At 39.5% G+C, this 72,089-nt stretch overlaps 6 protein-coding genes and 1 pseudogene across 7 annotated transcripts in view; 2 read left to right on the forward strand and 5 right to left on the reverse strand.

The window, feature by feature from the left end:
- The window catches only part of LOC110453373, a 16,757-nt gene extending 3,687 nt beyond the window's left edge, over window positions 1-13,070 (forward strand). Inside the window, exons 5-11 of the mRNA XM_021502288.1 lie at window positions 451-504; window positions 1,496-1,848; window positions 3,659-3,769; window positions 5,556-5,767; window positions 7,766-8,795; window positions 9,694-9,875; window positions 11,013-13,070. Of these exons, the coding sequence (XP_021357963.1) occupies window positions 451-504; window positions 1,496-1,848; window positions 3,659-3,769; window positions 5,556-5,767; window positions 7,766-8,795; window positions 9,694-9,875; window positions 11,013-11,129 (2,059 nt within the window). The 3' untranslated portion in view covers window positions 11,130-13,070. The remainder of the gene's footprint in view (window positions 1-450; window positions 505-1,495; window positions 1,849-3,658; window positions 3,770-5,555; window positions 5,768-7,765; window positions 8,796-9,693; window positions 9,876-11,012) is intronic.
- Window positions 13,071-18,331: 5,261 nt separating this feature from the next.
- On the reverse strand, window positions 18,332-22,667 carry LOC110453347. The gene is made up of 3 exons (XM_021502261.1): window positions 22,266-22,667; window positions 21,476-21,553; window positions 18,332-18,818 (listed from the first exon to the last, which is right to left on the reverse strand). The coding sequence occupies exons 1-3, from the start codon at window positions 22,663-22,665 to the stop codon at window positions 18,343-18,345; spliced, it is 954 nt and encodes a 317-aa protein (XP_021357936.1). The 5' UTR covers window positions 22,666-22,667; the 3' UTR covers window positions 18,332-18,342.
- Window positions 22,668-26,917: 4,250 nt separating this feature from the next.
- On the reverse strand, window positions 26,918-29,762 carry LOC110453374 (short-chain collagen C4-like). Its single transcript, XM_021502289.1, has 3 exons — window positions 29,384-29,762; window positions 29,002-29,079; window positions 26,918-27,393 (listed from the first exon to the last, which is right to left on the reverse strand). Exons 1-3 carry the CDS (start codon window positions 29,760-29,762, stop codon window positions 26,918-26,920), a joined length of 933 nt encoding a protein of 310 aa, XP_021357964.1.
- A 1,483-nt stretch (window positions 29,763-31,245) lies between these two features.
- Window positions 31,246-45,559, reverse strand: LOC110453349. Of its 2 annotated transcripts, none has more exons than XM_021502265.1 (3): window positions 45,276-45,559; window positions 44,483-44,560; window positions 31,246-31,490 (listed from the first exon to the last, which is right to left on the reverse strand). In XM_021502265.1, the coding sequence occupies exons 1-3, from the start codon at window positions 45,526-45,528 to the stop codon at window positions 31,324-31,326; spliced, it is 498 nt and encodes a 165-aa protein (XP_021357940.1). In that variant the 5' UTR covers window positions 45,529-45,559; the 3' UTR covers window positions 31,246-31,323. The 2 variants fall into 2 exon arrangements, with proteins under 2 accessions (XP_021357940.1, XP_021357938.1); XM_021502263.1 differs by lacking the exon at window positions 31,246-31,490 and adding an exon at window positions 41,870-42,377.
- LOC110453348 (short-chain collagen C4-like) lies at window positions 38,155-40,802 on the reverse strand. The gene is made up of 3 exons (XM_021502262.1): window positions 40,455-40,802; window positions 40,094-40,171; window positions 38,155-38,638 (listed from the first exon to the last, which is right to left on the reverse strand). Exons 1-3 carry the CDS (start codon window positions 40,768-40,770, stop codon window positions 38,163-38,165), a joined length of 870 nt encoding a protein of 289 aa, XP_021357937.1. The 5' UTR covers window positions 40,771-40,802; the 3' UTR covers window positions 38,155-38,162.
- A 9,220-nt stretch (window positions 45,560-54,779) lies between the features above and the next one.
- LOC110453422 lies at window positions 54,780-58,665 on the reverse strand (annotated as a pseudogene).
- Window positions 58,666-70,671: 12,006 nt separating this feature from the next.
- The window catches only part of LOC110453388, a 22,114-nt gene continuing 20,696 nt past the window's right edge, over window positions 70,672-72,089 (forward strand). Inside the window, exon 1 of the mRNA XM_021502312.1 lies at window positions 70,672-70,748. The gene's annotated coding sequence lies outside the window, so the exon portion shown is untranslated. The remainder of the gene's footprint in view (window positions 70,749-72,089) is intronic.

Raw genomic sequence — 72,089 nt, forward strand, 5'->3', positions numbered from 1 at the left:
TAATGTAGTTGATTTTGTGGGTAACCTTCATCCACAAATTTATAGGTCCACCAAGTTATTACAAGTTTGATGTAATCCAAAAATTAATGTACAAACGAAATGGCGTTTTGTTGGGAAACCGTGAAATTTGTGTAGCACTTGACCATTGTCTATTATCTAATACATTTATAGGGAACTGGTTCTCCAGCTGTTGTCCTGTATATTTATCAGATCAAAAGGATATCTTTAATTAACATAATAAGTAGAGTAGACTTTTTCATTTCTCAAAGTCCTATGCAAATTTTAGCATCTAATTATTTGACTGAAATATTTACATATCTGAATGCCTGCCAATGGCTTGTACCGTTCAGTTTCTTTCAAAGTTACCCTGATCTTATCATATGATCATAAGTCTGATTTAACTGTTCAGTAGTGAGGATGTGCACTTAAGACTAATGTTTATATTTGCAGCGAGGCAGATGCGAGAATACAGAAGAAAACCAAGGAACTATGGGAAGAAAAACAGTGAGTTACATATGTTATATCTTCGAGACTCCAGGGTTTACACTTACGTGTGCTCTCTTCACCCCTGGAATATGTCATAACAAATTTTAAAGCACAAAGATAGCTGTTTGATTGTTTTGTTCTCAGGTAAAAAAAATCCTGACCAATCACTAGGCTGATAACTGTCCTTTGAAGATTACAGAGGAGCGACACCCGACTTAAAAGCCAGTCAATTTTAACTGTTATTAGATTGCAAAATTCTTTTGATGTACATCAAAGGATTGAACTAGTCTTGTTGTCTCAAAAACGAGGTGGCGCACACTGGGCATAATACCGTTTCTGGAGCCTCGAAGTAGCATATTTCAGCACTTAAGTTACATATATGATTCCTTGATGCAGACCTGAGTTTTCTCTGTATGGAGATCTGTTGTGACATCACTCTGACAAAGGAAAAAAGGTCTTTCACATCAGCTTTAATTTTAAATGATTGTAATAAAAGCTTTTGTCATGATCAAGCTTTTCGGTGGTCGCCTTCGGGTATCTTGGTTGAAACGGTTCAGGTTTTGCAGAAATATTACGTAATAAACGAACACACTTGGACCGAACTGTAAGCACTAAAAAATGCACATTTTCAGAGTTTTCTATTGACAAATGAATAATAATTATTCAAGATTAGCATGTCCTTCTTTAAAGTCAGAATTAAATAACATATCCTAAACTATCCTCTAAGGTGAATCAACCTTGTTTTATAATAAAAATAACGATAATTAGCAATTGTAAGCATTTTAATTTCGGTCAAGCACATCTTGACCCCTCGATACCCATGTGCCCTATATTCCTCAGGCGAGTCTCAGTTCAGATCTGGAGCATGTCACTTTCTTTTCAGGTTCAGCTGGTTGAAACGGTTCAACCCGATATGCAAAAGGGGCCTTGGTTTTAAATCTTGGTTTTCAGTGATGCAACGTCTTTGGCCAGATACCGGTAACATTTAGAATTATTGCACTTTTTTCAGAATTGAATGGCAGAGAGAAGAAGAGCAGAAAAATTCAAAACCAACAACATCCCATTTATCACAGCATAACGAGTCGGTGGCCAGTGTTACTCTCACACAGCTACTGGAAGAAATGGCCAAAGACGATGCACATAAAGAAACAACTAACGAAGAAATGCATGGGGAAATGGCTACGCAGGGAACTCAAAACATGATGACCAGACAAGGGACGAAAGAAGGGACAACCAGACTGTATAGACAAGAGGAAACGTCTGAGCAGGATAAGACGAAGGAATTGGCGGGACAAGATAAACAGAATGACAACACAAGGCAGGGAAGACAGGAGAAAACACCCAGTCTGACAACACAGAACGGTAGGTTTTCAGTCAGGAAGACTGACGTGAAAAAATGCTAAGCAGAAATGGTATTTTGTTTAGAGAAATATAAACAGTTACTTATATAAAAATTAATTACTTTGAAGTGAGTTGGAACATTTCATGTTTAAGTTCTGAACCAATGTTGGGCATACTTGGAAATTAAGGGGTCACGCTAACTTGTGTGTTCTGAACCCCTGGAATATGTCATAACAAATTTGAAGGCACAAAGATAGCTGTTTGATTGTTCTCAGGTAAAAATAAATATCATGACAGTACAAAACAAAATAAAAGGCCTTTGAAGATTTCAGAGGAGCGACACCTAACTTCAAAGCTGGCCAATTTTACCATTTCACTAGTACTGCCACGCAATTCGTCACTGTAGACCATAATGGACTCCTCCATATCAATGCATGGTAGAGTCTACTTAAGTTACATAGGGGTGAAAGGGTTAACAAATCAAACTACCTTTGTCATCCACAAGCCTTCAATTTCATCACAACGTGTTATAAGGGGTGCAGAAATCTTAAGAGAGCACAACCTCTGGAACTAAGAGGATGACTTGAGATGTTATCTTTCAATAATAACAATAATAATTTGAGGTTCTTATATACCGCTTTATCACAACCTAGTTCGTAGGTCGTCTCAAAGCGGTTCACAAATTATTTTCCGTGGTTATAGGGCCTTTGCAACCAGCCAACATCTTTCTCAACTCCCTGGGGAGCATACAGCCGGTGCTGCCATTTCGACGCTCATAGCTAGCATTCTACAATTCTAGCACTGCCCAACCACATACTCATTTACAGCTGAGTAGACTGAAACAAGTGGAGTAAAGTATCTTGCTCAAAGATACAACACAGTGCCGTGCTGTGACTCAAACCCGCAACCCTTCGGTCATGAGCCTGGCGTCCTAACACTAGACCACTGTGCTTCCTAAATTTTTTTTTACTTTCTTACAATAAATAGATTGATATACAGATTTCCTATTCCAAACATGCTATATCTGTTTACTTATGGGAAAATTTAGCTGTGCGGTTAAGACTCCAGCCTTCTCAGATAAGGTATCTCCTAAGAAGTTCTCTAATTGTATTGATTGTATCAGTTGTTATGGATTGTAAAGCACAAGAGGCTTCCTTATTTTAGCTAGATAGGGGCGCAATATCGAAAGTTATTCTTATGATAATGGCATTTAAGAATTTCAGTTGTACAGTTTTGAATTGTACATAGAGTAATGGTAGCCTTTTAACTTTGACTTTGAGCAAGAGGGAATTTCCTTTTAGCTTAGTGGTAGAGCATCTGACTAGGTAGTCCGGGATTGCGGGTTCAATCCCCGGTAGAAGCACACTACTCTCTTTCCTGTTACAAATAGTGTATGTGGCCCTCCCTGAGGTGACAGAGTTAGAACCTGGGTTATTGTGGTGTTCTAGGGCGCACACATTTAAAAAGGGGGGAAGTAATATTGCAGATTTTAATTTAACATCTAGGTATGCGGTTGTCTTCCAGCTTTGTGCTAGAGGGAATTTCCCTTTAGCTCAGTGGTAGGGCATTCGATTAAGAAATCTGGGATCACGGGTTTGATTCCGGGTGAAAGCTCTTTACTCTCTTTCCTGTTACACAAGTTATATCGCCAGTTGAATGAGTAACTGGTCCCCGTCAACTCTAACCAATACTTTCTGTCAAAAAATGACATTCAAATTCATTTGTATTGGAGCAGGGGCATTCATGTCTTGACAGAGATTCTTTAGTTTTTTATTCACCAAAGCTACTGTATAGATTAAATGTTATGATTGTTTTTTTGTGTGTTCTACAGAGACCTCTGGCAACAGGGAAATTTCCAATAACCAGGATCTGAGGAGACCCTTCATAATTGCCGAGCTTTTAATACCAGAACATGAGCGACTCATTTTAGAGGAAATTGCAGGTTTGAGCTTGAATTTGTTGACCTTCCACATACACTAATTTCATAAAAGATTGTATTTTTAACACTGATCTGTATTAGGGTATGCTAGTCTCTTATAGATTTAGTATAGATATTGACCAAGTTCATCAGAATCAGATGATGTTTTGTTATGTTAGGGTGCAGAGACTGTCGACCAGTTAAAATAATTTTTACTGCAATTTATGCGTAAATTTCCCTCAAATTCAAACTTAGTATTAGTGTCTGTTTGTACAATAAATATGATGAACAACTTCATTATTGAAAAATAGACAATATCATGGAAAAGCTGTAAATGTTAATTAAATATTTGTAATATTAATGCTATTACATGAGAGCAGAACAGGTCAAAGGGAGTATTTAGTGAGCGGGCTACCAAAAAATACCATTACTCAGACCTGACCAAGCCTTCATCATCAGAATCATTTAAAACATATTTTTTTGTAAATTTCAGTTTGGAAATACTGAAAATATTGGCTGATCACACTGAAAATTGTCGGTCCATAATTATAAGCTTATTGAATGGCCAATGTATTCAGTTTGTTACATGTATATATAGTTTAACCATAGTTAATTCAGTTCTGTGACATAGTTCACATGTTACTTATGTACATTTGTGTGGGTTAAATTTGTCTGTCGGACAAAGCATAAACCTCCAGCTGGCAGTCTGTAATGTAGGGATGCAACAATATATCATGTGTTGACATATTGGGACGTTTTGAAAATGGTACAATACACTATATTTTTGGGGAGGTTACAATACACCTACCATATTTTCCTGATTTTGTCGCTTCTGAATTTTAGTCTTCTCATATTGGTTCCAACATGGCAGATGACAGCTCCAGCTCGGCATACAGGTCAGGATCATTAGACTTGAATTGTATGAAAGTCATGCCCGTTTTGGACCAAGTCTATTTCCAGTTGTAATATTGCCATTAAAAACTTTTCTCTTTGCTTCTACTGTTACTATATGTATCGTATCATGACAACAGTATCGTGATACGTATTGTATCGTCATGTCAACGTATCGTTGCAGCCCTACTGTGATGTATTAAATTTATTGATAATTTTATGTATCTCATATTTGGTAGATGTAGGGCTCTTTAAGGTTTATTTCAGTGATTATTTTGGAGCTATGCAAATGTTTTTACCATATTGGTCCTAATAATAGCCCAGGCGATTATTAGAACAGATGATAAGGATAAGTAGGGGATGGGCAATTATTGGAATCAGTGATAACACCCACACATCATCAAGTTAGGGATGGGCAATTATTGGAATCAGTGATAACACCCACACATCATCAAGTTAGGGATGGGCAATTATTGGAATCAGTGATAACACCCACACATCATCAAGTTAGGGATGGGCAATTATTGGAATCAGTGATAACACCCACACATCATCAAGTTAGGGATGGGCAATTATTGGAATCAGTGATAACACCCACACATCATCAAGTTAGGGATGGGCAATTATTGGAATCAGTGATAACACCCACACATCATCGAGTTAGGGGATGGGCAATTATTGGAATCAGTGATAACACCCACACATCATCGAGTTAGGGGATGGGCAATTATTGGAATCCGTGATAACACCCACACATCATCGAGTTGGCAATTACTAGAGTCAAAACTTATTTAGAATTCAAATTTCTACAAGGCTTATACTGTACAAGAAACAACAAACCCATTTTCATACAGACTGGTTAATCGCTTCTGGAGAGTCCATAGTTACACGTTTCAAATGAAGCATATTTGTGTTGCAGAATGGAAAGAAGGTTACATGCCGCCAGAGACGAGTGTGACTGCCAGTTCTGAGGAGGTGGGCTCAAGTGATAAGATTGAAAGCTACGTGCGTCACACACTGATCGATGATGTGTCGAGCATGGAGACGTTGGGTCGGCCATCACCACCGAAAAAAGGTATGCATATATCAGATGAATCAATAGGCTGTAATGATTTTTCCTGTGTTTTGGAGGTATTCAGTTGGAATAAAGAGGGCGAAGTTGTTCCGGAAGCCACTTCAAATGAATACATTGGATATGAAATAAGTTACTTAAAAAAATTGTTATCTTTTGCACAGAGGGCCCCAGAACAAAATGGAACAAAGTATTTGTGCACTGATCATGATTTAACATAAAAAAAAAGAATATCTTCAATAAGTCAAATTAGTCAAATGACATACTCAAAATAGCGCAATATCCAGGCCTTTCAGTGAGATATAAACATGTACAGCACTACGCTGTTTTCCGACAACACAGTGTCAGTTATGAGTCTGAGTACACACATAACACATTCTTGTTGAATTGACACAATACATCGCAAGTAACAATTATAAGTATCATAAGATATACCTCTAATATGATATTTCTGTTCACATTTGGATTTGAATAAAAGCGAACAGGTTCAGTAAGAGCAAGCATGCACTGAGAGGGTGCTGCCAGGGAGAATTTCAAACCGCAGAAAGTATGATATCAAAAGGTTTAAACGTAAAAAAAGATCACTCATTTATAACGATGTTTGAGATGGAATAAATGCATGTACTTGTATTCCAGAGAGGATAGGTAAATTAGCGAGAAGTTACCTTCTCTCCTCGGCTAGAAAGACATTTTTGTTAGCCAGAAATTCACCGACAGCTGCCGCTAAAACGTACGGCTGTACAGTTAAGGATTTCTTCATTACTGATCAAGAACGTCAAGAAAAAGTGTATCTTGTCAATATCTCGACAAGTAATGTCCCTGAAGTGTATCAAACTGTATAATCATGAAGATTTTCGTGACATGGTTATAAAAAAAAATACTTAGCTAAATTGTTCCTTGAATTATGAATGTCGAATATGTCTGTCATAGCTGAGAGCATTAAACTCTGAATGAACAGATATTGATAGCATTTTAAAAGCCGATTGGTTGACTTTTACAGGAAGAAAAGATGTAACACCAATGGAAAGGACAGATACTCAGGTACGGTGGAAACAGTTCAATTACACAGTGCTTCATGTTACATTTCATGCAGTAATATCAAGCAACTTTATTCAGTTTTGTCGATCCTATGGGAAAAGTCCTAATTATAAGGACAAATGTCTTTCAATGCATATTTTACATTGTATACATTTGACGCTTTGGTTTCAATAATGAATCAATTATGGAATTATTGGAATCAGAACCAAATGGATCAATTATCCATCTTAATTGATCACCAGCCCATCACTCCAAAATAGCACATAAAATTTATAATTAGATGCTATGAAATCAATGATGTACATTTTCCCACCCTGGCTTAATGAAACCTAAGGAGGTGCCATCACTATCATCTTTCTCTTGAAAAATGCATACACTATATATATATACTCTTCACCTTGATATGAAAAGTGGGATATTTTTTACAGAAATACAGTAGTTCTTTTAATGTCACATATATATGTTTACAATTTAATCTTGCTTGTAACAAGCATTTTCATTGGCTTAAAAATTTATGTTATCATCCCATAACGTAAAAAAAAATGACGTCGCCGTTTGTAACGTCGCTTTTGATTGGCTGATACAGCGGCGTAATAATTTTTAAGAGAAAAGAGTCCATCAATAAAAGTGGATTTCCACAGGGATTGTGTATAGCAGATTAAATTATAAGAATTAACTTGAATATATTTTTTATGTTATGTAGCTATAACACAAAAAACCGGAGTGTGCTCTCATCATAAACCGCTTCATGGTTTATTTAGAGTACACTCCGTTTCTTTGTGTTATATCTCCATAACATAAAAAATATATTCAAGTTAATCCTTAAATATCACATTGCCATCGGTCTGACACATAACATTATCAGCGATGTCCTGTATGCAAATTGTAAAATGAGGAAATAAAATACGAAATTTTGTATTCATTTGTAATTATCCAGGGATATGTATGCATGTCATGATTTTGTTTCTGCTGTCACAGGAAAATAGTGGTTATGATGTGTATTGCTTTCTTCCCTTCAGGGGGAAAATAGGATTTCCAATTTCCAGGAGGCATCTCCTGGAGGTGGTGCGGGTCATGGCAGTACACAGCGAGTCGGAAGGTCTGCCACCTCTCCTGAACAGTGTCATGGTTTCACAAATTCTACACGGCAAAATGCCTCCGAAGCATCGATTGAAAATCTGACTGAAAATGACACGGGACATAATGTTGTTAAAACCGTGAACACAATTCTTGGATTGACTGACGTGCAACCGGAAAATATTCCCTCCCAAACAGAAAATTCATGTCAGAATTTGAATGATTCAGGACCATTTATAATGATGTGTGATATTCCGGAGTCACAGGGATTCATCCCATGTGTGTCCCCAGAGAACGGATCCTCTTCTGATACAAACAGAGGAAAGGTCGCTATTTTGGATGAGACTGTCACACTGACTCAACACAGTAAATCCTTGGAAGCTTTAGATGTAGAGGAAGAGAAAAGACTAGAAAAACTGGCCACACCCAGTAAAGGTTTCCCCGGCTGTAATGTAACGATACCAGAGAGGACCGAGCAACAATCAACTACAAAACAACAGGACAGACATATCGGGGATAGTGACGGAGACCGGACAGACGATGAACTCGTTGCAATAAAACATAAAGCGAGGGTCAAAAAAATACCGAGAGAAGAAACACCGTATTCTTCTTCCCAAACAGACAGTGAACCCGACAATCAGGTGAAGAGGCGCCGCCTCACTTTCTCAGTGGCTAAATTAGGAAGCAGTTCCTCATCTCCAGGAAGCAAGAGAAAAGGAAATGTGATCGGCAAAGACATTTCTTGCCAACAAAGTCCTGAAATGAGAAATCAGACTGAAGATGTGGTGCAGAATTCCCCAGAGCCTCAGGTATTGGAACACGCTGTGTCAGGGCTCAGGGGGAGCAGATCACAGGGAACTGTGAAAAAGCGCCATGTGACAGGGAAAACACCAACTGATAAGGACTCGGTCACTGAGGCTATCATCATTAACAGTAGCCAGGAGAGTATTTCTTCTGGGGACAGCCCTTCAGGTAAGATAACTGGACATTCTGGGGACAACCATGGCCCACAGATAAGGTCACTAGTGGACATTCTACAAATGACCACTCAGAAAATTATACATTACATAAATGGCCACTTAGATAAGGTTATATTACTGGATAAATAAGGGACTGCAGCCATTGACCTACTTAACATTGATTGACATTCTGGGGACAACCCCTTATCTGGTCTTCATACACATATCTTTTCTGCACCCCTGGAATATGTAATCACAAAATGGAAGGCTTACAGTAAGCTTTATAATTGGGTTCAGTTATAAAACTCTTCCCAATTACTAAATCTGATACCTGTCATTTAAATCTTACACCAAATTTCAAAACTTGGTAGTTTTACCGTAATTCTGCCACATGATTCTTTTGATCTTCATCAACAAAATTAGACTTGTCTATTTGTATATATTTATATTTACATTTGCACAGCAAGTTCCTCTATAAACATTACCATAAGAAATTGCCATCATAGGGCTATGAAGGCAATCGGATCAGCATCTCCTCCCACTTTGAATAACATGAGACAACCACTAGAAACAAATATTAAAATGTAAATATAAGGATTGAAGGACATTTTTTTTTAATTTACTACGAAGCCATAGCGGGTTTCATGGAATATGTATGAAACCAATTTGCATTCATACCATCATGAATTTGAAAAATTGCCGTTCAATCCTTGTGTATCATCCGCAAGGTGTCGCCTGAAGATATTTCTATTTTCGAAAGGTGCAGAGAAGATATGAATATTCGAGGAATGCCTTTAGTATATAACTAAGGTTGCTGGGAAATTGCAAGCCTGTATGTTGAATAAGTCATGTAGAGATACTCCATCAGGTTGCCTGACATATAGTAATGTTAACTTGTGTTTTCATAACAGTTTTAAAGTCTACAAAGAGAAAAAGAAAACGGGACCTGGACGACTGGACTTGTCATTCCCTGCCATCCTATCAACCACCAAAACTCAGCCAATCAGAGAGCCCGTCTCTCCAGCCTCAATCTAGCCTATCACAGAACCTGTGTTTCCCACTGTCGGACACTACCCTCGCAGACAAGGCCATGGTAAGTGTTGACAATAGGAATATTGATCTTGTTAACTTTTGTATTATAGCATGAGATTTATTGATTTAGGGATACTATTGTAAAAGAAGTGCATTGATTAGGTTGCCTTACAAGCATCAGCTGTAGGGAATTTCCCTTTAGCTCATCAGCATGCGCAGTAGAGCATCGGCTGGAGAGCCAAGGGTCGCAGGTTTGAGCCCCAGCGACGGCACTATCTTTATCACTTTTCCACGTCCTACTACAAACTGGTGCCGTTGACCCTCCCCCTTCAAGGTAGGAGAACCCTTGGCGAGGAGTCAAAGAACCTGGGTTGGTGATTGTAAAAAGTTGGATTAGTGTAAAAGAAGTGCATTGATTAGCTAGGTTGCCTTACAAGAGTCAGCTGTAGCAAATTTCACTTTAGCTCAGCAGTAGAGCATCGGGCTGGAGAGCCAAGGATCACGGGTTCAAGCCCCAGTGACGGCACTATCTTTATCACTATTCCTCGTCCTACTACACTATTGATATAGGAATTAGAGGTTGTGGTAGATTTGGATGTGGGGCCGCTGTGGCCAAGTGGTTAAGGTGTCTGACCATCTTCGATCACTAGCCCTCTACCTCTTGAGTTATGGGTGCAAGCCCTATGTAGTGCAGTCACAAGGTACTGGCGGCAGATTGTTTGTTTTTCTCAAGATACTCCAGTTTTCTTCCACCACCAAAACCTGGCTTGTCCTCTAATGGCCATAGCTTTTAATAGGACATACAACTCAAACAAACCAAATACTTAGATGTAGAAATATTTCCATTGTGCCAAAATGTCACTATTGTATAACTTTTAAAATCATTTGAACACAATAAATCTCAAACCATGGCAGCAATTTAACCCTTTCAACCCTAGGTAACTTAAATGGTCTCTACCATGCATTTATCGGGATGAGTCCATTATGGTCTACGGTGGTGAAAGAGTTAACCCTTTCACCCCTATGTAACTTTAGTAGACTCTACCATGCATTGTATGGATGAGTCCATTATGGTCTACAGTGGTGAAAGGGTTAAAGGATGCTAAACATTAAAATTAAGACCGCACCATGATGGATATCCTTGATGGATATCCTTGATGCTACTGCTAGTTTACATTCTTTGTTCTGTTGTTTTCAGCTGCTTGCCTCACTTACAGACCTGACGGCACCCACAGAATTAGGACAAAAATTACTAGCTCTGAAATTTTCCGACAGGCTTGTAAACCAGATGGTGGATTTCTACACACATGGATAGTGTGGGATGTTTAACTAGAAGCCATAGCATGGATTTTGAACTTGATCTCTGCAGTTTTAAGCAAGGCAATGTTTATGGTGCAGTTTTTAATCAAGCGACATTTTGTGATGAAACATTAATATTTGATACAAAAAAATAACTTACCTTGATTAAAGTAGGAATGAACCACAAACATTCTACATACATGTATATGCTTTAAAATCTATATTTTTACCTAACACAAAGTTAATCTGGTACATATGTATATATATTTAATACATTGAATCTGGATTGTTAAATGAGATATTATTTCTGTGAAAAGTTTTGATAACATTTTGTTGAAAATATTGTTTTTATATGTCTGCTTTTGTTTGCGCACACACACACACACACACACACATGTATTTTTTATTATCTTCCATTACTGTTGAGTAAGATTTAATAGATTGCATCCTTTACCATCAATCTCACCAACATAGCTGTCGGTGGGTGTGTTTTGTACTTTTGGCATTAGTCTGGTTAAAATCATGTTAAAACAATGACATCAACTTTAAGAGATAAGATATTTTATTCAACTTCATTTCTAGAACTAGACTTAAAAATCACAAAATTTGAATTAGTATTGATCATGATGTTTGTTGCAAATGATATTTTTTTTACATTTTTTGACAGGAATTCACTGAAGTGTTTAGTTGGTATTCATAGTCACGTGAATGCCAACTGAAAATCACAAGTTCCAAATTTGTTAAAAGTGAAATTCATTATTTACCATTTTGAAATATTTTGATATAATACAAAATCAGAAGAATCCAACAAAATTCAGCTTTTGATAAATTTATTGTTTGATAAAAATTAAAAGTAAAGAAAAGAAAACAACCATCTTAAGTAAAGAAAAGAAAACAACCATCTTCTAATGGGAGCAAATGGTAGCCAATGCCACACTTATGTTGTCACAGTTAATAATTATGATGTCGAAAATTGGGTCGTGGCATTCTGATATGAGTGCCATCTGAACTTGGTAAGGAAATGTAATGACACTACATGACAATAGTAAGATACTGTGTGTTAACAATTCATATGTCAGACCAGGATTTAGTTATCAAACCGAAATGAAAATCTAGCATGTGTATAATGCTTTACTCAGCCAATAGACTTTTGCTACACGAAAAGAGGTTTAACAAGCAATTTTACTGTAATTCACCTGTATTTCATGGGATATTTATTTATGCAAAAATGCACAATGAGAGTATACGATTAATTCATATTTATATCACAATTGTTTATACATTTATACATACATATATATACATGTGTATACTCAAACAATGGTAGTATTTTTACTGTCACACCCGAGGCTCTGGTTGAGATTTGCCTGTCTGTATTATGCAGTCATCACAGATTATTTTTCTCCTTAACATTTCCTGGTTCAAGAAAGCTATATTGTCAAACTAGTGCTACATGTACCACATTTGCACACATGTGCCAAAATTGATGCCATGCATGCTATTTTGATATTGTTATTCTGCATAACCAGACATTTTATCCTATCATTAAGAGATGAGTCATGCGACTAAAATAAACACATGTATCAGGTGTTTTTTTCTAAATATAGTGAAAAATTTATATATTTTTTCAATGTCTGGAATGGTTATTAAACCTGTTTATTGTAGAAAAACATGATTTCTGAAACAGAAAAGTATCATAAATTGTTTTTTTAATTCAATTGTTCAGAACCTGGTTGATGAAAATGCTGTTTATGTTAATTTTATAAGTACAGTCCATTGCCTGTCTCAGATTTTGACATATTTTATATTACACATTTGTATTTATAATGATACTTTGGAATTCACCAGGGAGGCATGTTTTGACTTGGTGTATTGTTGATGAATTGTCACTTAACCCTTTCACCCCTATGCAACTTTAGTAGACTCTCCCATTCATTGATCTGGATGAGTCCATTATGGTCTACAGTGGTGAAAGGATTGAGGTTTCTTTAAAGGTTTTTTGGTGTTTTTTTTTTTTATAAAATCGAAGTGTGGATTCTTTTGAAACCCCACCCTCCCTTTGTTGTTTGAAGCATACCTGCGCCAAAGGAATGAAATTACGTATATATGAGTGAGGATGTGCAGTCCATCCTAAATACAGGACTTTGCATAATAGAGAACATAGGACAAAATAAAGGAAATAGAGCCCACTAGATGAAATAAGGATTTATCTTTAAAGGTCCACTCTTTGATAATACCTGGACCAAGAGAATTAATTATTTTGGTATATAAAGTAGATTGGCCCCTGACAATAGTAGGACAGGGCTTAATGGTAGTAAACGAATAAACAGATATTTACTTGATTAAGAAACATCCAAAAGCCAAGCAAAAATAAACTATTTCTGAGAAAAATGTATAATGAAGATAATTACCGGGTATGGCTTCCTTGAAATATAAGGGTGAACACAGGAGGTACAATGCTCAAAAGATCACTCTTTAAATATAAGATATTTTCACGTAAATAGATTGTATTTTATATAAATGAAGGTTGTGTCTGAATGTGTCCCTTTGATTTATGAAGGTCATGAAATCACACGTTCACATGCTTGAACGAGGTTTTACATATTACAATGTAGTTCTAAATTCATGTTAACGGTATGCAATTGTTTGCCATATTTGATGAGTTAAGAATAAAATCTGTTAGTGACTCTTATTGTTTGTTATGATGTTATTTAAAGTTTTCTGTCCTCAGTATTTCCCCTGCACTTGTAACTTGTTATGGTTCCCGGTTAAACAAAGCCGACATGTGATACTAATATCTTTAATTTTACACTAGCCCGAGTTTCCTCTGGCCCCCGACACCAGACTTAGACATTAGGGTAGTCGGGTGGTGCAGTGGATAGCGCACTTGCTATTCACCAAGGCGATTAATACAAGTTGAAATAACTTGTTTCATAATTGTTGTAAAATTAATAAAGTGTATCTCTTTTTTTATACATTTTGACAGATAGATGTCTAAACCAGACATATATCTGTCAAAATGTCGTAAGTCTGGTGTCAGGGCCAGAGGAAACTCGGGTTAATATTACACCTGTACCAAGTTATTGATAATGCTATCATACTTTGATAGTGTTACATATATAGATACATTTACATTCTGTATGCTTGGACCCATTGACGAAAATGACATTCATTTTTGCATAACACAGGTGACCTCATCACTGCGTATTGATACACTACAATGACGTAGCACAGGGCGTAGATGGTACACGTCCGCCGTGCAACATCCCTCGATGGAGTTTAGTTATGATGATATGATTAACATTAAACATGATATGCTTGATTTTAAAAATCAAATGGGGTGTGTAAGGTACATGATAATAATATCCGACTTATGTAAATTTAACTAATTAAATTTTGAAAATGCGTTGCCCCAATTCATAATAGAAACAAGAGGCCCAATGGGCCTGCATCGCTCACCTGGTATAAATCTCACACTTGCAACCTTAAAAATGATCTAAAATAAAGCTACAGGCAAAATATCAGTACTTATGATTAAAGTCATTCAAAAGAACCTGTTAAAAGATTTTAAAACATTTCACCCCTGTTACTTTGAAAGTCAAACAAAGTCATTATGTTGAACAAATTGTATAGCCTTTCATCTCAGTATGCAACTTGCAAAGTATCAATATCCTGGGACCCATGGTTATTCAGAAGAGGTCGTTTAAAGATTTTAAGCAAATTTGACCCCTGTGACCTTGAATATAAGTCGAAGTCATTCACTTTAACAAACATAGTAGTCCTTGATCTGACTAAATATCAACATCCTGAACCTTTTGGTTATTCAGAAGAAGTTATTTAATGTTTTTCACATATTTGACCCCTGTGACCTTGAATATAGGTGAAGGTCATTCAAAACAAACTTGAAAGCCCTTTACCCAAGCATGCTACTGGCCAAATATCATCACCCTGTGCATTTTGGTTATTCAGAAGAAGTTGTTTAATGTTTTTAACATATTTGACCTCTGGAACATGAATATAAGTGAAGTTCATTCATTCGAACAAACTTGATAGCCCTTTACCCCAGCATGCTACTGGCCAAATATCATCACACTGGGCATTTTGGTTATTCAGAACAAGTTGTTTAAAGTTTTTAACATATTTGACCCCTGTGACCTTGAATATGGGTGAAGGTCATTCATTTCAACAAACTTTGTAGCCCTTCATCTTAGCATGCTACGGGCTAAATATAATCACCCTGGGCATTTTGGTTATTCAGAAGAAGTTGTTTAAAGTTTTTACATATTTGACCCCTGTGACCTCGAATATGGGTGAAGGCCATTCATTTAAACAAACTTTTTAGCCCTTCATCTTAGCATGCTACGAGCCAAATATCATCACACTGGGGATTTTGGTTATTCAGAAGAAGTTGTTTAATGTTTTTAACATATTTGACCCATGTGACCTTGAATATGGGTGAAGGTCATACATTTCTACAAACTTTGTAGCCCTTCATCTCAGCATGCTACGAGCCAAATATCATCACCCTGGACATTTTGGTTATTCAGAAGAAGTTGTTTAAAGTTTTTACATATTTGACCCCTGTGACCTCGAATATGGGTGAAGGTCATTCATTTAAACAAACTTTTTAGCCCTTCATCTTAGCATGCTACGGGCCAAATATCATCACCCTGGGCATTTTGGTTATTCAGAAGAAGTTGTTTAAAGGTTTTTTAAGACAATTGACCCCTGTGACCTCGAGTATGGGTGAAGGTCATTCTTTTAAACAAACTTTTTAGCCCTTCATCTTAGCATGCTACGAGCCAAATATCATCACCCTGGTCATTTTGGTTATTCAGAAGAAGTTGTTTAACGTTTTTAACATATTTGACCCCTGTGACCTAGAATATGGGTGAAGGCCATTCATTTGAACATACTTGGTAGCCCTTTACCCAAGCATGCTACTGGCCAAATACCATCTCCCCGGGAAGTTTGGTTATCGAGAAGAAGATGTTTAAAGTTTTTACATATTTGACCCCTGGGACCTCGAATATGGGGAAAGGTCATTCACTTAAACAAACTTTTTAGCCCTTCATCCTAGCATGCTACGGGCCAAATATCATCACCCTGGTCATTTTGGTTATTCAGTAGAAGTGGTTTGAAGATTTTACGACATTTGACCCCTGTGACCTCGAGTATGGGTGAAGGTCATTAATTTGAACAAACTTGGTAGCCCTTCATCTCAATTTGCTTCTGGCCAAATATCGCAACCCTAGGCCTTTCGGTTATTAAGAAGAAGTCGTTTAAAGTAAAATATGGACGCCGGACGACGGACAGACGGACGCACGGACGACGGACGCCGCGCCAGGGCATAAGCTCACTTGGCACTTCGTGCCAGGTGAGCTAAAAAATGCCGGTATTATTTATTATTGATGCTTACATCAGGAAAACTCAAAGCTCTTAAAAATGTAGATATAAGGAATAAAATTAATTTTTCAACAATATTTGCTTTCTAGACATATTTACCAAGAATAACACGATTTTTGTTAATTATGTCCAGAAAGCCAATGTTGTTATGACCGCATGCATGTTGAAAATAAGAATTTCATTTCTTAAATGACATTTGACAAGATCCTCAGTGACCTGTTCACTCTACTTCAGTAATCTTGTTTGGGGTTTAACGTCCTCGCGACACTTGAAGTCCCTAGGAGACACCGCCAAAAGAAAAATGAGAAAAGAAACAGGGAGGGGTGGATCCAAAGAATTGCAATAGGTGCAGCAGACTAAAAAGCAGACTAATTTTGGTTTCTTCAGTGACCCTGAATAGAAGTCGTCATCGAAGTAAACCCCCGATCCTGTATGGGTCATCATTAGTCGCCTGGTAGGTCATGTATTGGGATACAGCAGACCTATTCCTTGCCCACACTTGCACAGGGTCTTCCACGTGATGATGCCTTCCTGTTGTCATACGTTTAACGCAGTGTAGAGTGATGACATATGAGGACAACATCCTATTGTGACATAGCCACGGTACATAAAATGATGACATTGATCTTACTGATTCGGCAGTGTTGGTTGCCGGTGACATGGATGCACAACAAGTTGATTGTGTCCCATAACATTATCGAAATTCAATTGCTCTCGACCTACATGTTAGTATCTTCTCATGCTTGGGATATGTCATGACAAAATCAAAGTCATACGGTTAGCTATTTGATTAGTTACAGGTATAAAAACCTGACGAATTACTAGACTGATGCATGTCCTTTGAAGAAACCGACTTCAAAACCGGTCCATTTTAACTATGTGGTGATTATTTTGATGCGCATAAAAATCAAACTAGTCTACTTGTATCATAATAATAATAATAAACAGCATTTGATAAAGTGCCCTGTCTAGCTAACATAAGCCACTCTAAAGCGCTTTACAGTACATAGCTATACAATTAGCATATACATTAATCAATACAATTTTGAGGATTTCACAGGAGCTGCCTTATCAGGCGCTAGCAACTAGTCCTATGCCACGTGGCTAATATCTCCCTATGTATGTATGCCTGCGTGTAAGCTGGAGATGTATTGTGTTCTGTTTGTAGTGGGACCGTGCTTCCAACGGCATCTTTTATAGCACCACCTCACCATTTTATACTCCACCTGGGTTGTTGGATTTGTGTGGGCAGGAGAAAAACACTTTCTCTGAATATTCATGCGTACGACGACTTCGGGGATCGAACCCCGGCTGCCTGCGTGGAAGCAATCACCACGACACGCGAGAAATATTATTGCTATGTTTCAATGGACGAAAATACGACCGTATTGAGACAGGGCTACATGACGTTTTATGACGAGGCTAATGAGACATGGCCACGGTGCATAAAGAGATGACGTTTAATGAATATATATTGTTTCTGATATGCACGTGTAAAGCGATGACACGTGCATATCCACCTATATGTGGAATGGCTAAACTGCATTAATAAATACGTCTGAGGAATTGGTCATATCGTGGAATTGGTATGACTTCGCTGCGTTAAGTTTTAGTGTTTGATGACACGATCCTATTCTGATTGATGACAATTTTTGTTGAGAGGGCTCGTAGATGGCTGTATCTTCCTACTTAGGGAAAGACAGAACAAACTTCTCTCCGCGTAAAATGAGTAATACCTTTTGGTGTGCAAGGAAGCATGCTTTTCGGATAAATACGAACTACAGAACGAAATGACTTAAACAAAGTAGTAAGCATTGCTTTATTCACATCATACAAACAGAACATGGCAACGTTTTTCCGTCCTCATACGGGGGACAAGGCAAGGATCCACATTTGGACAATACGGCAAAGAACACTCTACCGTCATCATTCGTGTTCCCACCCCCTAATACCGCCTGTGGGTGCTCGTCTACACACAGGTACTCGGAGGCTGCTCCTAACCTTGGATTTCCCGCGGTCAGGAGACCATGGAAAGCCTCTGTCCATCCCGGGTAGCACGTGGCTCGGCCGGGAACCATGGTGATGACAGAATGGACCGTGTTCCTGCACACTGCGCATGACACGTCTTCGTTCAAGTTTGGCATACCAAACATGCCTGGATCTTCATATTCCGCGCCATAGACAAATGCTGGGTCACGTGCAGCTTTGTCTTTACTGGACCCCCACACTGGTTCTCGAGGCATGCACAGGGTGTTGGCTGCACCGCCGGGGGATGTATAGAAAGAACCGCCTGCAAACCCTGTCAAAATGTTCCGTACCGTCAGGAAAATATCCCCAAAGGCGTGATTGACAAAAATCTATTTTGAATGTAGCCTCGTCTACTCCGGAAACAATGCAAATACATCGGGGGGAAAAGGTTATAATACACTGCTTACACCGCTTGCAAAGTGAAGACCTATTAGAAGGCGGGGGTTAACAAGTTACAGATGTATTGGGGGAAGTGTTCATGCACATAGCTTAACAAGGAACAGACCAATTGGGAAAAGGTTCATGCTCAACGCTAAACAAGGTACAGGCTATTTCTGGACCGTTTCCTGCTCATCGCTAAACAAGATACAGACCTTTTGGGGGTAAAGGTTCATGCACATCGCTAAACAAGGTACATACCTATTGGGGGGAAAGGTTCATGCACATCGCTAAACAAGGTACATACCTATTGGGGGGAACGGTTCATGCACATCGCTCAACAAGGTACATACCTATTTGGGGGATAAGGTTCATGCCCATCGCTAAACAAGATACATAACTATTGGGGGAAAAGGTTCATGCGCATCGCTAAACAAAATACAGACCATTTGGGGAAAAGGTTCATGCACATCGCTAAACAAGATAAAGACCATTTGGGGAAAAGGTTCATGCAAATCGCTAAACAAGGAACATACTTATTGGGGAAAAGATTAATGTACATCGCTAAACAAGATACAGACCATTTGGGGAAAAGGTTCATGCACATCGCTAAACAAGATACAGACCATTTGGGGAAAAGGTTCATGCGCATCGCTAAACAAAATACAGACCATTTGTGGAAAAGGTTCATGCACATTACTAAACAAGGTACATACCTATTGGGGGGAACGGTTCATGCACATCGCTAAACAAGATAAAGACCATTTGGGCAAAAGGTTCATGCAAATCGCTAAACAAGGAACATACTTATTGGGGAAAAGATTAATGTACATCGCTCAACAAGATACAGATCATTTGGGGAAAAGGTTCATGTACATCGCTCAACAAGGTACATACCTATTGGGGGAACGGTTCATGCACATCGCTAAACAAGGTACATCCCTATTGGGGGAACGGTTCATGCACATCGCTAAACAATGCACAAAACTTTTGGGGGAAAAGGTTCATGCACATCGCTAAACAAGACAAAGACCATCTGGGGAAAAGGTTCATGCAAATCGCTAAACAAGGAACATACTTATTGGGGAAAAGGTTCATGTACATCGCTCAACAAGATACAGACCATTTGGGGAAAAGGTTCATGCACATCGCTAAACAAGATACATACCTATTGGGGGGAAAGGTTCATGCACATCGCTAAACAAGATACAGACATATTGGGGGGAAAGGTTCATGCACATCGCTAAACAAGGAACATACTTATTGGGGAAAAGGTTCATGCGCATCGCTAAACAAGATACATACCTATTGGGGAAAAGGTTCATGCGCATCGCTAAACAAGGTACATACCTATTGGGGGAACGGTTCATGCACATCGCTAAACAAGGAACATACTTATTGGGGTAAAGGTTCATGTACATCGCTAAACAAGGTACATACCTATTGGGGGAAAAGGTTCATGCGCATCGCTAAACAAGATACAGACCATTTGGGGAAAAGGTTCATGCACATTACTAAACAAGGTACATACCTATTGGGGAAAAGGTTTATACACATCGCTAAACAAGGTACATACCTATTGGGGGGAAAGGTTCATGCACATCGCTAAACAAGGAACATACTTATTGGGAAAAAGGTTTATGCTCATCGCTGAACAAGATTCATACTTATTGGGGGAAATGGTTCAAGTTCATCGCCAAACAAGGTACAGACCTATTTGGGGAAAGGTTCTAATACATTGCTAAACAAGGTACATACCCATCGGGAGGAAAGGTTTATGGTTATCCCTGAACAAGATAATACTTATTGGGGGAAATGGTTCATGTTCATCGCTAAACAAGATACAGACCTATTGGGGGGAAAGGTTTCTTGCACATCGCTTAACAAGATACATATTTATTGGGGAAAAGGTTTATGCTCATCGCTGAACAAGTAAGATACATACTTATTGGGGGAAATGGTTCATGTTCATCGCCAAACAAAGTTCAGACCTATTTGGGGAAAGGTTCTAAAACACCGCTAAACAAGGTACATACCTATGGGGGAAAAGGTTTATGCTCATCGCTGAACAAGGTACATCCTTATTGGGGGAAATGGTTCAAGTTCATCGCTAAACAAGGTACATACCTATTGGGGAAAAGGTTTATGCTCATCGCTGAACAAGGTACATACTTATTGGGGGAAATGGTTCAAGTTCATCGCTAAACAAGGTACATACCTATTTTGGGAAAGGTTCTAAAACATCGCTAAACAAGGTACATACCTATTGGGGAAAAGGTTTATGCTCATCGCTGAACAAGATACATACTTATTGGGGGAAATGGTTCAAGTTCATCGCTAAACAAGGTACATACCCACTGGGCACAAAAGGTGCATTGTTCATCGCAGACATGGTAGAGTTCATCATAAAACAAGGTAGATTATGGAAGCAATGATACAGACATATACTGACAATATCGCATGCTTTTGGCCTTTTCTGTGATACTGAACTGAAGGGTTTTAATTATTAATTTTTAATTAACTTCTCACTCTCGACTGTTCTGTTTTTACCAGAGTAAACGAGCTGTGTGTCATTGCCTGCAGGACAGTCCTTCCTTCCCCATCTGGTGTACACCACGCCTTTACACCCTGTAGCACGCAAGCAGACAGAAAGTTTACATAATAAAGTGAGTGAAGACAATTCCGGAACTAAATGAAATTAACTGTCTTTTTAACAACCTGCACGTGCTTTCTCTAAATAATTGTGTGTTTTTGTTCATGTAAGTATCCACAAATCATTATACATGCACATATACCCTATATAAGTGCTTAATGCTCAACATCCAATTTACTAGGTATTTGTACCAACACCGAAATAACTAGGTACATTTTAGGAATAGTGACCGTAAACGGAGTTATGTGCAATTTTGGAAAATGCATAAATCGATTTTGGAATATACAGAAATAATTAAACACCTTGTAAGATCTGATTGTGAGCCATTGGTAGTTTTAGAGAGAGACAGACAGACAGAGAGATGTTGCTCGGTGAACGTTTTTGAAAGCACAGCAGTGGAACATTTGACATTAATAACTCATGAATGTTATGTTGTATTCTTAACTCTGAACGGATTTTAGATTTGAACTTTATAAGAATTAATTTTGAATCGTTCAAGAAGTATTGATAATGCAATGTTATTGTTCATTCTCGATACAAATTATGTTGTTCTGTGTCTATGATATATACTACGATGAAGAACTGTCAAGTTTAAACCAATGAAGTATACTTGGAATAAAAGTGGAATTGTGTAAGAGTCGGATACCAAATGCACTTTGTTCCTGTTGGGTTACACAATGTACTTACTTTCCTGTGCCATTTTCATGATAACGGATTGTTGATTGGTGACGGTCTGTTGTAGGGTGGAAATCGTCTGCTGTTGACTGGACATTGCCTGCTGTTGACTGGACATTGCCTGCTGTTGACTGGACATTGCCTGCTGTTGATCGCTTATGTTTTGTTGCTGATTAGTGACGGTCTGTTGGAGGGTAGATACGGTCTGTTGGAGGGTAGATACGGTCTGTTGGAAAGTGGACACGGTCTGTTCTTGGTTTCCAGCCTTGACTCGTAGCTCCTGTAGCTCCGACTGGAGATGGGTGAGTTGCTGGGACACATACGCGGGGTCATTCAGCAAAATACGTTTTTCGGAGGCGAGAGTTAAGACGAAAAGGCACACAATTCCAGCAATGACTGTTTGGCCCGCCATAATGTCAGTAGCGGTATGAGAGTAAACACCACGCTACGATCTGTTATCAACGAAGGAAAAAAGCAGGTGCTGTTCTCTTATCAATTAGCCCTAAACAAGGCTACTGACATCGCTTTTGGAGTATACAGAAATAATAAAACACCATACATGATCTGATCTTGATCCATCGTACGCCTCAAGTAGAAGCTTGATTAAATTCCGGTGGATACATATTGAGACAAGTCAATGGGTGATGACGTTTGATGGGGCAGTTCTATTATAAATGGTTACAATCTCGGTACACAATGTTCACACCTTGGAACTTGTTATTTATTGGGGGATTTAAAAAGTGAACTTTTGATTCACCTTACAATTGCTGGTGCAATTTACCAATTCATGACCATTTTATTACGGATCTTTCATGAACAGAATGGAGGTAAGACAACATCATAAATATGTCTCAACGTCTGTTATAGCCAAATGAACGTAATATAAGGCTGCGTGTAACGTTTAAAATGAAATAAAAATGAAATAAAGAAAAACACTTTATTTCTGAAATTAATGTAAATCTCGATCGATCGAAGGATCAACCACCGACCACGTGATCTTTATGTTGACCAAAATATGAATGATGTAAACCATATACCAACAGTAATGGCAATATAATTTATAAACTAGATATTTATTTTTTTGACCAAAAACATATGTCTCCTCTAGGAGTGGGACGACTTGTTCGCCCGTTGTCAGTATAATGTGACCGGGTGGGGTGTCCGGCTGTGTGTCTTCGGCAGTATGTTTCAGTGAGGTAGCACTATAAAGTCGGCATCGGGTCTGCGTTATCACAAGGACACAAACACGAACATATCGCAGCCTTCCAAAACACACACGCATACACTACACGCATGCATCTTGCAAACAGGGGAGGCCGTCCTTAAATGACCATAGCTGTTGATAGGACGTTAAACAATACTAAACCAAACAAAACCTTATTAGCAAATATTTCCCCCTTCCCTTGCAAAATAAAAATGCGCTAATAAAGTCAAGTACCCATGCATCTACAATTTTTCTAAAATACATAAAGGTTGCAATTTAAAAGTTATGACATGGAAGGTCACAAATCCCTAACAGTATAAAGTTTAAAACTTATATTTTAGCAGTACTTTGACCTTTGACCTTGAAGTCAAGGTCGAAGCGGCCTAATGATAGTTCTCTGCACATTGTCTTTGGATGATACAGGTAATCTGCAAGTGACATCAGGATACCTCGAACGATTTAAAAGTTACGCCCCGGACAAGAAATTAGAAAAAGAAACAGAAGAACAAGAAGAAGAACCAGTACTTACCCAATATCTCTCTCTACCCCATGCCGAATCGGTGGTGATTTCGTTCTTTTCTTCTATTCATGGGACATTAAAGAAATCGAGAATATACCTGCTGTATCCCACTGGATGCGTTTCGTAAAAGGCGACTAATGAGGGGGCCCCCTGCAGAATCGGGGTTTTTCTTCCTTGTCTTCTACGAAGAGAACATGGAAAAGACCAAACTTGATCTGCTGCCCCCATTGCAATAACTGAGTTCTTTTTCGTTTCCTGTCTTCTTTCTTTTTTTCTACTTTCTGTTTCAGGTGGTGTCACCCTAGGCACCCGTCTTTATGTAACCCTGGCTGCTGTGTCTCCCTAGGCACCCATCCTCATATGACCCTGGCTGTTGTGTCTCTCTAACTACACGTCCTCAAATGAACCTGGCTGTTGTGTCTCCCTAGGCACCCGTCCTCATATAACCCTGGCTGTTGTGTCTCCCTAGGCATCCGTCCTCATATGACCCTGGCTGTTGTGTCTCCTAGGAACCCATCCTCATATGACCCTGGCTGTTGTGTCTCTCTAGCTACACGTCCTCAAATGAACCGGGCTGTTGTGTCTCCCTAGGCTCCCGTCCTCATATAACCCTGGCTGTTGTGTCTTCCTAGGCACCCGTCCTCAAATGACCGTGTCTCCCTAGGCACCCGTCCTTATATGACTCTGGCTGTTTTGTCTCCCTAGGCACCCGTCCTCATATGACTCTGGTTGTTGTGTCTCCTTAGGCACCCGTCCTCATATGAGTTGCGTCTCCCTAGGCACCCGTTCTCATATGACCCTGGCTGTTGTGTCTCTCTAACTACACGTCCTCAAATGAACCTGGCTGTTGTGTCTCCCTAGGCACCCGTCCTCATATGACCGTGTCTCCCTAGGCACCCGTCCTCATATGCCCGTGTCTCCCTAGGCACCCGTCCTCATATGCCCGTGTCTCCCTAGGCACCCGTCCTCATATGGCCTTGGCTGTTGTGTCTCCCTAGGCACCCGTCCTCATATAACCCTGGCTGTTGTGTCTTCCTAGGCACCCGTCCTCAAATGACCGTGTCTCCCTAGGCACCCGTCCTCATATGACTCTGGTTGTTGTGTCTCTTTACGCACCCGTCCTCATATGACACTGGCTGTTGTGTCTCCCTATGCACCCGTCCTCATATAACCCTGGCTGTTGTGTCTCCCTAGGCACCCGTCCTCAAATGACCGTGTCTCCCTAGGCACCCGTCCTTATATGACTCTGGCTGTTTTGTCTCCCTAGGCACCCGTCCTCATATGACTCTGGTTGTTGTGTCTCTTTAGGCACCCGTCCTCATATGACACTGGCTGTTGTGTCTCCCTAAGCAACCGTCCTCATATGACCCTCGCTTGTGTGTCACACTAAACAACCGTGCTCATATGTCCCTGGCTGTTGTGTCTCCCTAAGCAACCGTCCTCATATGACCCTCGCTTGTGTGTCACACTAAACAACCGTGCTCATATGTCCCTGGCTGTTGTGTCTCCCTAAGCAACCGTCCTCATATAACCCTGTCTGTTGTGTCTCCCTAGGACCCCATCCTCATATGACCCTGGCTGTTGTGTCTCCCTAAGCAACCGTCCTCATATAACCCTGTCTGTTGTGTCTCCCTAGGACCCCATCCTCATATGACCCTGGCTGTTGTGTCTCCCTAGGCACCCGTCCTCATATGACCGTGTCTCCCTAGCCACCCGTCCTCAAAAGGCTGTTGTGTCTCCCTAGGCACCCGTCCTCATATGACCCTGGCTGTTGTGTCTCCCTAGGCATCCGTCCTAATATGCCCCTGGCTGTTGTGTCTCCCTAGGCATCCGTCCTCATATGACCATGGCTGTTGTGTCTCCCTAGGCATCCGTCCTAATATGCCCCTGGCTGTTGTGTCTCCCTAGGCATCCGTCCTCATATGACACTGGCTGTTGTGTCTCTCTAACCACACGTCCTCATATGACCCTGGCTGTTGTGTCTCCCTAGGCACCCGTCCTAATATGCCCCTGGCTGTTGTGTGGCTGTTGTGTCTCTCTACCCACACGTCCTCATATGACCATGGCTGTTGTGTCTCCGTAGGCATCCGTCCTAATATGACCCTGGCTGATGTGTCTCTCTAGGCATCCGTCCTAATATGACCCTGGCTGTTGTGTCTCTCTACCCACACGTCCTCATATGACCTTGGCTGTTGTGTCTCCCTAGGCACCCGTCCTCATATGGCCTTGGCTGTTATGTCTCCCTAGGCACCCGTCCTCATATGGCCTTGGCTGTTGTGTCTCCCTAAGCAACCGTCATCATATGACCCTGGCTGTTGTGTGGCTGTTGTGTCTCCCTAGGCATCCGTCCTTATACGTCCCTGGCTGTTGAGTCTCCCTAGGCATACGTCCTCTCATGACCCTGGCTGTTGTGTATCTCTAACCACACGTCCTCATATGACCCTGGCTGATGTGTCTCCCTAAGCAACCGTCCTCATATGGCCCGGGCTGTTGTGTCTCCCTAAGCAACCGTCCTCATATGACCCTGGCTGTTGTGTCTCCCTAGGCATCCGTCCTTATATGTCCCTGGCTGTTGAGTCTCCCTAGGCATCCGTCCTCTCATGACCCTGGCTGTTGTGTCTCTCTAACCACACGTCCTCATATGACCCTGGCTGTTGTGTCTCCTTAGGCACCCGTCCTCATATGACACTGGCTGTTATGTCTCCCGTCCTCATATGGCCTTGGCTGTTGTGTCTCCCTAAGCAACCGTCCTCATATGACCCTGGCTAGTATGTCTCCCTAAGCACCCGTCCTCATATGGCCTTGGCTGTTGTGTCTCCATAGGCACCCGTCCTCATACATGTATGACCCTGGCTGTTGCGAGGACGTTAAAACTCAAACAAACAAACAAACAAACACATTATTCAAAAGAGAAATAAATAGTGATGAGCAATATTTATTTTAGATCATACACACAACACAGGACAAAACCTTGTTATCTTCGTATGGTGGACATGGAAGGGATCCACACTTCGACCAGACAGCGAACACAGATATCCCTATGTCGTTTCTGCTTCCTCCTCCGGCGGTCGCTTCAGGATGTTCGTCAGTACACTGGTACTGGGTTGCGGAAGGGTCAGGCGGATAACCAGCTGTAAGGATGCCGCGGTAGGCCTCGGTCCACCCCGGATAGCAAATGGTCCGCCCGGGTATCATCGTAATTATTGAGTATGCCGTGTTTCTACATACAGCGCAAGGCACGTCTTCGTCGTAGTTTGGCATTCCGAAGATAGTTGTGTCTTGATATTCCGCACCGAAGAGATAGGCTTTCCCATGAAGAGGCGTATTCTTGTGTGGACCCCAGATCGGATCCGACGGCATACAGAGGGCATTGGCGGCTCCTCCTTGGTCATGGTAGTTTGAACCACCAACGTATCCTAAAATTATAACAGAAATAAAGTAAGGTTTTAAATAATTTGAGCAAATTTGTAAATGTATATCCCTAGCTTTTAGGATAGTGTTATACAAGCTTTCCATTGATGACGCTTGGTATAGTCATACTTGCCAATATGCATGAGCATCTCAGATTTGTCATCGTTATCGACCAGAAACGAATTAATAATCAATGTTAGGTAGTTACATTAATTATGTATAAGAGTATCACGTAGGGAACCATTCTTAACCTAATAATGTCTTTACCAAACTGCTTGAAATCGAACCATACTTATGACGTGCCTCCATGTGTTATGTATGTGTGCATGTGTGTATGTGTGCCAGAGACAGGGTAAGGCAGTGTAATTAGGGTAATTATGGTAATCACGATGCCCGTCCGTCCGTCAGCACTTTCGACCAAACTTTCTTAAATTTCACCTGGTGATATACTGTGATGTGCAGATGTGCATTAGGGATTTTAATAATTCCTAGGGTCAAGGTCACTGTTTCTAAAAATAGAATTGGGGATATACTGTCAGAAGAACACAATATAAGGCTGTAAAAGAAGGCCAATTTTTCTGAAATTTCTCATGATGATACACTGTAATTATAATGCAGATGTCAAGGTCGCTGTTACCAAAAATAAGGCCCTTACAGAAGGCCAAATTTTACAATATGGTACATGTGAAATAGGCCTTTAAACAGGTTCGAAGCTCAACGTTGCCGTTACTTTAAAATAGATCAGGGCAAATAATGTCAAAATATTATTGTAAATGATCCTTTCTGAACAGTCAATGATCACTTTTGCTTGGTGCTTATTCGGGAGATACACTGTCAGACATACAGCGGGGCCCTTGCTGACCTGTCAGTATTCTAGTTCTGTAGCGGGTTCCAAAATAGGTCGCTTCTTAGGATACATGGAGTGGGGGAACAGCAGGTGTATACTGTTCTTGATCTCCGACCTGCAGGGGTGGCCTGGGGACAGAACACATTGCCTTCCTCACATGAGCGAACGCTCAACACTAAAGCAAAAATGAGGCATTGCCAAGCAATGCGCTATGAAACAAAAGGTAGTTAGAAGTAGAGAGAAATATGAAGATCCTAAATATTAAAATGAGTGCAGCAGATTTATTTTGGTCGCTTTTGTGTCCCCAAGTAGAGGGCACAAAAGCAATTCCCTAATGCTGCAAGGGGCTCCCACATTAGCTGCCTCTTACTATCATGCAGTGGATAACAGCTAGCAGGTGTATTCTTTTCTCGAGCCACGACCTGCAGGGGTGCGGGTTAACGAGGACTGTCACTAATATTGTCAGTTTGTTTACAAGAGACGTAAACGATAATGTAATTAAAAACGGTGCTCGGATTTATTTTCAAGCCAGACATCATTAGAATATTGCGCCAATGAATCCCGTTGATTCAGTAAAATTTTCCTCGTTTTAATTTAAAATATAATAAACTGAAAATTCAATGGTTTTCCGGTGAAAACCATATAAATATCACCGATATATTCACGTATTCTGCCATGCTCGTGAAATACATATGGTATGCAATTAGAAAAACATTAGACATCACCGATATCTTGAATGCATACATAAAAACACACAAACGTTTACCATAATAAACGAGTTGTGTGTCACTGTCCTTGGGACAACTCTTCCTTCCCCATCTGGTGTACACCACGCCTTTACCACCTAAACAAACACACAAAATCTTTGCATAAACATTGAGTTTGTTAATAAATATATAGTATATATACAACACACTACTTTTTGGGAAATGTGCATAAAATACGATATTAATCATTTACAGTGTACTCTATTCTACGCAGAGGTCAGAAATTAGATATTTCTGCACAGTATGCAGAAATCTTTAATGGAGTAAATTGATGTCAATTTAGGATAAATATTTAAAAGCCGATATTTGTGTACCTAAGACTGTCTGACTGTGATCCACATTGTGTAAGTGGAATTGTATGATAGAAAACATTGTACTTACTTTCCTGTGCTATGTTCGTAAGGACGGAATGCTGGTTTGAAACGGTTTGTTGAAGGGTAGAAATCGTCTGCTGTTGACTGCTTATGTTTTGTTGCTGATTGTTAACGGTCTGTTGGAGGGTAGATACGGTCTGTTGCAGAGTGGACACGGTCTGCTGTTGACTGCCTATGTTTTGTTGCTGATTAGTAACGTTCTGTTGAAGAGAAGACACGGTCTGCTCTTGGTTTCCAGCCTTAACTCGTAGCTCCTGTAGCTCCGACTGGAGATGGGTGAGTTGCTGGGACACATACGCCGGATCATTTAGCAAAATACGTTTTTCATCGGCGAGAGTTAAGACGAAAAGGCACACAATTCCTGCAATGACTGTCTGGCCCGCCATGATGTCAGTAGTAGTATGAGACGCGCAAACGCAACGCTTCGATCTGGTATCAGTGCAGGAAAACACAGGTGATGTTCTCTTATCAATTAGGCCTAGTGACATCTCAGTGTTGTGCATTATATATGCAAACATAAGCCAATAGTTATCATTTTATGAATATGGAAAGATAGATGGAGAACAAAAGGCCTCTATGACTTACAAGGGACTGGGTTATTATGCAATTACTATGTGTTGTTGTGATCAAACAAAACCTGGTACATAATTATGATCCAAACATAGGTTTTTGACTGTGGATTCGCTGACAATATGTTTGTTAGTAATTGTCAGAAAAATAATAAAACAATATAATGTAACTTTATAAAGTAATTCAATAATAAAATACTAACTCCCTCCTCATGATGGAATAGTAACCTTTTTGACAATAAAGTTAACGATTTCGATAAACACCTTTTACATCCATGAAAAATATAATAGCATATGAAATCGGAGTCTGCTGAAGGAGATTGTTTGGACCCGACCATGAGGCCCTAAGTGTAGGTCAGTGTCTTAATTGTCATGTCATCAAATTCCAATCACATGTTAATTATTACAACAAAGTTGGATTTATATGCTCCTGAAAGTAAACAAAATACAGTCAAACCTGTATTAAGAGGCCACCCAAGGGACCGGCAGAAATTGGCCGCTTAAGAAAGGAGGCTGCTAAAACCAGGCTCACCCGAAAATCACAACCAAGTTTTCATACATCCACGGGTTATAATGACATTTTTCCGGCAATATCGGCTGCTATGTTATTTTGAATTTTTCTCCCTTCATCCACAGGGGTACGATTTCATAAATCCATAATCAATAAAATACAAAGGCGTCTGAGGAACTGGTCATATCGTGGAATTGGTATGACTTCGCTGCGTTAAGTTTTAGTGTTTGATGACAGAGGGGCATGGCTCGCTTTACTTGTAATATCAAAAAATAGGGGTCTCCTCTACTAAGAGGAGATTATTTTTTTTTTAATATTACAAGTAAAGCGATTCATGCCCCTGTGTTTGATGACACGATCCTATTCTGATTGATGACGATTTTAGTTGAAGGGCTCGTAGGTAGCTGTATCTTCCTACTTAGGGAAAGACAGAACACAATTTTCTCCGCGTAAAATGAGTAATACCATTTAGTGTGCAAGGAAGCATGCTTTTCGGATAAATACGAACTACAGAACGAAATGACTTTAACGATGTAGCAAGCATTGGCAATTTGGTTTATTCACATCATACAAACAGAACATGACAACGTTTTTCCGTCCTCGTACGGGGGACAAGGCAAGGCTCCACATTTTGAATACACGGCATAGAACAGTCTACCGTTATCGTCCGTGTTCCCACCCCTAATACCGCCTGTGGGTGCTCGTCTACACACAGGTACTCGGAGGCTGCTGAATGCGTTGGACTTCCCGCGGTCAGGAGACCATGAAAAGCCTCTGTCCATCCCGGGTAGCACGTGGCTCGGCCGGGAACCATGGTGATGACAGAATGGACTGTGTTCTTGCACACTGCGCATGGCACGTCTTCGTTCAAGTTTGGCATACCAAACATGCCTGGATCTTCATATTCCGCGCCATAGACATATGTTTGGACACGTGCAGCTTTGTCTTTCCTGGGCCCCACACTGGTTCTGGAGGCATGCACAAGGTGTCGGCTGCACCGCCGGGGGAAGTATAGTGAGAAACGCCAGCAAACCCTGTCAAAATGATCCGTACCGTATGGAAAAAATATCACCCTTGAATGTAGCCGTGTCTTCTATTGAAACAATGTAAATACATCGTGGGAAAAGGTTATAACAAATCGCTAAACAAGGTAAAGACCTATGGCGGGGGGCGGGTATCCACATCACTCAATAAAGTACGAATTTATTGGGAGGAAAGGTTCATGCGTATCTTTTTAGTGAAAAAAGTTCATACACACCGCTAAACAAGCTACAGAACATTTGAGGGGGGTGGTGGAGGGAGATGCTTATCGCTAAACAAAATACGGTCATATGGGGGGAAGTTCATGCACATTACTTAACAAGGTACAGGCCATTTGGGAGAAAAGGTTCATGCACATCGCTAAACAAGACACATACCTATTGGGGGGAAAAGGTTCATGCACATCGCTAAACAATATACATACCTTTTGGGGAAAAGGTTAATGCACATCGCTAAATGAGATACATACCTAATGGGGAAAAGGTTCATGCACATCGCTAAACAATAAACATACCTATTGGGGGAAAAGGTTAATGCACATCGCTAAACAAGATACATACCTATTTGGGGGAAAAGTTTCATGCACATCGCTAAACAAGATGCATACATATTGGGGGAAAAGGTTTATGTACATAGTTAAATAAGATACAGATCATTTTTGCAAAGGTTCATGCTCATCGCTAAACAAGGTACAGACCTATTTGGGGGAAAAGGTTCATGCACATCGCTAAATGAGATACATACCTAATGGGGAAAAGGTTCATGCACATCGCTAAACAATAAACATACCTATTGGGGGAAAAGGTTAATGCACATCGCTAAACAATATAATACCTTTTGGGGAAAAGGTTCATGCACATCGCTAAAGGAGATACATACCTAATGGGGAAAAGGTTCATGCACATCGCTAAACAATAAACATACCTATTGGGGGAAAAGGTTAATGCACATCGCTAAACAAGATACATACCTATTTAGGGGAAAAGGTTCATGCACATCGCTAAACAAGATGCATACATATTGGGGAAAAGGTTTATGCACATCGTTAAATAAGATACAGATCATTTTTGCAAAGGTTCATGCTCATCGCTAAACAAGGTATAGACCTATTTGGGGGGAAAAGGTTCATGCACATCGCTAAACAAGATACATACATATTGGGGGAAAAGGTTTATGCACATCGCTAAATAAGAAACAGATCATTTTGGGAAAGGTTCATGCTCATCGCTAAACAAGATGTTCATCGCTAAGCGAGATACCGATCTATTGGGGAAATATGTTTCTTGCACATCGCTAAACAAGGTACAGACTTATTTGGGAAAATGTTCTTATACATCGCTAAACAAGATACATACCTATTGGGGGGATAAGGTTCATGTCTATAGCTAAACAAGATATAGATCATTTTTGGAAAGGTTCATGCTCATCGCTAAATAAGGTACAGACTTATTTGGGAAAATGTTCTAATACATCGCTAAACAAGGTACAGACCTATTAGGCGGAAAGTAAAGAACATTTGGGAAAAGATTTATGCGCAACGCTAAGCAAGGTACATACCTATTGGGCGGGAAAAGTTCATGCACATCGCTAAAGAAGGTACAGACCTATTTTTTTGGAGGGGGGGGGGTAAAGGTGGGGTAAAGGTGGGGTAAAGGTGGGGTAAAGGTTCATGCACATCGCTAAACAAGGTTCAGATCATTTTGGTAAAGGTTCATGCTCATCGCTAAACAAGGTACAGACCATTTTGGGAAAAGGTTGATGCACATCGCTTAACAAGAAACATACCTATTGGAAGGAAAAGGTTTATGCACATCGCTAAACAAGGTACATATGTATTGTGCGTGAAAGGTTCATGCACATCGTTAAACAAAGTACATACCTATTGGAGGGGGGGGGGGAAGGTTCATGCACATCGCTTAACAAGATACATACCTATTGGGGGGATAAGGTTCATGCATATCGCTAAACAAGGTACATACCTATTAGGGGGATAAGGTTCATGCACATCGCTAAACTAGATACAGTTCATTTTTGGAAAGGTTCATGCTCATCGCTAAACAAGGTACAGACCATTTTGGGAAAGGTTCATGCTCATCGCTAAACAAGATGTTCATCGCTAAGCGAGATAGCGACCTATTGGGGAAATGGGTTTCTTGCACATCCCTAAACAAGGTACAGACTTATTTGGGAAAACGTTTTAATTCGTCGCTAAACAAGGTACAGACCTATTAGGCGGAAAGTAAAGAACATTTTTGAAAGGTTCATGCACATCGCTAAACAAGGTACAGATGATTTTCGGAAAAGATTCATGCACATCGCTAAACAAGATATATACCTATAGGAGGGGGGGGGGCTAAAGGTTCATACACATCACTAAACAAGGTACAGATCATTTTTGGAAAGGTTCATGCTCATCGCTAAACAAGGTACAGATCATTTATGGAAAGATTCATGTTCATCGCTAAACAAGATGTTCGTCGCTAAGCAAGATTCCGACCTATTGGGGAAATAGGTTTCTTGCACATCACTAAACAAGGTACAGACTATTTGGGAAAATGTTCTAATACATCGCTAAACAAGGTACAGACCTATTGGGTGGAAAGTAAACAACATTTGGGAAAAGGTTTATGCGCATCACTAAGCAAGGTACATACCATTTTGGGAAAGGTTCATGCTCATCGCTAAACAAGATGTTCATCGCTAAGCGAGATACCGACCTATTGGGGAAATAGGTTTCTTGCACATCGCTAAACAAGGTACAGACTTATTTGGGAAAACGTTCTAATACATCGCTAAACAAGGTACAGACCTATTAGGCGGAAAGTAAAGAACATTTGGGGAAAAGGTTTATGCGCATCGCTTAGCAAGGTACATACCTATTGGGCGGGAAAAGTTCATGAGCATCGCTTAACAAGGTGCAGATCATTTTGAAAAGGTTCATGCTCTTCGAAAAAAAAGGTACAGATGATTTTGTGAAAAGGTTCATGCACATCGCGAAACAAGGTACATAACTATTGGGGGAGGGGGGGGGGCAGGTTCATGCTCATCGCTAAACAAGATACATACATATTGGGGGGGAAAAGGTTCATGCATATCGCTAAACAAGATACATACTTATTGTGGGAAAAGGTTCATGCACATCGCTAAACAAGGTGCATACATATTGGGGGGAAAAGGTTCATGCATATCGCTAAACAAGGAACAGACCATTTTGGGAAAAGGTTTATACACATCGCTAAACAAGATACATACATATTGGGGGGAAAAGGTTCATGCATATCGCTAAACAAGATACATACTTATTGTGGGAAAAGGTTCTTGCACATCGCTAAACAAGGTACAGACCTATTGGCGGGAAAAAATCATGCACATCGCTAAGCAAGGTACAGACTTATTTGGGAAAATGTTCTAATACATCGCTAAACAGAGTACAGACCTATTGGGTGGAAAGTAAAGAACATTTGGGGAAAGGGTTTATGCGCATCACTAAGCAAGGTACATACGTATTGGTCGAGAAAATCTTCATGTACATCGCAGACATGGTAGAGCTCATCAGAAAACAAGGTAAATAATGGAAGCAAAGTACAAGAAATTTATTGATTCTGTATATACGGACATATACAGACAATATCGCATAATCTGGGGATTTGCTGTGATATTGAACTGAAGGGTTTTAATTATTAATTTTTAATTAACTTCTCACTCGACTGTTCTGTTTTTACCAGAGTAAACGAGCTGTGTGTCAAGGCAGTCCTTCCTTCCCCATCTGGTTTACACCACGCCTTTACCACCTGTAGCACGCAAACAGACAGAAAGTTTACATAAAAATTGAGGGAAGGCAATTCCGGATCTAAATCATGTTAACTGTCTTTTTAACAACCTGCACGTGCTTTCTCTAAATAATTGTGTGTTTTTGTTCATGTAAGTATCCACAAATCATTATATATGCACATATACGCTATATTGGAATATACAGAAATAATTAAACACCTTGTAAGATCTGATTGTGAGCCATTGTTAGTTTTAGAGAGAGAGACAGACAGACAGAGAGATGTTGATCGGTGAACGTTTTTAAAAGCACAGCAGTGGAACATTTGACATTAATAACTCATGAATGTTATGTTGTATTCTTAACTCTGAACGGAAATTTAGATTTGAACTTTATAAGAATTCATTTTGAATCGTTCAAGAAGTATTGATAATGCAATGTTATTGTTCATTCACGATACAAATTATGTTGTCCTGTGTCTATGATATATACTACGATGAAGAACTGTCAAGTTTAAACCAATGAAGTATAATTGGAATAAAAGTGGAATTGTGTAAGAGTCGGATACCAAATGCACTTGGTTCCTGTTGGGTTACACAATGTATTTACATTCCTGTGCCATTTTCATGATAACGGACTGTTGATTGGTGACGGTCTGTTGTAGGGTGGACATTGCCTGCTGTTGACTGGACATTGCCTGCTGTTGATCGCTTAATTTTGTTGCTGATTAGTAACGGTTTGTTGGAGGGTAGATACGGTCTGTTGAAGAGTGGTCACGGTCTGCTCTTGGTTTCCAGCCTTGACTCGTAGCTCCTGTAGCTCCGACTGTAGATGGTCGAGTTGCTGGGACACATACGCGGGGTCATTCAGCAAAATACGTTTTTCGGCGGCGAGAGTTAAGACGAAAAGGCACACAATTCCTGCAATGACTGTCCGGCCCGCCATAATATCAGTAGCTGTATGAGAGTAAACGCCACGCTACGATCTGTTATCAACGAAGGAAAAAAGCAGGTGCTGTTCTCTTACCAATTAGCCCTAAACAAGGCTACTTACATCGCTTTTGGAGTATACAGAAATAATAAAACACCATACATGATCTGATCTTGATCCATCGTACGCCTCAAGTAGAAGCTTGATTAAATTCCGGTGGATACATATTGAGACAAGTCAATGGGTGATGACGTTTGATGGGGCAGTTCTATTATAAATGGTTACAATCTCGGTACACAATGTTCACACCTTGGAACTTGTTATTTATTGGGGGATTTAAAAAGTGAACTTTAGATTCACCTTACAATTACTTGTGCCATTTACCAACTAATGACCATTTACGGATCTTTCATGAACAGAATGGAGGTAAGACAACATCATAAATATGTCTCACCGTCTGTTATAGCCAAATGATCGTAATACAAGGATGCGTGTAACGTTTAAAATGAAATAATAAATATTTCTGAAATTAATGTAAATCACTATCGATCGAAGGATCAACCATCGACCACGTGATCTTTATGTTGACCAAAATATGAATGATGTAAACCATATTAGATATTTGTTTTTTTGACCAAAAACATATGTCTCCTCTAGGAGTGGGACGACTTGTTCGCCCGTTGTCAGTATAACGTGACCGGGTGGGGTGTCCGGCTGTGTGTCTTCGGCAGTATGTTTCAGTGAGGTAGCACTATAAAGTCGGCATTAGTTCCGCGCTATCACAAGGAGACAAACACGAACATATCTCAGACTCCCAAAACATACACGCATACACTACTCGCATGCATCTTGCACACGGGGGTGGCCGTCCTTAAATGACCATAGCTGTTGATAGGACATTAAACAATACTAAACCAAACCAAACCATATTAGCAAATATTATTTCCCTTCCCTTGCAAAATAAAAATGCGCTTATTAAGTCAAGTAACCATGCATATACAATTTTTCTAAAATACATAAAGGGTGCAATTTAAAAGTTATGACATGGAAGGTGACAAAACCCTAACAGTTTAAAACTTATATTTTAGCAGTACTTTGACCTTTGACCTTGAAGTCAAGGTCGAAGCGGCCTAATGATAGTTCTCTGCACATTGTCTTTGGATGATACAGGTTATCTGCAAGTTTCATCAGGATACCTCGAACGATTTAAAAGTTACGCCCCGGACAAGAAATTATAAAAAGAAACAGAACAAGAAGAAGATCCAGTACTAACACAGTATGTCTCTCTTCATTCCTCATGCCGAATCGGTGGTGATTCCTTCCTTGTCTTCTATTCAGGAGACATAACAGAAATCAAGAATATACCTGCTGTATCCCACTGGATGCGTTTCGTAAAAGGCGACTAATGTTGGGGGAAGGGCCCTGCAGAATCGTTTCCTGTCTTCTTTCTTTTCTGTCTACTTTCTGTTCCAGGGGGTGTCTCCCTAGGCACCCGTCCTCATATGACCCTAGCTGTTGTGGCTCCCTAAGCACCCGACCTTATATGACACTGGCTGTTGTGTCTCCCTAGGTACCCGTCCTCATATGACCCTGGCGGCTGTGTCTCCCTAGGTACCCGTCCTCATATGACCCTGGCTGTTGTGTCTCCCTAGGCACCCGTCCTTATATGACCCTGGCTGTTGTGTCTCCCTTGGCACCCATCCTCATATGACCCTGCCTGTTGTGTTTTCCTAGGTACCCGTCCTCATATAACCCTGGCTGTTGTGTCTCCCTAGGCACCAATCCTCATATGACCCTGGCTGTTGTGTCTCCCTAGACACCCGTCCTCATATGACCCTGGCTGTTGTGTCTCCCTAGGCACCCGTCCTCATATGACCTTGGCTGTTGCTAGGACGTTAAAACTCAAATAAACAAACAAACACATTATTTGAAAGAGAGAAATAAATAGTGATGAGCAATATTTATTTTAGATCATACACACAACACAGGACAAAGCCTTGTTATCTTCGTATGGTGGACATGCAAGGGATCCACACTTCGACCAGACAGCGAACACTGATATCCCTGGGTCGTTTCTGCTTCCTCCTCCTGCGGTCGCTTCAGGGTGTTCGTCCGTACACTGGTACTGGGTTGCGGAAGGGTCAGCCGGATAACCAGCTGTAAGGATGCCGCGGTAGGCCTCGGTCCATCCCGGATAGCAAATGTTCCGCCCGGGTATCATCGTGATTATTGAGTATGCCGTGTTTCTACATACAGCGCAAGGCACGTCTTCGTCGAGGTTTGGCATTCCGAAAATAGTTGTGTCTGCATATTCCGCACCGAAGAGATAGGCTTGCGTCCGAAGATGCGTATTCTTGTATGGACCCCAGATCGGATCCGACGGCATACAGAGGGCATTGGCGGCTCCTCCTTGGTCATGGTAGTTTGAACCACCAACGTATCCTAAAATTATAACAGAAATAAAGTAAGGTTTAAAACAATTTGAGCAAATTTGTAAATGTTTATCCCTAGCTTTTAGGATATTGTTATACTAGCTTTCCATTGATTACGCTTGGTGTAGTCATATTTAGCTTTCAAACTTGCTAATATGCATGAGCATCTCATATTTGTCATCGTTATTGACCAGAAACGAATTAATAAATCAAAGTTAGGTGGTTACATTAATTATGTATAAAAGTATCACATAGGGAACATTTTAATGTGTACCCCGCAAAATGCGGGTGCCCTATAGTAATCACGGTGTCCGTCCGGCCGTCTGTCCGTCAGCACTTTCGTTTCCGGAGATTTTCACATGATTCAGATGGCTAAAATTTCTTAAATTTCATACGGTGATACACTGTGATGTGCAGAAGTGCAATGGGGGTTTAAAAAGTTCCTAGGAACAAGGTCACTGTTACTTAAAATAGAATTGGGAATATGCAGTCATAAAGACATCAGAAAAGGGGCCTTACAGAAGGCCAAACTTTCTGAAATTTCTCATGATGATACACTGTAATTATATGCAGATGTGCAATAGTTGTTTAAAAATAGATCAGGGCAAATACTGTCAAAATGTTATTGTAAATGATCCTTTCTGAACAGTCAATGATCATTTTTGCTTTTGCTTGGTGCTTATTCGGGAGATACACTGTCAGGCATACAGCGGGGCCCTTGCTGACCTGTCAGTATTCTAGTTCTCCAAAATAGGGCGCTTCTTAGGATACATGCAGTGGGAGAACAGCAGGTGTATACTGTTCTTGATCTCCGACCTGCAGCGGTGGCCTGGGGACAGAACCCATTGCCTTCCTCGCCTGAGCGAACGCTCAACACTAAAGCCAAAAATGAGGCATTGCCAAGCAATGCGCTATGAAACAAAAGGTAGTAAGAAGTAGAGAGAAATATGAACATCCAAAATATTGCAATGGGTGCAGCAGATTTATTTTGGTCGCATTTGTGTCCCCGAGTAGAGGGCACAAAAGCAATTCCCCAATGCTGCAGGGGGCTCCCACATAAACTGCCTTTTATTATCATGCAGTGGATAACAGCTAGCAGGTGTTTTCTTTTCTCGAGGCCCGACCTGCAGGGGTGCGGGTTAACGAGGACTGTCACTAAAATTGTCATTTGTTTACAAGAGACGTAAACGAAAATGTAATTAAAAACGGTGTTCAGATTTATTTTTAAGCCAGACGTCATTAGAATATTGCGCCAATGAATCCCGTTGATTCAGTAAATTTTTCCTCGTTTCAATTTAGAATATAATAAACAGAAAATTCAATGGTTTTCCGGTGAAAACCATATATATTTCACCGATATTTTCACGTATTCTGCCATGCTCGTGAAATACATATGGTATGCAATTAGAAAAACATTAGAAGTCACCTATATCTTGAATGCATACATAAAACCTCAAACGTTTACCATAATAAACGAGTTGTGTGTCACTGTTCTTGGGACAGCTCTTCCTTCCCCATCTGGTGTACACCACGCCTTTACCACCTGAACAAACACACAAAATATTTGCATAAACATTGAGTATACAACTCTCTACTTTTTGGGAAATGTGCACAAAATACGATATTAATCATTTACAGTGTACTCTATTCTACGCAGAGGTCAGAAATTAGATATTTCTGCACAGTATGCAGAAATCTTTAATGGAGTAAATTTATGTCAATTTAGAATAAATACTTAAAGCCGATATTTGTGTACCTTAGACTGTCTGACTGTGATCCACATTGTGTTAGTGGAATTGTATGATAGTCAGAGACATTGTACTTACTTTCCTGTGGTATGTTCGTAAGGACGGAATGCTGGTTTGAAACGGTTTGTTCAAGGGTAGAAATCGTCTGCTGTTGACTGCTTATGTTTTGTTGCTGATTGTTAACGGTCTGTTGGAGGGTAGATACGGTCAGTTGAAAAGTGGACACGGTCTGCTCTTGGTTCTCAGCCTTGACTCGTAGCTCCTGTAGCTCCGACTGGAGATGGGTGAGTTGCTGGGACACATACGCGGGGTCATTCAGCAAAATACGTTTTTCGGAGGCGAGAGTTAAGACGAAAAGGCACACAATTCCTGCAATGACTGTCTGGCCCGCCATGATGTCAGTAGCGGTATGAGACGCGCAAAAGCAACGCTACGGTATCAGTGCAGGAAAACACAGGTGGTGTTCTCTTATCAATTAGCTCTAAACAAGGCTACTGACATCCTAGTGCTGTACTTTATATATGCAAACATAAGCCAATAGTTATCATTTTATGAATATGAAAAGATAGATGGAGAACACTAGCCCCCTATGAATTATAAGGGACGCGATTGTAAAGCAATTACTATGTATTGTTGTGATAAAACAAAAACTGGTACATAATTATGATCCAAACATGGGATTTTGACTGTGAATTCGCTGACAAAATGTTTGTTAGTAATTGTCAGAAAAATAATAAAACAATATAATGTAACTTTATAAAGTAATTCAATAATAAAATACTAACTCCCTCCTCATGATGGAATAGTAACCTTTTTGACAATAAAGTTAACGATTTTGATAAACACCTTTTACATCCATGAAAAATATTATAGCATAGTCTGTTGAAGGAGATTGTTTGGACCCGACCATGAGGCCCTAAGTGTAAGTCAGGGTCTTAATTGTCATGCCATCAAACTGCAATCACATTTTAATTATTACAACAAAGTTGGATTTATATGCTCCTGAAAGTAAACAAAATGCAGTCAAACCTGTATTAAGAGGCCACCCAAGGGACCGGCAGAAATTGGCCGCTTAAGAAAGGTGGCTGCTAAAACCAGGTTCACCCGAAAATCACAACCAAGTTTTCATACATCCACGGGTTATAATGACATTTCCCCGGCAATATAGGCTGCTATGTTATTTTGAATTTTTCTCTCTTCATCAACAGGGGTACGATTTCATACTTGAATATAAATGCATAATCAATAAAATACAAAGGCGTCTGAGAAACTGGTCATATCGTGGAATTGGTATGACTTCGCTGCGTTAAGTTTTGGTGTTTGATGACACGATCCTATTCTGATTGATGACGATTTTAGTTGAAGGGCTCGTAGATAGCTGTATCTTCCTACTTAGGGAAAGACAGAACAAAGTTTTCTCCGCGTAAAATAAGCAATACCATTTAGTGTGCAAGGAAGCATGCTATTCGGAAGAAGACGAACTACAGAACGAATGACTTTAACAAAGTAGCAAGCATTGCTTTATTCACATCATACAAACAGAACATGACAACGTTTTTCCGTCTTCGTACGGGGGACAAGGCAAGGATCCACATTTTGAATATACGGCATAGAACAATTTTCCATTATCATTCGTGTTCCCACCCCCTAATACCGCCTGTGGGTGCTCGTCTACACACAGGTACTCGGAGGCTGCTGATTCCGCTGGATTTCCCGCTGTAAGGAGACCATGAAAAGCCTCTGTCCATCCCGGGTAGCACGTGGCTCGGCCGGGAACCATGGTGATGACAGAATGGACCGTGTTCCTGCACACTGTGCATGGCACGTCTTCGCTCAAGTTTGGCATACCAAACATGCCTGTATCTTCATATTCGGCGCCATATACATATGATTGGATATGTGCAGCTTTGTTTTTACTGGGCCCCCAAACTGGTTCTGGAGGCATGCACAAGGTGTCGGCTGCACCGCCGGGGGATGAATAGTAAGAACCGCCAGCAAACCCTGTCAAAATGTAGCCGTGTCTACTATGGAAACAATGTAAATACATCAGAGGAAAGGTTATAATACATCGCTAAACAAGGTAAAGACCTAGGGGGAGGGGGGGGGCTATGCACATCACTCAACAAAGTACGGATTTATTGGAAGGAAAGGTTCATGCGCATTGCTAAACAATGTACATATCTATTGGGGGAAACGGTTCATGCACATCATTTAGTGAAAAAGGTTCATACACACCGCCAAACAAGGTACATACCTATTGGGGGGAAAAGGTTCATGCACATCGCTAAACAAGATACATACCTATTGGGGAAAGGGTTCATGCACGTCGCTAAACAAGATACATACCTATTGGGGAAAAGGTTCATGCACATCGCTAAACAAGTTACATACCTATTGAGGGAAATGTTCATGCACATCGCTAAACAAGGTACATAGCTATTGGGGGAAAGGGTTTATGCATATCGCTAAACAAGATAATACCTATTGGGGGAGGGGAGGGGATGTTCATGTACATCGTTTAACAAGATGCATAGCTATTGGGGGAAAGGGTTTATGCATATCGATAAACAAGATAATACCTATTGGGGGAAAGGGTTTATGCACATCGCTAAACAAGATAATACTTATTGTGGGAAAAGGTTCATGCACATCGCTAAACAAGATAATACTTATTGTGGGAAAGGTTCATGCACATCGCTAAACAAGATAATACTTATTGTGGGAAAGGTTCATGCACATCGCTAAACAAGATACATACCTATTGGGGGAAAAGGTTCATGCACATCGCTAAACAAGATAATACTTATTGTGGGAAAAGGTTCATGCACATCGCTAAACAAGGTGCATACCTATTGGGCGGAAAAGGTTCATGCACATCGCTAAACAAGGTACAGATCATTTTTGGAAAGGTTCATGCTCATCGCTAAACAAGATGTTCATCGCTAAGCAAGATAACGACCTATTGGGGAAAAGGTTCATGCACATCGCTAAACAAGGCACAGACCTATTGTCAGGAAAGTGTCATGCATATCGCTACACAAGGTACAGAGGGATTTGGGGAAATGTTCTAATACATAGCTAAACAAGATACATACCTATTGAGGAAAAGGTTCATGCACATCGCTAAACAAGATACATACTTATTGGGAGAACGGGTTTATGTATATCGCTAAACAAGATACATACCTATTGGGGGAAAGGTTCATGCACATCGCTAAACAAGATAATACTTATTGGGGGAAAGGGTTTATGTATATCGCTTAACAAGATACATACCTATTGGGGAACAGGTTCATGTACATCGCTAAACAAGATACATACTTATTAGGGGAAAAGGTTTATGCACATCGCTAAACAAGGTACATACCTATTGGGGGAAAAGGTTCATGCACATCGCTTAACAAGATACATAGCTATTGGGGGAAAGGGTTTATGCATATCGCTAAACAAGATAATACTTATTGTGGGAAAAGGTTCATGCACATCGCTTAACAAGATACATAGCTATTGGGGGAAAGGGTTTATGCATATCGCTAAACAAGACAATACTTATTGTGGGAAAAGGTTCATGCGCATCGCTAAACAAGGTACATACCTATTGGGCGGAAAAGGTTCATGCACATCACTAAACAAGGTACAGATCATTTTTGGAAAGGTTCATGCACATCGCTAAACAAGGTACAGACCATTTTGGGAAAGGTTCATGCTCATCGCTAAACAAGATGTTCATCGCTAAGCAAGATACCGACATATTGGGGAAATAGGTTTCTTGCACATCGCTTAACAAGGTACAGACCTATTGGCAGGAAAGTGTCATGCACATCGCTACACAAGGTACAGAGATATTTGGGGAAATGTTCTAATACATCGATAAGCAAGGTACAGACATATTGGGCGGAAAAAGTTCATGTACATCGCACACATGGTAGAGCTCATCAGAAAACAAGGTAAATGATGGAAGCAAAATACAAGAAATGTGTTGATTCTGTATACATACGGACATATACAGACAATATCACATACTCTGGGGGTTTTCTGTGATACTGATTTAAGGGTTTTAATTATTATTTTTTAATTAACTTCTCATTCGACTGTTCTGTGTTTACCAGAGTAAACGAGCTGTGTGTCATTGCCTGCAGGGCAGTCCTTCCTTCCCCATCTGCTGTACACCACGCCTTTACCACCTGTAGCACGCAAGCAGACAGAAAGTTGTCATAATAAAGTTAGTGAAGACAATTCCGGAACTAATTGATATTAACTGTCTTTTTAACAACCTGCACGTGCTTTCTCTAAATAATTGTGTGTTTTTGTTCATGTAAGTATCCACAAATCATTATATTTGCACATATACAATTAATGCTCAACATCCAATTTACTAGGTATTTGTACCAACACCGAAATAACTAGGTACATTTTAGGAATAGTGTGCGTAAACGGAGTTATGTGCAATTTTTAGAAAATCCATAAATCGATTTTGGAGTATACAGAAATAATAAAACACCTTGTTAGATCTGATTGTGAGCCATTGTTAGTTTTAGAGAGCGACAGACAGACAGAGAGATGTTGCTCGGTGAACGTTTTTGAAAGCACAGCAGTGGAACATTTGACATTAATAACTCATGAATGTTATGTTGTACTCCTTACTCTTAACCGAAATTTAGATTTGAACTTTATGAGAATAGAATAGTCCATCATTTTTGAATCGTTCAAGAAGTATTGATAATGCAATGTTATTGTTCATTCTCGATACAAATTATGTTGTTCTGTGTCTATGATATATACTACGACGAAGAAATGTCAAGTTTAAACCAATGAAGTATACTTGGAATAAAAGTGGAATTGTGTAAGAGTCGGATACCAAATGCACTTTCTTCCTGTTGGGTTACACGATGTACTTACTTTCCTGTGCCATTTTCATGATAACAGATTGTTGATTGGTGACGGTCTGTTGGAGGTCAGATACGGTCTGTTGAAGAGTGGTCACGGTCTGCTCTTGGTTTCCAGCCTTGACTCGTAGCTCCTGTAGCTCCGACTGTAGATGGGTGAGTTGCTGGGACACATACGCGGGGTCATTTAGCAAAATACGTTTTTCGGAGGCGAGAGTTAAGACGAAAAGGCACACAATTCCAGCAATGACTGTCTGGCCCGCCATGATGTCAGTAACGGTATGAGAGTAAACGCCATGCTACGATCTGTTATCAACGAAGGAAAAAACAGCTGGTGTTATCTTATCAATTAGCCCTAAAAGGCTACAGACATCATAGTGCTGTACATTCTAAACTAAATTCGATTCAGCTTCTCTGATTTGACATTAACAAAATTCTTTTTAGAATCAAATAAAGCAATTAACTTGATATAACAGCTTTGATATTAGCTAGAATACCGGAATACTCTCAGTTCGAACACAGACATATGAATTCATCTTTGGGAGCGACAACTTTGCAGGTGCACGATTTCTGTACCGTAGATATTTCGGCGACCTTGGATCTGGACATAGCTAAAAGTTATAAATGTACATAACACACAAATATCTTTGATAACCAAACGATATTGCTCCCTCTAGGCTACTGTACGCATTTTGTGATCTCCAATTTAAACTTAACACGAGGCACAGAGGGCCTGTATCGCTCACCTGGATGTCTAAGCAATTATGGCAAAATATTCTCCAAATGAGATCCAAGGGAATATGTAGCATATTCTGTATTAGATTTTTTAGCCCAGCACTGTTATGTATGGTTATGGGGTGCGGATCTCAACTGTTTCCAAGCTGTGACTCAGAAACTAAGTCCCTAGGGTTGTGACCAGACCCTAGGATAAATTCTAATTTCATGACTGCATTCGTCTCTTTTGTTTTTCCCATCATTTGTACTGATAGGTGAGGATCTAAACCAGTTTGAAGTTATGACCCAGGGATTAAGTCTCCAAGAGTGGGACAGACCCGAAGGCCATCATGGAAGCATATGTGCATTCATCTCTTTATACTCAGCAATTGTATATAATATGGTTATAAGGTGGGGATCTCAACTGTTTCCAAGCTGTGACTATGAAACTAGGTCCGTCGGGGTCCAGTCAGACCCCAGGGTCTATTCTATTATCATGACTGCATTTGTCTCTTTATGCTGAGCATTTGTATACATAATTTTGGGTTGGGGATCTCAACCGTTTTAAAGTTATGACCCAGGGACTATGTCTCTAAGGGTGGGGCTAGACCCTCGGGCCATCCTGGAAGCAAATGTGCATTCTTCTCTTTAAACTCAGCAATTGTATATATGGTTATACAGTGGGGATCTTAACCAAGTAATACATTTTTTTTACCCCACTCCTTAGCCCAACCATTTGTATAATTTTGAATCCCTGCCTCCAATGAATGATTTTGATCAAATATGGTTGATATCCATCACTTAGTTCCAGAGAAGAAGTCGCTTAAAGCAATAAAGCCAAATTTCCCCCTGTCGGCCCGGCCCCTAAGAATCCTGGGGGGTCAGCCCCACCAGTTGTACAATTTTGAATCCCTGCCTCCCATGAATGCTTTTGATCAAATATGATCAAGTGCATAGTTCTACAGAAGAAGTCGTTTGTAGCAATATAGCCAAATTGTCCCCTTTTGGCCCCGCCCCAATGCACCCTGGGGGGTCAGCCCCACCATTTGTACAATTTTGAATCCACACCACCTAGGGATGCTTCAGACCAATATGGTTGATATCAATCGCCTAGTTACAGAGAAGAAGTCGCTTAAAGCAATATAGAAAAACTGCCCCCTTTTGGCCCCACCCCTCAGGCCCTTGGGGTATCAGCCCCACCATTTGTACAATTCTGAATCACCACCACCTAGGGATGCTTCCAGTCAAAATTTAGGTAAATTCCGATCAGTGGTTTAGAAGATGAAGTCGTTTAAAGGACTTGTTGACGTTCAGACGACGGACGGACGACGGACGCCACGGTATGGCATAAGCTCACCTTGGTCCTTCGGACCAGGTGAGCGAAAAATGTGCACTGACGTAATGGTTAATGCAAGTCTTCAAGTTTCAAGCCTTCACATGAAAATACCTCTAGTTCACAAGATACGCATTATTGATATAACATTACATTTTGCTACAGGATTTCAAAAGCTGTAACATAAAATGAATAATAAGGCGACAAAACGAATAGTGTGACGGGCGAAAGGCAAGATGTTTAAATAAAACCGCCAACCTTTCGGGGACCTGTTGAGCGCAAATTAAACAAACTTTGTGTGGCCTCGCGTGACTTTACGTCATTTTGTCTATTGGTATTTGCATATTAAGCCAACTTGTGTTGTAGCTCATATTTGTTCGGTGTTCCCATTGATAACGTACAAAATGCGGATTGTTTTCATTAAAGGGCCTGTTTCCAGTAATGTTAATTCTCCATAGGAGCCTGCCCCCGTATAATTTCTTATCTAGCTCAACTACTGTTTTTTTCTTTTCCGAAGAATAATTTTACACCTTTCCGACACCCAGATTTCATAATTTCAGTGAAAATGTATTTTTATAAAGTTGTCAATTTCAGCATCAAAGACATAAGTTCGTAAATAAAAGAAGGTTATCTCGAAATTGTAATTCGCAACATAGTATAAATTTCTTTTGATAAATATTTCCAAAACATCGTGTTTATTCATAAAACATAAAAAAAAATATTTTCGGATGAAAATGCACTTGCAGAGACACAATTATGAAGAAAAATGCCATAAAATTGCAATTTTCTCCCGTTATATAGTTTTGGATGCAAATTTCCATCAGAAAATCGGATAGAGCTTTACTTGTTTCATATGTGTACCAAAAATCAGCTAATTCCATGTGGTGGAACGTTCTCATATCGCCGCCTGAATGTGGTTGTAAATTGAAAGAAAAGGGGAAATGAGTAACAACCTTGTCTGAAACCCTATTATATAGCTTATTATATACAAACTTTTATATTGAATATCAGAGCGGATATTTTCATGACAGTTTTATGATGTGTAACGACTAAATAAACAGTATCGATATAAAGATTTACACTGAGGACACCCTGATACATGAATACTGTTCTATCTCAAGTTGTCCTCTTCTGAATTTTCTGATCGTGTGGCCTTGTACATTTATCCGTATCTTCTTGTCTTTGTCTATACGTTTACGGAATCATTGACTCGACGCTAGCTATTCTTGTCTCACTTTCCTTGTTTTATTGTCCCATCTCCAAAGCGTTGTGGCTCTGTCAGGGTTGGGACCCTGACTTGTCTCACTTTCTTTGTGCCTGCCGACCACGCCACATCGAATAGATAGATTATCCATATGAAATACTTTATTTTGTTCTAAGTAATCAATCAATTCTGCGCTTCTTGGAGGTATTGAATGTGATTTATTATATTGTCTTGTTATTTTGTGTAATTAGTTGTTCGTTATTTATCACACATTTTCGCATAATTGTACCAAACTACTAAGTATTAGCTGTTTACAGCAATCATCGGTGGCTTGCTATTTTGTTACTTTATCGACGCTTCATAAACCAATCGTTATTGTTTCAAGATGGAGGGTAAATGTGTTGGAGAAGGGTGTCAAGTATACTTCAAGAAACGTAGTGGCAATAAGAACAGAAGTGCACGCAATGTAAATAGTCCACAATATAAATGGCTCCTAGATACGCTGGTGCAACAAGGATTGATGTCAGCAAAGGAACAAGCACTTATTTGCCAGAAGTGCTACATGAAGTATCTTCGGAACAAAAATCAGCCTGAACCTGAACCCGAGCAGAACCAGGAAATAGAGGAAGAAGACGACTCCCCGTCCCATATCCTGCCGTTGCTGACCCTTCATGATCTTTTGAATGGATCATCTTCACACAAAAAATGCTGTCTCTGTCTTGTTACCTTTGCAAGAAATGGAACAAAATCATCAGTCTTACCAAAACGTGCAAGACATCACCTGATCTATTCACACAAACTGTGGTGTCCCACCTCATCCCGCGTCTGCTCCATTCACCTTATTGGTAACGACTTAGATCCGTCTACAGAGGTTGTCCTTGATGGTAGAGGTTCCTTGGAATCTCAGTTACCATCAAAATCGTCCGAAATCATTAATGACCTCCTAGAGGTGTCGCACGTCCTTTCACAGAACCAGTCTGCGTTTACAATAAGCTTTTCTTCTCTTGATGACTCGGCATGCATGGCCTGGACAGGTTGGTCCAAAGATCAGTTCCTCGAAATCCACTCGCACTGTTCCCCATATCTTTCATCTGGTATATATACCAAGACTACACACGATGCTCTATTACTGTTCTGGGTAAAACTGAAAACCGACATTTCCTGGAGTCAGTGTTCTTCTCTTTTTGGAATTTCCAAGTCAAGTGTGTCCAAAACTTTCCACTCCATAGTACAGGCATTAGACACATCGATAGTCCCACAATTTCTAGGTCCGGATCACTTGACAAGAGAACAGTTGCTCGGGCACAATACTGTCTTTTCAGAAGCATTTTTTGGAGATAAAGCCACTGCCATATTAGATGGCACCTATATTTATATCCAGAAAAGCTCCGACCACAAGCTCCAGAGAATGTCCTACTGTGGCCAGAAGAAGAGAAACTATCTCAAATTCATGAGCATCGCCTTACCAGATGGCTACATTCTGGACACAGTAGGACCATTCACTGGCAGCGAAAATGATGCTACAATTACAAAAAAAGTCATGGACAAGCTAGTTACTTGGCTACAACCAGACGACAACGTTGTCGTTGACCGAGGTTTTAGAGATGTCCTACCAGTTCTCGAAGCCTCTGGCCTCAATGCTAGCATGCCGTCATACCTGAAACCCGGTCAAAGTCAACATTCTGACGTCCAAGCAAATCTTGACAGAACTATCACCAAATCGAGGTGGATTGTGGAATCCTATCATGGTCGTCTGAAACACTGGACGTTCTTCCGAACGCAATTGGTGTCTAACAGCTTTATCAATGTCATCGAGGCTTTGCTTCGAACCGTCACAGCCTGTCTGAATGGTATTAGAGGACCGATCTACCAGAGATCTCCAGAGAGAGATGCCAAAGATAGGCTAATGGCTGAACGTATGAAGGACCGTTTGACAACACCGAATGGTTTAGCTCAGAGAGTCAAGACAGATCCGGATCTATCTAGACGGGCAAGGTCCGAGTTTGTCAAGATGGATGCATCTTCCGTACTGTTTCCCCGTCTCGATCTTGATTACTTGAGAACCATTACGTGTGGAACGTATCAGATATCTCTGGCTCCTGGTTACATCGCCGAACATTTAAGTGATGACGGAGACTATGAGGTGTGGCTTTACCAGCACTCCCCAGACCTTCTCCGATGTCAAATACATTCTCGACACAAAAGCCAAACGAAATATAACGTTTGGATACGGTTCACCGTTTCACCCGATGTTGAGGCCCCAATAAAGGACTACTACTGCCAGTGCCCAGTTGGAGAGAGAACGATGGGAATGTGTGCGCACATCTCCAGTATCTTGTACTACCTTGGGTATTACAGGACGCTGGAAAACCCTCGACCATTACAACCACAGGTAAAGAAATTCCGACAAAACTTGAAATAGTTTTCCATGCGGCAACGGAGTGCATATGTCGAAAGTATGTTTGGGGCTCGATATGAAAGATCCCCGTTACCATGTGACTAACCAAACTTATAAATATAGGTATTATACAATCGCCCGTAGCTATGAACACTCCCGTAAATGCGAAAACCAACCAAAATCATAAGGAACACGTTTTGTTTGTTGTTCTGTCTATTTGTCAGCCAATGTCTTCAACCACGGGGACTTGTGAAGTAGCCATCTTGGATTTTTTTTATGAAAAAGTGTTTCTCTCACTTTTTTTCATATCTGTGTACATATTCTCAACATACCGAGCAAATACTCTCGTTTTTTTGTTAATTATCTAAAGAAAGTCGAAAATCGGCAATTCAACCATAGGCTAATTCAACCCAACATTTGAAAATGTTCCACCACTTACATTTTGATGATTTTTCCTCTCATCAATAGCATATTACGTACTGTTTAATAGGATAAAAATTGGTTTGCATCCAACGCCCATAAAAGGGTGTATTCTCTAAAAAACACAGTTTTTGTGTCTAAAATGTTATCATCGAAAATGGCATTTTTGAGATTGTTTCTTCCATAAAACAGCCAAATGGCGCGATGGAAACATGATTTTTTGTCACAATCATGCCATGAATGTATTCTTTACGGTGACCATCATTTGATTAGATTTTCATTAATATTTTACATAACATGCACATTTTATCAACACTTAGACAGCTTCTGAAAGGTACAACTTTGAGGAGCCATAAAAAACAAACCAAGTGACCTAAATCTTTATACTTTATAGATTTGTGACCACAACGGCATGGGCAATGCACCACCAACAGGAAATTTGAATCAGAGAAGGGGCCGTTTTGGAAACCGGCCCTTTACAAGCGGAAACCTATTGATCATGTTGCAGTATTGTAGTATTCTCGAGTTTCACGTTGATGAATCAGGGTAAGCCATGCCCCGCTATATCTGTTTTTCTGCTAATATTTTAAATGTCTTATCCACAAAAATTAAACTCCTCCATTTCCTTACTTCTGCTGAATCTGGAATTTCGAAAATTGATGGTGAGTGACCAAGAAAAAAGTACTTAAAGACAACTTTTCTGCTATCTCTAGTATTAATTTTCATAATGCAAGATTTCCTGAACTCTTAAGCGAATCTACAAATTACTTAAGCGATGTTTTAAAAATGAAAACGACGTATTAGATGTTTTGTCAGTTTTTAATACTACCAAAGCGGCCAGACTGGATAAAGTCAGTCATTGTCTGCTTAAAACAAAAGCACTATCGATTCCTTTAGCATTGATATTTAACCGTTCCGTCCATGAAATGTTCTTTCCCACTCAATGAAAGAAAGCACATGTCTTGCTCTTATTTAAACAAAAGTGATGTTTCCTTCCAGTTAACGACCGACCTATCTCATTGTTAAATTGCGTTTCTAAAATAACGGAAAGGTGTGTTTTTTAAATATGTTTTCTACTTTCCAATTTTGCAAAGTGCAACAATATTTTACAAAAATATCAGCCTGGATTTCCGCCAAGTAAATCGACAGTGTTCCAGCTGATTGAGCTTTTTAAAAGCACTGCTTCTGCTATTGACGGCCAGGAAAGAATATTCATGTGTTAAAATTGCAATTGGTTTGGTTTGGTTTTATTTTGTTCAACGTGCTATCGTCAGTTATAAAGATCTGACTGTATTAAGGACGTTGTATTTTGCGTCCCTTTCAAAGCATTTCATAAAATATGGCATAAAGAACTACTTTTGAAACTTGAACAGTATGTTATTTAGCTTACCTTCCTGACTCCACTTACCTGAATAATCGTCAACAACCTATTTGTTGTGGAAATAATACCTCTTCTCTTAAATGTATGTTCAGGTGTAGCGCAGGGATCTGTTCCTGGTTTTCTATTATTATATTCTACATTAATGATTTTATTGATAATATAAATCAACTTTAATTGGAATATCTGCCGATTATTTGTTACTTCAAGAGTTTTTGCAGACTTGAATATAATAGAGTATATTCAATTCAGTTCCGCAAAGACGGAAGTACATATTCTTCTTTTCCAGATCACTTTATATCAAATTCCTCAAAATTGTATTGATTAATGTATATGCTAATTGTATTAATTGTATATCTATGTACTGTAAAGCGCTTTAGAATGACTTATGTTAGCTAGATAGTGCGCTATATCAAATATATATTATTATTATCAAATCTAATCTTACTTATACCAGTGAACCGCTTCATTTCACTGACTCTCACTGTTACCTTGTAGTGTTTTTATCAGAAGTACGCGAAATTAAATTAAATTATTTTAACTTACGTTCTCTGCACCCCTGGAAATTAACGATTTGATTGGATTTAAGTAAATTAAACTGACCAATCGCTACGCTAGTAGTGCCTTTTGATGTAAATCAAAGGTTCAAACTAGTCTTATTCTATCGTTCAAAAGTTAGCGCATGTTCAGCCTTCAGTTATGTCATTATACATAACACGTACGTCAGCATAAGTTCTAACATTTCGAGGATGAGTAGCAAAAATGGCGTGATCAAGTTCATCAAATTATTAAAACAGACTCCTCTAGAATCACTTCCCTAAAACAATTCAAATATAAAGTTATTAAGGAGATATTTAAGACAATAGAAACATCCTTCATTAAACCAGTTCTTGAATATGCATACTGTGTGTCCGATGGTTTGTTATGATGAACTGTTAAATGCCCTAAAAAGGACTCGGTTAGAAACAGCCAGAGTACCTGGTCATTCCTATTTTGCCTGTTGTGATGTTGGGTTTTTTGAAACTGGAAGGGTACCTTTAAAATTTGACTTCCGTATCCCCGATATTTATCAAATGCTGTAGACTAAATTTACCGAAAAAGTAGTTTATCCCATCTATGACAAGCTAATTGAATGGACATGATACTTTTGTTTAAAAATTACCAAATCATCCATTGCATCTAGCATTGAAGTATCACCCGTATCACTGTTTTACCAAAATGTTAAAATATCGGTAAAAGACACTTATTACGGTTCTTTCAGCGCGACGTTGACTTCACTGTAGTTGTCTTGCAGATTTTTGTTTTTTTACCTACAACTGTGATAGTAGTGATAAAGATGCTTCTCATTCTATTTGTCTATTCAGAATTTTTCATTTCCGTGAGTAGAGTGTATAACGTTCTTTTTAACATTGGTATTCAGCCTGTCTCCTGTCTCGGTACTCTTGGAAATCTTCCATTCCAAACCAATGTCAATATCATGCTCTCTATATACATTTCTCCCTCTATCCCTCTTTCCTCCTCTTCCTTCTACCTCTCTCCATTTTGTGGTTTTTTTCATATACTAGTAAATTATAATAAGTATATGTTTAAACGTTTAGTTAACCCGTGTTATGTATAGCTATTGTAGAGTGCATTTTCGTGAGAGGGCCTAGTGTGTTGTCAAAACTTGCGTACTTGCAACCAAAAGGTGTTTTCTTGCTTAGAGTGACTTTCCCTTTCAAGTTTCTCATGTGGTTTTTTGATACTGTGCTTGTATTATTCCTGTATTACATCATTGGTATAGTGTAGGCTTTGTAGTGTCAAGGTTCCGAGTTCAATATCTGCACTTTTCCTGCTTCTGGGATTTTTTGTATTTCTAATTTCAAACATTATCATTTCGAACGACTACAATTCTGTCAAATGCATGGAAACATATGTCATTATGATTTTTTCTTCTTTTGAAAGTGTCTTAATTAAACGAACATTGATAGTGACAGCGTTAATGACATAGTTTATTTTGCTGGTACACTAGCTCTACATTCAAGAAAATTCCAGAAGCTGTGTGATAATCGAATAAAAGAAATACTGTCACTCTTTTAAACATTTTTAATAGTGTCCAAAGACAGCGGAAATCGATACATCAGATGACTATAGAACTCAAATATGTCGTTTTGTAAGTTTATTTCACACCATGCAGACGACACAGGACAATACCTTGTTATTTTCATACGGAGGGCACGGGAGTGATCCACATTGGGCCAGGACAGCATAGAACAGAAGCCCATTATCATCCCTGCTGCCTCCCCCAAGCACGGCCTGGGGATTACCGTCCATACAGAGGAATTCGTTAGCAGCTGCACTTTTCGGGTACCCGGATGTCAGAAGGCCTCCATAGGCCTCCGTCCACCCTGGATAGCACGAAGTCCGGCCGGGAACCATGCTGATGGTGGAGTGTGCCGTGTTTCTACACACAGCACAAGGTACATCTTCATTGAGGTCTGTTTAACCAAATACAGTGGTGTCATCGTACTCCGCGCCATACAGATACGATGGGTAGGTAAGGGTCGTGTTTTTGTGTGGCCCCCACGAAGGGTCTGGAGGCATACACAGGGCATTGGCAGCGGCACCGCCGGCGCTATACCAGGATCCACCAGCGTAACCTAAGGATGAAGGCATGAATGTACACTGTCTGACGGAAAAAAATGAAGGAACTGTTGAAGAAATTTCATTAGATTTAACAATAAACTGGGTCCTTTCTGGCTTATTTACGAGAGAGAAAAGAAACACAAGCGGCAGTGTCGGGAATGCCGCTATAGAGCCGCCCATCCCCTATTCTAGTGTGTATTCATTAACGCGTGTCCTCCGCGAGCCGAGATACCTTCAGCCTATTCCAATCCTCCAGAAGTGTGTGTCTGTTGGAAAACGTTGCTTGGGGCGTTGGCAGTGTTTTCCAACCCGCCTGTCCAGTATGTTCAAAAAAATGTGCAACTGGGGACAAATCTGGACTGTATAATGACCAAACAATTACTGGGACATTGTTTTGGGCAAGGGAGACACCATCCTCGATATCCAGGTGTTACGCTCACTTTCGCTCTCTGCACCCCTGGAATATGTCATAGCAAAATTGAAGGCACGAAGATAGCTGTTTGATTGGTCTCAGGTACAAAACCCTGACCAATCGCTAGGCTGATACCTGTCCTATGAAGATTACAAAGGTGAGACGCCCGGCTTCAAAGCCTGTCAATTTTTACCGTTATGCGACCGCGAGAATTTTTTGATGTACATCAAAGGATCGAATTAGTCTTCCTGTCTCATCAACAAGGTGAAGCACATCGAACCTTCAATTTTACTATGACATATTCCAGGGGTGTAGAGAGCGAAAGTGAGCGTAACCTCTAGATAACGAGGATGGGGAAACACGACACACCCGTGCAACTTGTGGACTGGCATTGCCCTCCTGGAAGATTAGAATCCGGTGAGCCAGGCGATACATTTAGAGAAGAATACGGCACCATTACAGACGGCGGTGATGTTGCCTTTGATGAAGTTGTGGTTCAACGTTAGGATTAACCGACTTCTGACCGTTCTCTATTACCCTCGGCGGATTATGATTATCAGTGACGTTGTTCGCCATTTGAAAACAGTTCTGAAGGTGAGACAGACGTTATAGGTATATCTTGACGTTACGACGATATGCGTCAACGTCCACTTCTGGGACGTTCCGTTAATCGTCCCGTGTGTCTACGGCGACACACCAAACGGGCGATAGTTGATGCCTGCACACCAAACTGCTGCGCGACGCTGTGATTGACCTTGTAAAATCAGAGCAATAGCCCTTCCTCTCTCCACTTCAGACATTCGCGGCAGTCTGGATTTAACTACTTTGGGGCTAGTTTGTTGTGCAATATATCTGTACAGAACGGAAGGTCGTTTTGGAATATTTTTTTTACAGTTGGGTATGCCCCAAATGCTTAAATTTTGACAATTTTGTTACAAGATTCTGTACGTATGCCTGACCTCACATTGGAACAACAATTGTGAAATCGGGAGCATTTAAATGCCGCGATGCGAACGTTACGTCGCTTTTTGTGGTTTCTGAGCATATTCTTGTGATTGGAATGAGAGAAAAGGCCTCTTTTGTGCCCATGGGTGTATAATAGGGAAATCCCAACCTCCGAACTTTCAAACTGGTGGTGCAAAACCCTCGGCAAGCATCGGGTTATACACAATTTGAAAAACCTTGAGTGGAATTTCCCCATCCTACACCCCTAGGCATGAAAGAGGCTTATAATCTATCCAGATATTACCGGTACGTACCAGAGTAGACAAGTTGGTAACCGTTTCCCTCGGGACAGTCCTTTCTGCCCCACCTAGTGTAAACAACTCCTTGTCCACCTGAAATCAATAACAACATAAAACATTAACTCCACAGATGTCAGTTAAAGCAAGCTGTATCATTGAAACTATTTGATAAACAGTTTATATATGATGGTTGGGTTAATTCAAATGCACACTTTAAGCATATTATATTTTCAACTTCTGATTATTTAGCTAATGAACTTGATTGCAATAAGTTTGGGGGAGCTTGTAATTTCTCTACAAGAAAACATCAACCAAACTGTATTTACCATATCGCCGGATTTGTTTGGTTCGGTTTGTTTGTGTTTTACGTTCTTTTAAACAGCTATGGTCGTTTAAGGACGTGCCAGGTTTTGATGGTGGAGGAATGCCGAAGCACCTGGAGAAAAACCACCGATCTACAGCAAGTAGCTGGCGACTGCCCCACTGAGGCCGAGAACCCGCAACCCAGCGGTGGAGGGCTTGTGATTGTAGACGGTCAGACGCCTTAACCACTCGACCTCCGCGGCCCCCAGTACGGTTTTCACAGACGTGACGGGGCCAGACAAATGTATTTTGGCCATATTGTTTTTAAAGTCTTCACGACTTCTTCTATGGAACTATGAAACCCCGCGCCATGGGCTGGTTTACAACATTCTCAGGTGGTGGTGAGTCAACGTTATACAAATGGAGGGGCCGACACCCCCTCGCAAGGGTTGAGAGGCAGGACCAAAAGTTGAGAAACCCAACATACAACCTTATATACAATTGCTCAGTTTAAAGATAAGAATACACATGAGCTACCAGGATTTACCCCATGGTCCTGCCCAACCCCAGGGGACTTAGTTCATGGTTCATAACATAAAAATGTTTGGTATCACCATCCCATAACCATTTATACAATTGCTTGAACACATCATGCTATTAGACTTTGCCCCGCCTGTTTGGACACTATGACCATATCTAAAATGCTGAACATGAAAGGACGAATACAGATATGCTACCAAGATTTGCCTTGGCGTCTGCCCCCTCCCCCTTCCCTTTCGAAACATTGCCCCATGGTCATAACATGGAAGAAGTTGTGATCTCCTGTAACAATTACTGAGCATGATGAGTTGGATACACATATATGCTTCCATTATTAGCTCTGTGGTCAGTCACCACCCCTAAGAACTTACTCTTTTTTATGAGAATATTTTCCAAGGTTATTTAAATATCCAGGTGATCGCTACAGGCTCTATTGTATTGCAATCAAATAACTGCATTTTCAAATCATCTCCTAAATTAATAAATTGCCAGTTCACATATGCTACAACACAATCATTTCGTCAGAAGTGGACCTCAACTCTCACACATATTTCACCTTGGCTAGTCAGTGTAGTGATGGTTGACTGTTGGCTGTCGATTTTCTGTTGTTGGGCCCCCACCTTAACCTGGAGCTCTTGTAGCTGTGACTGAATGCGGACCAGTTCCTGTGATACATACGTCGGATCGGTCATCAAAATCCGTCGGTCTTTGGCGGACGTCGGACAGCAGAGGTACACAACGAAAAATGCGATGAAATAGCGATACATTGTGGTAGAATCGGGCAGTAAGAATGAGTCTCAGAATAGATAGGTAGGGTTTGTAAATAGGGCTCCTGTCGTCACAGATAAGGCGAGTCCGACAGAGATAACGAATACTTTTACTATATGACATATATTACGACCCATGCTCCTGAACACTTTTGAATTAATATTACATACATAACGTAATCATTAATCATTTACACGTTAAATAAAGGTAAGAAGCTGTGAAACTCTAATGAGGGAAATCACAATCACAAACGCCACCCTACCCCTACCCTTCCCCCTCCCGCACCCCCTCCCCCCATTTTTTTTTTTAATAATATGAAACAAAAATCATAAAAATAAAACACATAAATAAATTAAACTTATAAAAGAAAAAAAGAAAAGGAAAATCGATAAATAAACACCATATGTATTCGCAAATGATGCCATTCTCAGTCAGAGTTCAATCTACAGCGTCTGTCTTGCCAACATGTTTCGTTCACATCTAGATTGCAATTCAAAACATCCCTTCCTCCAACATTAACTATATAATAATAAAAACAAAATAAAATAAAAAGTCATAAATAAAAAACACTATATGCATTCGCAAATGATGCCATTTGAATTCGCCCTAGACAAAAATTTATCAGCTGATCAGAAGTCATGACGGCCATCTTGAATCCCATATCAATGAAGCTGGCCCAAATAGTCCTCGATTTAGATTGTACATTTTGTAATTATCTTTGCCTCAGTTAGAGGCCAATCTCTGCTGATAAAATGTTTCGCTCATCACATTTAGTTTACATTACAAAACATTCCTGCTCCGACATTAACAGTAGTCAAGATCATTTACATCATATTTACTGAGTTAATCATCGGATAAAATCGAAACAGTTTAAAGTTTGTAATACAATTGTGACAGAAGGTCCCCGGGGGCATTTTTCATGAATCATTACCGCCATTTACCTGTATTTTTTTGTGTGACTGTGGCCAAAATAAAGTGATATTAAGAGAAATCGACATAAAATCAGGTGATAATAAAAGAATTGAATTTCATAGATTATATAGCAGGAAAAACGGTGCATCAGATCAACATGATAATAACCGAAAAGTGACATTAACGGACGTGATATTAGGTGAAATGTAATGTAGTTGTTTTGTCCGGGAAGAGAGTCAAATATGAATACATAAAAAACATAAGAGACGAGTTATTTAAATTACGTTGAGACAGAATACAATTTAATTAAAATTATATCTTCACATCGCTCCCGTTTACTGATACGTCGCGTTGAAACGGGAGCGATGTGAAGATATAATTTTAATTTGATTGGACAGAATACTGCTTGAAAAGGTGTAACTAACGGGGAACACCAAAAATGCAAACCATGCACGTTACTTATTGTAGCAACATTGTAAAGGCACCAGAAAAGCTGGTGAGGGATAGTATTGTAAAACATATGGACAAAAACGATCTTTTAAGTCCCAAACATTTCGGTTTCATCTCTGGCAGGTCAACGCAACTCCAATTGTACGGTACTTGAAGAATGGACAGAAGCTATAGACAACGGCGGTCAACTAGATGTAATATACATGGATTTTGTGAAAGTCTTTGATAAAGTGTCATACCAACATCTAATAAAGAAACTGTCAGGATATGGAATACGTCAACAAGTTGTAAACTGGATCAAGGACTTTCTTAGTAATAGATGCTATCAAAAACATACCCTGTCATCAGTGGTGTTCCTCAGGGAAGTGTGCTTGGCCCGATTCTTTTTTTGTCATTTATATCAATGACCTACCAGAAGTGGCAATCTCCTCATCACGGTTATTTGCAGACGACACCAGATTATACCGTAAATTACAAAATACCGAAGATATGCAAGTCCTTCAAAATGATCAAATAATCTTCGCACAAGATGCCCAGCGAAATTGTTATTGATATTCCACCCCAAAAAATGCAGGATTCTTTCAATTAAAGAAGACGATGAAAGGAAGTACTTTTTACGATAGAAAATATATCGATATGTAATGGATGAAAATTTGAACTTTCGGACTCATATTCAACAATGGGTAAACATAGCAAACAGTATAGTAGGACTAATAAGGAGAAAGTTTGTATATCTTAATGAACCAATGCTAAATTATTATTCAAAGCTTTAGCCAGGCCAGGTCTGGAATACGCTGCCAGTGTCTGGAGTCCACACAGAGCAAAAGATATCGATCTCCTTGAAAATGTTCAACGAAGAGCAACAAAACTATTACCGGGGCTAAAACATCTAACATATACTGAGCGTCTACTAAGATTAAACTTACCAACATTGTGTACACCGCAGAATCAGAGGAGACATGATAAATTTATATAAAATTATGAATAATATGTATGATTATAGAGCCACATCTAATATGTTTGAAATTAATAAAAGCAGAAAAACAAAGAGGACACTCACAGAAAATCTTCAAACGACGTAGCCGTCTAGATATAAGAAAACATTTTTTTTCAGTTTCCGAATTGTAGATATATGGAACAATTTGTCTCAACATGTCATTGATGCATCCACAGTGATAAAATTTGAAATTCTAATAGATGTACACTGGAAGAATAATTATAATATTTATGAACATTAATTTCACCTGAATTGTATTTTACCTGAAGAAGTATATGTCAACTCAATTCAATTCAGTTCATTCCAAAAGCCGTACAGCTTAAAGGAGTCATTACATGCATGTGTTTGACATAGTAAATTAATTGTACACAAGATAACGGAGGCTGAACAATGTGAAACAATTTCGCTCCTAGTCATAAATCGTGCAATAACTAAATGTACTATACAAGATAACACAATAATATTACTATCAGCTGTCACGCCTGGCAGTGGCAATACACAAAAATTTACCAAGATTATGTAGCTGTTTTACATTCCTTACAGACAGAAGTTGTACAAGCTTAAAGACAGAAGGGCGACGCCAGAAATATGGCTTAATATATTTTGATCTAATATCAGAATAAAAATTACAAACTAGAATAAAATGATACTCGTCTTCTACAAATCCACAATCACATTTGGTACAAATTCTAAGGTGTCTCTAATATATGTAATATTGTGTAATTGTATTTTGTTTGAAATGAATACAGAGGCTTAAAGCCTGAGCCCATCATATTAATTCCTAATTAATCCTCATAAATATATCACCAGCTCATACGTCCCGACGCCGATGTTTGATATCCGGCCGGAAAAAACCCATTTCAGGTAACATCTGCCAATTAATAAAACTCGTTTACATTTTGATTGTGATGCTACAACTTGTTGTTGTTTTTGTTGTTGTTTTTGTTGTTTTATTTGTTGTTGTTGTCGTCTTACCTATCACTAAAATGGTATCTGGTTTGACTTTTGTGGCAGAGAAGATTTAGTTACGATTGAAGGGAAGCAACTCTTACACAAGCCTTTCCAATAAGGTGTATACCTGCTACAAGTTACGAGTATGGGGATACACTCTAGTCTAGCTCATCATTATTTTAAAATTGAACTTAACTGACCTCTTTAAAGAGTGTTATATGGGTAAAATCGGTTGATTATTAAATAAATCCGGTAAATCAACTCTTTTGACGATGATGTTGTTTTGTTTTGTTAAGGGGTTTTTCTTTGAGGGGGGAGGGGTGTATATATATGAATAAAATATGTAATATAGCCGTATTAATGCAACTAATCCAAGGTAGAGTATATTCCATTATGATTATGATTGAATACGTACAACTGATGACGTAATAAGGTAAGGAGGTTTAGGCATTCTAGCGCTTTGGTCAGCTTAGGAACGGACCACTGAATTTAAATAGCGTATATGTATATACACGAGAAAAGTTTTGCTAATAAGTTTTGTATGTGTATATATATATATATATATCTTATCGAGTTTTTCTAAGGATTAGTCCTTTGTTAGGTGTAGAGGATATGTGATATATCGATAGGAAGGTAGGGATAAGTTTGAATGGATGTATGCCGTGTTTAAATTGTTTGTTCAGAAATCCCAGCAAGATGAACCTTAAGCTTTGGGCTGGTGCACCTCCTGTCGCCTCCGGGTTTTCAGGTTGGGTGGGTCGCTTGGTTTTTCTTCAGATAAACACGGTTTGAGAGGGGGAGATTGATGAGTGAGTCGGCTTGTAGGAATATGTCTTTGTGAAATTTTGAAAATATATAACGCCAACTTTGCCGTTCCTAAAGGCAGAGCAGCTAACTGCATTAAAAAAAAAAAAAAAAAAAGAAAGTGTTTCCCCCCCCCCCCCCCCCCCCCACACACACACACACACATTTTTTTTTATTTTTTTTTTATCTTAATGACGACCAATATGAGAGACAGACTATAAAATCTATTACCTGTAACTGAGTGAGATCGGGTTATCTCAGTCGAGGGTAAAGATTCTGTAACAAAATCCGAACCGAGGCGTAAGCCGAGGTTGGGATTTTACAGAGTCTTAGCCCGAGACTGAGATATCCCAATCTTGCTCAGTTACAGGTAATTGATTTTTTTTTTTCGCACCTTTAAGTTCGAAAAAAACTATTCAATTTTGCTAAAAACTACAAGTATCCTGCCACAAGTGATAATGACTTCTTCACTACTTAAGCTACATTTGAATGCTTCCGCGTAAAAACGTAGTCCGTCCTTACATAGATTACAACGTATTTCGCAGTGTTGATGACATTGTATATGTTATCTACAACATAAAATATCTTACAACATCAAAACTATACATATAATGACAAAACAGAACATTTATAATGCAAATTGTCTATTTCAAGTAGTTAATGCGCGGATAAATATATCGCAGTGTAAAAACTCCGCGAAATGTCACGTAAAGGTACAAGACAGATCGGACGAGATAGAAAAATCTAGCATGGGGTATGACGTGGGATATCTCTGTCTGAGGTGCGAGAATATTTGCACATGACGATTCTATCGCATCCATCAATTTCATAAGCATGTGTATGCGTGTAGAGCTATGAAAAGGAATTTTAATGTAGTTGTACAACATAACCTGTCTATTCATACCCTTTCATATTCCGACAATAGCTTTCATTTCATGCAAAACTATAAAATAAACCTGTACAACCTGACAATATCATATACGACACGTAAATTGCTAACATGACAACACACAAAAAATAACATTAAACCACAAGTTGAACACAACAAGGTAAAGACTATCCTCGAAACTCCAGGGGCCTGTTCGTTTATGTGGAACAACCGGTTTGTTCGTTTATAAATGTAACAATTTAGGGTATAAATCCTGGCGACCTGCAAATGTTTACGAAGGCCTTGCAAGTCTTTATCAGGGCTCGCATGAAAGCAGTATCATAGTAATAGGTCCGACATTATTTAATAAACGAACACCTGTGGTTTGGCCGTTTAAACGAAAATGGCGCAGATTTTACGCTCATTTTCGTTCTTTGCAACAAAAGTGAGCGTAACCCCTGGAGTATCGTAGACGAGTAAAGACAGCCTTTATTTCAAGTTTCATCGGTTTTCGATCTTGTTCTAAAATTTCAAACTAATGCAGCTGTTATACATATTTTGTTTCAATACGCGCCTCCATCGATGCGCGTAAAAGTTAGTCTAGCATGTGGTCACAGTTATCTGTTCAGCAATAGCGCAATTGTTTGGCATGTGATAGGCCTAGATTACAACAGATTGAGGTGTACAACAGGATAAATTGTGAATGGCAACACAATTGATCCAATTCTGTAACAGAATTTTTAATATCAGTCCAAGACTATAACAACATTTGCTGTTGTAACGTCATCAATCTCTATTGTGACATCATCAATTTCATTGCTGTCAACACTTTTAAATCTCCTGTTCAAAGAATTGCTCGGAATAACTAAATAAAGCGTAATTTCTATACCAAAATGTAAATATCAATAATGAATATTTTAGCAAATATTGTTATGGTCCTATAACACACATTTCTATTGCTGACAAACTTACATAAAGCCGTGCCGGCGCGGGCTTTACTAAGTTTGTCATCAATAGCAATGTGTGTTATAGGACCATACCAACATTTTCTGAAACATTCATTGATTAATTCAAGGATGCAATCACAAATATTCCGCCAATTCTGACGAACGATACGCTAGTGTGTAACCTCTATATGAATAGAATATAAAAAAACTGTCCTGATCGGCTGACGCGTCGTATAATGAGAGGAAGTAGGAAACAGTACTCAGAGTATATACAGTTTGTTATGATTCTGAAACAATGGTGACGTTCTTTTTTTGTTTTCCGTTCATCTCTGAATGAATTATTTAAAGAACAGTGTAAGCCTGTCATAATATATATGAGCTTCCAGATCAGGTTATCAGCTTTCCATTGGTATATAATATAGGTTAGATATAGGTTTTTACAATGATTAAAGATTAGCATATATTGCCTCACAGAACAGGCAGTTCCAAGAACGTCTCACGTTAGTGCGCCGATCACACATGTTTTCATGACGTCATAGACAATGCCGCGCGTGACGTAAAAGTTCGTTAAATGCCGATCGGCCCAGATCGGCCCTGTGGCAGTCAACGTAAAGTTGAGATCGGCCCAAATCGGCCCTGTGGCATTCTAAGGGTTAATTACCGACAGCGGTTTCTTATTACATAACGCCTTAATTACTACGTAACACTATAGCCAAAGTTATAGTTTCTGACCGCTGCAACAAACTAATCAAGTCCAAGCTCTTTATTACTTTGAGTCTTTCAACTCATCAGTTACATGTAACAAAAGTAACAAAAGTGCAATAAATACAGTGAAAAATACAAACTAACATCACACAGCATTACACACACTCACAACACAATTACAAATAGAAACAGTAGATTTCGCTTCGGTACTCACTACCGAAGCGAAATCAACCGTGGGTATCCGACGATGCAGTATCATATGTTTGGAGAGTGCAACTAAGCTATCTATAATAATTGTGTTCTTCTCGAATTTGCAATATTTACATATTTCCCTAAGTTCGTTCTTTATTTTGCATTTTCAATTTAAACATGCCTTGCTTTTTAGTTTAATAAGTTTTCAAAAATTTTGCTCGCAAATCAGAATAACAAGGGCATTTAAGAATAAAATGAAACTCATCTTCAACAACATCTGAGTTACATATAATACACACTCGACGATTTCGCTCAATGTTTTGATATCGCCCTTTTTCTACATTTAATTAAGTTATGAGAAGATAATCTAATATTTGTTATTTCTTTTAGATATTCTTTTGGTATGGGTTTACGCAGGTAGATTTGTAGATCAAAAATATCGTAAAGATATCTATAAACATTCTTTAGGGTTCCTTAGAATTTTGCTGCACTCTTGTGGACTAAGCCCAAGGGTCATAACCCTGGCCCATTAATATGGTTAGTCCCAGGGTCCCTATTATAACTCACTACACATATATATGAAATAAACTAGATATTTACCAAATTGCAATTGGCATCCTTCGTTGTTTCGACCATGGAATTAATTTGTTGTATAAAGACGGAAAAGCTCACATTGGGACTAAAAAAGGGGGAAATTGTAGTGTAAAATAGTCTTTTTAAGCCAAATCATCCTTATTATCCAGTTGATCAAATTATGGGCCAAAATTTTAATAACTTATTGCACCTTTGGACCTAGCTGCGATGACGCAGCTTTCTGACGACGAGAGATTTTTTTATATATTGCCGGGGCCAAGGAGGCCGGGTATTAATATTTGGTCCCTTGGTGCTAAGATGCAGAGCCAACACGGGGAATCATCTTCCTCAATACTCATATAACTGATAAATAATGAGCTCGATAATCAAGGGGTAACGCTCAATTTCGCTCTCTGCACAGAACGTAAGAATAAATAAAATAATAATAATAATAATTTTTATTCTATTTTCCATTTTATTCAATTGTCACATATTGATCTACATATAAAACAGATAATACAGCCAAAGTTAATCGACTTATGAGACACTACAAAGACAGAAAATATACATTAAAAACAGTTGTCAATTTTAAAAAGCTCAATATTTGTCAGCTTACTTTAGCTTATAATACCTTATAACCACACATTCCTGTCAAAGCTAGTTTGACTTATGATACTTGAAAAGGCAATATTATATAAACCTTGGAATACGTTTCACCAGATATTTGTCAGATTATTATATCATATAGTTTTAAGTTATTTCAATATACATTACTGTCAAAGTAAACTATGACTTATGAGACTTAAAAATGCAATAAAATACAAAAGAACAAGTGTCAGAACAATACTTATAACAACGGAAGTGAGCATGACCGCTGGATTATCGAGGATGGAGTAAATTTTGCTTCGATTGCTATACAATCAAAATCGTTACGGCGTTCAAAAAGAATACGCCCACAAACCGAACGGTTGTTTCAGCGTGTCACTCACTGCATCTGGCTCGTCGATTGGTTGATAGAACGTTTGAGGTCGGTGTCGCCTTGTTTTCAGAAGCAGTGTACAACATTGTATCTTTTTCGGAGACTTGTTGTTTGCGCGCATTGTCAACCTAAGATTACGCATACACGTATACGGAAATGTAAAATTTACATTGCATGTACATGTTTCAAACCATGTGTCATCACTTGAATGTTTAGTGCAATATGTACTTATCCACATTTTCGTGAACTATAATGGTATTTCTGATTACAAGAGGGTAAAATGAAGAACATCACAAATGCTTGAAAGCTGTCCATACAGGCCGCTGCACTGAAAAGTAACATCATAGAACGGTGCAAGATTCGACAACTCATTCACTTGACTTTTCTAACGTTTACATGCAAATGTATACGTGTTAAATATATTTGTAAATGCTTCAAACGACATACATATATATCTTTATCAATTAATTGCCATATTAGACTGTTTCGTTGAGCATATCCACATGCTATTGCGTAAACAGGGACTTGACACGTTCCTATGACCCAGACTGAAAAAAATACCTATAGGAACGTGTCAAGGCCCTGTGATTGCGTACATATATACAACAGAACGAAATTGTAAGAATGTGCAAAAATTGCATGATTTTTTTTATACCGGCAGCATATATTTGCTTATAAATATTCCCTGTCTTGATAAAAACTAAACAGTTTCAATTGTAATTGCAATATTTATTCAATATTGAACAAAAACTTGATAAAAACGAAAACAACTAGGTATCATTTTCCGGGGAATTATCTCCATGGATACGCTCCATCGAGAGTAACACTGCAGCTGACATTCGTGGGTACACAATGTACTATCGGCACACAGGTTATCTAACGTCACTGTACCCAAATCGGGACACTTTTTAGATAAATATCAATGTTCTTTATACAATACTATCCCATCAGTCTTGTTTTGGTATTTATTCTTACCTTTAAATTGTTCATGCAACGATAATCAGCAGCCAATAAAGCTTAAGACAGTTTAATTGTCATGAAAAGTATTCTCACATAAAACTGTATACATAAAAGTATTTCTTTGCATTGAATTACAGTTTCTTGCGCCGATTGTGCACATACTTTTATTATAAAATGAAATGTTATCGTTTTCGTGCACATCAATGTTATTAGATAATTTACAAATATATTTAAGCAATTTAAGAAAATGAGTTGTCGAATCTTGCACCGTTCTATGATATTACTTTTCATTGCAGCGGCCGGTATGGACTGCTTTCAAGCATTTGTAATATTCTTCATTTTGCCCTCTTGTAATCAGAAATACCATTACAGTTCACGAAAATGTGGATAAGTACCCATCAAACGAAACAAGTCATGACACATGGTTTGAAACATGTACATGCAATGTAAATTTTACATGTCCATATACGTGTATGCGTAATCTTAAGTTGACAATACGCGCAAACAACAAGTCTCCGAAAAAGATACAATGTTGTACACTGCTTCTGAAAACAAAGCGACACCGACCTCTAACGTTCTATCAACCAATCGACGAGCCAGATGCAGTGAGTGACACGCTGAAACAACCGTTCGGTTTGTGGGCGTGTTCTTTTTGGACGCCGTAACGATTTTGATAGTAATTTCCATGTATGAGCAATGCATGTTGTTTGGAAATCGGTATCTACTTAATTATAGATCATATCACTAATAAACTGAGAAGGCCCATACTTGTGTTACCGGCAACATATCTAAAAGTAATGAAGTTCTTTTATTTGTTTTCTGGTCCCGGAAATGTTGCACTTTTAAAATCTTTAGAAGATATAGCGATATACTTCCTGAAAGCAACTTTTCATAAGATATTCCGGACCATGTTCCGGCTCTATTAATAAATCGCCTTTACTGTACTATGTACCCTATCGGTCATAACGGTATACTAAATCCTAATCAAAAAGAGACTCGGTGAGCGGTCGGCTACATCAATTTTACAATAATATGAAATATCAAACTTACCAATGAGCAGTCGCGTATGTCCTGGAGGAGGGGTTCTTAAGATGGGAGGGAACTGCGTTACCTGGGAAAACACCCCAGGGGCGTAACAACCTATGTAGCAAAAAATCGCGCGCTTACACATCATTTTTAACAAATAGCCTATATGATATAAAATACTAAAATGCAAAATATTTGTAAAATAATAGGGGAAAATGATATTTTCTTGCGTTAAAAGGGCCATTGAAATTGACGCCAAAACACGGGAGAACGCGTCTCTGGCGTTCTAGAAAATAAAATATCGTGCATTATTCTCGGGAGGACGCCGTCCCATAACCTCCCCCTCCTCGCGCTGCGCGCTTCGGGATGCTGCCTTCGGCAGCACATTTGATCATTGGGCTTACACATTGAAAACCCGTCTATTACGCACCTGCTGACCCACGTGGTCAGACAGGTTATTCCTTACCTTTTCTGGAAAGGTCAGTCCGCTGACCATTGAACTGTTTATTTAAATATAAAATCCGTGTCGGTGGCCTCTTGATATGTCCCAATGAGGAGGTACTTCTTTGTTTCAACTGAGTTTTTTTTTAACAGTAAATCAAAAGTTTACCTCATTAGTATGCAACTTGCTTGGTGCAATGCAGGTGGGCGCACATCCCCACTTTCGCTCTGTACACGCGTAGAGAGCGAAAGTGAGCGTAACCTCTGGATATCGAGGATGGTAGGCGCAAGGTTTCATCATTTTCTAGACCCACGTGCGCGTGGTCCCTTGTATTTTGCTTTGACGTGTGTCCCGGAGACCGTGATTTTTTTAAAAGGCTATAGTTATTTCGGACCACATACACTTTGAGTTTCAAAAGCAGATAGATATTATAATACAATTTTAATTACCCAATGGCTACGTCACTCAGTATTATCTAAGTCCGTGATAATACTGTTTGAATGTTAGATTACGTTGGGACACCGGAATACCAAATGGTTACGTCATTTGATTATTTTTACAATGGGTAGCCGTACCTAGGTAATCGGATCGGTCGCTTTATCATACTTGTTACATTATCTTACTTTTTTACACTGCTTCTCGATCAATGATAAAACATGCATGCAGCCATATTACAGCGCATCCTCGATATCCAGGGGTTACGCTTACTTACGCTTGTAGAGATAGAAAGTGAGTGTAACCCGTGGATATCGAGGACGATGACAGCACTGATAGATCCTTGGTATCTGAATAGGAAATATATGCCATATTGTAACGCATACAATTTACTACAGGGACCTGGAAATTTGTTACAGTTATATTTGGACCTGAACTAAGGTGTTCAGAGTAATCTTATACGTTTTAGTGGTTTATATCAACTTTCGGTAATAATTAGCATTTTTACCGAAAGTTGAATCCAACCCCCTGAAACGTGTAAAATTTCTCTGAATACCTTTAGTAAAGGTCCAAATATAGATTATCTGTACCACTACTAAAATCTGGGGTCCCTGTGCAATTTATTAGCGTTAACAGGCCTTCCATTTATCGGTATAGATTGTATCTCTAATGTAGGCTAACTATTTTCAAAATATATCTCATTGTTTTTATAGATCTACATGCTATCTACAACTTTTCAGTACATATTATTGTTAATCATACAACCGCCCTCTGTTCTGTTTAAAAGAGTACCGCCTGGCGTGCAGTCATATGCGATTTGGGCACTCGTCCCGTTTGCAACTCTAATCAATATGCGGGTGACCTAAGCGGCCTCGCCGTGACACGGAGCAAGGCGAGCCGATCGAGGTAAGTGTGTGGTTGCCTTCCTGTTCTGTTGTTTGTGTATTTCACAAGGTTTCGGGAACATGTTCATTATTATATCTATGTCATGTTAAAGTAAGGTTATCCCTGTATATTCCTGTATGTTTATAATCTCTGAGTCATGTCTGGTTCGGCCATATTACCGATGTGTTTGTAGCGTGGGCAACCGTGTGAGTTCTTTCTTGCCAGCAAAGATGGCTTCTTTCTCTTTGTTCGCCCTTCGCTTTACATAGATCTGTATGTAGGCCTAGCCACTTCGGGAAAACGGTGAGGGACAATCTCTGACACTGAGTTAAACAATCGATAGCGTAGACAATCTTTGAATATAGCAGAAGATCTTGGCTATTTATCAGTTTATTTACAACTTTTATTGTTGTCCGTGAGTAGAGTTGCGGAACATTGGGGCTGTCAGCCGTGCGATATTGCTAGTGTGTATATATGTATACACGCGGCCATTGATATGCAACGTAATCCCAGCTCGTATTTCACACGTCTACAATGCAAGCCACGCGCACTGAAGGTGTTGGGAGAGCTGGCAAGACGCTTATTTGTTGCCATAGTGCAAAGTCCGCACCATCTGCCATGAATATGCACGCATTGCAGGGTTATCATCATGTTGTTCTCTTTGTGTGCAAAGCTGTCATAGGACAGAATATTAGTTAGGTCCCTGCAGTTATCCAACGAGAAAGGGTTCATCAGACCAACAGGTGCTGAATATAAACTGTTGCGAAACTATCAGAAACAACTTTACTGAAGTTTTATTGATAAAACCAGCAATATAGCAGTACTATATCCATTTTTTTTTACAGATATCATTATGTCAAAACTTTTATGAAGAATTTTATTGTGAAAGGAACATCTTTAGAATTGATTTTCACAATTCTTGCATCATTTTATTTAAGTTCAATGAGTCATTCCAGAAAAAACAAACACATCTCATAAAAGTGACATTAAAAGATTACTGCATGTTTATTTTTATGTCCAAGTGAAACTTTAAAAAATACCAATTCACCAAAATCAGCGACTCCGGTTTTAGCGAATGTCAGGACCCAATTCAGTTCAAGGCTTGAATTTTGCAGTATCTTGGGCTTCAAATGAATATCTTATTGTACGCATATTAACATTTTATGATGACCTTTAGAACTTATACGACAACAAGTATTTCTATAGTGTGAATTTATTCCTATAGTCTAAAACAGAATGCATAGTCATCGTACGCGACGCCATATTTTTAAAACGTAATCAAAACACTGACATTTGAGTTTGAATTACGTGCTATTTGAACTTAAAAACTAATCATCTGTAGACAAAGAATGGTGCATGGCT

The sequence above is a fragment of the Mizuhopecten yessoensis genome, unplaced genomic scaffold, assembly GCF_002113885.1.
Source record: "Mizuhopecten yessoensis strain PY_sf001 unplaced genomic scaffold, ASM211388v2 scaffold7283, whole genome shotgun sequence".
NCBI classification, from domain to species: Eukaryota; Metazoa; Mollusca; class Bivalvia; order Pectinida; family Pectinidae; genus Mizuhopecten; species Mizuhopecten yessoensis.

Bases quoted from the DNA above. Each gene is read 5' to 3' on its own strand.
- LOC110453349 (XM_021502263.1), bottom strand. From the start codon at position 45,528: ATGGCGGGCCAGACAGTCATTGCTGGAATTGTGTGCCTTTTCGTCTTA. The intron at 44,561-45,275 runs GTAAGTACATCG...TGCGTGCTACAG, and splicing joins CATGAAAATGGCACAGGAAA to GTGGTAAAGGCGTGGTGTAC. The intron at 42,378-44,482 runs GTAAACACAGAA...ACATTTTGACAG, and splicing joins CACACAGCTCGTTTACTCTG to GGTTTGCTGGCGGTTCTTAC.
- LOC110453348 (XM_021502262.1), bottom strand. From the start codon at position 40,770: ATGGCGGGCCAGACAGTCATTGCAGGAATTGTGTGCCTTTTCGTCTTA. The intron at 40,172-40,454 runs GTAAGTACAATG...GTGTTTGTTCAG, and splicing joins TACGAACATACCACAGGAAA to GTGGTAAAGGCGTGGTGTAC. The intron at 38,639-40,093 runs GTAAACGTTTGA...TTATAATTTTAG, and splicing joins CACACAACTCGTTTATTATG to GATACGTTGGTGGTTCAAAC.
- LOC110453374 (XM_021502289.1), bottom strand. From the start codon at position 29,762: ATGGCGGGCCAGACAGTCATTGCAGGAATTGTGTGCCTTTTCGTCTTA. The intron at 29,080-29,383 runs GTAAGTACAATG...GTGTTTGTTTAG, and splicing joins TACGAACATAGCACAGGAAA to GTGGTAAAGGCGTGGTGTAC. The intron at 27,394-29,001 runs GTAAACGTTTGT...TTATAATTTTAG, and splicing joins CACACAACTCGTTTATTATG to GATACGTTGGTGGTTCAAAC.
- LOC110453347 (XM_021502261.1), bottom strand. From the start codon at position 22,665: ATGGCGGGCCAAACAGTCATTGCTGGAATTGTGTGCCTTTTCGTCTTA. The intron at 21,554-22,265 runs GTAAGTACATTG...TGCGTGCTACAG, and splicing joins CATGAAAATGGCACAGGAAA to GGTGTAAAGGCGTGGTGTAC. The intron at 18,819-21,475 runs GTAAAAACAGAA...ACATTTTGACAG, and splicing joins CACACAGCTCGTTTACTCTG to GGTTTGCAGGCGGTTCTTTC.